This window comes from Ornithorhynchus anatinus, chromosome 1 (assembly GCF_004115215.2).
Source record: "Ornithorhynchus anatinus isolate Pmale09 chromosome 1, mOrnAna1.pri.v4, whole genome shotgun sequence".
Taxonomy (NCBI): Eukaryota; Metazoa; Chordata; class Mammalia; order Monotremata; family Ornithorhynchidae; genus Ornithorhynchus; species Ornithorhynchus anatinus.
In genome coordinates, this window is record NC_041728.1 from 66,496,967 (window position 1) to 66,569,055 (window position 72,089).

Genomic DNA, 72,089 nt, shown 5'->3' on the forward strand with positions numbered 1-72,089 from the left:
TCAAAGGTGATGTTGACATGATTCGCTGCCTTGGTTGGGATTTTGAATGAGATCAGTCAATCAATTGTGTTTACTGAGCGCTTGCTGAGTGCAGATAACAGACGGATTCCCTGCCCACAACATTCTTACAGTCTAGAGGGATGTTTATTTATGACTAGTCCAAGGTGTAACTTTCATTTTGATCCTGGCAATACATTTCACACTTTTTCCCAACTTCTTGCCTAGGGGACTGCACAGTGGGATAATAATAATGATACCAATAATTGACTAGTCCAAGGTGTAACTTTCATTTTGACCCTGGCAATACATTTCACACTTTTTCCCAACTTCTTGCCTAGGTGACTCCACAGTGGGATAATAATAATGATACCAATAATAACAGTAAACAGTTTAAGCACATACTATGTGCCAAGCAGTAGGGTAGATACAACACAATCACATCAGACCATTTTCATGCCCCATTATAGGACTTGTAGTATAAACAGGGAACAGAAAAGTAGTGTGGCCAATGGATGGAGCATGGGTCAGAGAGTCAGAGGGTCTGGGTTCTAATCTTGGCTCTGCACTTGTCTGCTGTGTGACCTTGGGAAGCCATTTAATTTTCCCATGCTTTTTTTTTCTCATCCGTAAAGTGGGTGTTAAGACTGTGAGCCCCATGTGGAAAATGAGCAGGGAATGTGTCTGCTAATTCTGTTGTACCATACTCTTCAAACACTCGGTACAGTGCTCTTTACATAGTAAGTGCTCAAAAAATATGATCCACTTTCACCTTCCTTTGGTTGTGCAAAAGTCTCCTCCAGAAGCTAAAAGGGGCTTGTTGTGTCCAGACTTCTTGGAATAGCCACCATCAAGCTGCCAAAGAGCACGGAAAACATTTTTGCTGAAAACTTCCGCAATAAAACTCAAGAAAATAGCTACTGGAGTCTTTAGATCCCTGTGGGAAGCTCCTCATCAAATGGCTGGGCAGGTCGAGGGAGTCAACTCGCTAACTGGAAACTCTGAAACCTGAAATGTATTCTTAATGAGCTTTTGAATAAGGCATTTCAAAGGGAAGCCTGAGGATGGCCACGTCCCATGCAACGGAAGATAAAGATTTGAGATTTCAGTGTCGGATGCTTTGTGGATAGTAGTCCTGATGTCCAGGCCAGAGTGGTTTTATCTCTCAATAAAACCAATTCCGGTGTTGGAGGCTGTAGGTGATTTATTGCCAAGTGGAAATGCCCTTCTCTCACTGCTTGGCTGGTCACTCCAAATCTATTACATGAACACAGAGCTCAGTTCAGTTCACTACCTTGAAAATGAAAGACACTGTTAGAGGCCCAATTCTAAACTAAACTATGAGTATCAACAGTTTCCCGGCCAAAAAAAAAAAATGTGAAAAGCATTATTTTTGTTCACTGCAAAACTAATCTAACAGCTTTCCTAATAGCCATTTACGAGAACACTGACGATACCTCAGAATATTTCAGAATCTAAGGCATATGAAAATCATGAGAATATATTTTGACCTGGTATTTTTTCTGTATTGTTTTTGCCCTTCTCTTGCCTTCCCCTTACTCCAACCCCTAGTGAAAAGAATATGGAACTGGATATCAGGGTACCTAGGTTTTAGTCTTAGCCCTGTCACTGGCCAGCTGTATGATCTTGGGTAAGCTGCTTAACCTCAGATTTCAGTTTCTTCATCTGTGAAATGGAAAAATAGCATTTGCCTCTCCCTACTTCACGAAGATGTTTTGAGGATAAAATGAGATTATTGGTGGGAAAGTGCCTTGGAAAAATAATAATGTTGGTATTTGTTAAGCGCTTACTATGTGCAAAGCACTGTTCTAAGCGCTGGGGTAGATACAGGGTAATCAGGTTGTCCCACATGAGGCTCACAGTTAATCCCCATTTTACAGATGAGGGAACTGAGGCACAGAGAAGTTGTGACTTGCCCACAGTCCCACAGTGACAAGTGGCAGAGGCGGGATTTGAACTCATGCCCTCTGACTCCCAGCATTATATGAAATCTAAGTGCACATGTTTGTGAGAGAGAATGGAAAGAGAGAAAAAGATAGGGTGAGAGAGAAAAACTGCCATTCATTTTCAAAGATGATTCTAACTGACTTTGAGATCCTATCCATGTGACTGGTGTGGTTCTACCTCCTTGACATCTCCAGAATCGTCCCCTTCCTCTCCATCCCAAACACCCCAGGCTCGTCCAAGCACCTTGGCATATCTCAATTACTGCATTAACCTCCTCATGGACCTCCCTGCCTCCAACCTCTCCCCTCAGCAATCACATCACATCATCGCTCAGCTGTCTGGATCATTTTCCTAAAACCTAGGGTTGCACTCGTCACATCCAATTTCGATTACTGAATTAGTCTCTTCATGGATCTCTCCGCCTCCAACCTCTCCCCTCAACGATCCAATTTTCACTCGGCTGCCTGGATCATTTTCCTAAAACGCAGGGTTTCGCATGTATCTCCCCACCTCAGAAACCTCCAATTCATTCATTTGTTCAGTTGAATTTATTGTGCGCTTACTGTGTGCAGAGCACTGTACTAAGTGCTTGGGAGAGTATAATACAACAATAAGCAGTGACATTCCCTGCTCACATGGCTGCCCAACTATCTCTGCATCACACAGAAATCCCCACTTTTGGGTTTAAAATGGTCAGTCTGCTCTCCCCCTCCTACCTTACCTCACTCCTCTCCCCCTTCAACCCATTCACACACTTTGCTCCTCTAATGCCTGCCTATTATTCTACTTCATTCTCATCTTATGCCCTTCCTTCCTCCTGGAACTTCCTCCCGCTTCCTATCCAACAGATCATTACCCTCCCCATCTTTCAAACTCTCCTAAAATCACATCTCCAGGAAGGCTTCCCGGGCTCTAAGCTCGTCTCTAGACTGTGAGCTCATCTCTAATGATCATAATAAATCATGGTATTTGTTAAGCGCTTACTATGTGGCAGGCAATGTACCAAGCACTGGGCTGGGTACAAGCAAATGAGCTTGGATTCAGTGCCTGTCCCACGTGGGGCTCGCAATCTCACTTCCCATTTTGCAGATGAAATAACTGAGGCACAGAGAAGTGAAGTGACTTACCCAAGGTCATGCAGCAGACAAGTGGCAGAGTGGGGATTAGAACCCATGACCTTCTGATTCCCAGATGTGTGCTGTATCGACTACGCGCTAGACTGTGAGTTTGCTATGGGCAGGGAATGTGTTTATTGTTAATAATAATGTTGGTATTTGTTAAGCGCTTACTATGTGCAGAGCACTGTTCTAAGCACTGGGGTAGATACAGGGTCATCAGGTTGTCCCAAGTGAGGCTCACAGTCTTCATCCCCATTTTGCAGATGAGGTAACTGAGGCACAGAGAAGGTAAGTGACTTGCCCACAGTCACACAGCTGACAAGTGGTGGAGCCGGCATTCGAACCCATAACCTCTGACTCCCAAGCCCGTGCTCTTTCCACTGAGCCATGCTGCTTGTAGTCTCCCAAATGTTTAGTACAGTGCACTGCACACAGTTAAGCGCTCAATAAATGCAACTGAAGGAATGAGTGAGTGAAACTCCTGACCCTTCAGTCGACCTCCCCATCTTTAATAACATCCTGAAATTCTGACTCCTCTAGGAGGTGTTTCCTGATTAATTTCCACCACCCGAGTTCATATTATTCCAATAGCTACCTTAGCATAGATCGTCCTAAATGCTCCACTTATTTATTCAATGATTCATATTTTTATCTAACACTGAAAAAAAAATGCATTTGCATTGATAGGATGCAAATTCAAGTTCACTACAGATCAATATAAGCAGTCTGAAACTGTTGGCGACAACCGCTTCTCATCACCAACGTACAGGAATTTCTATAAGAGAACCCCACCTGGCTCGTAAAGGAAAAAGAAAACCCGTTCGTTGCTTGGTTTAATTACCAATCCAAGAACAAGATGACATCTTCAGAAGTCCACAACAATGCAATTCACTGGCTCACCTTTACACTGATGATAATGTTAATGATAAGGTTCGTATTTGTTAAGCGCTTACTATGTGCATAGCCCTGTTCTAAGCGCTGGAGGATACAAGGTGATCAGGGTGTCCCACGTGGGGCTCACAGTTTTAATCCCCATTTTACAGATGAGGTAACTGGGGCACAGAGAAGTGAAGTGACTTGCCCAAAGTCACACAGCTGGCAAGCGGCGGAGCTGGGATTAGAACCCACGACCTCTGACTCCCAAGCCCGGGCTCTTTCCACTGAGCCACGCTGCTTCTCTGTTCACTGGTCCCTGTTCACTGATGCAGGGACCAGCCCTCAGAACAAAGACAGTGGTCCCCTGGACCCTTTTAATACCCTCCAACATTTCTTAGCCCTCTCCAGTTCTGCCCTGAGGTGGGCATCCTCAGCGCTTAGTACAGTGACTGACACATAGTAAGTGCTTAAAAAATACCATAATGATAATAATTATAATAATCCTCACCTCTGATGTCAGTCTGGATGGTCTGGTGGTGTTCCTGAGATATGTCTGCGTATCTCGGGTTGTCCCCTGGTTGGGATTCTTGGCAGTTCTAGACTGTAAGCTTGTTGTGGGAGGGAAATGTATCCGTTTATCTTTATATTGTACTCTCCCAAGAGCTTTGCGCACATTAAGTGCTCGATAGATACGACCGACCGTTCTTGAAAAGGTTCACGGTCGGGTCAGCTAGTATGACCTTCCTGGACTAATAGCAGGAAGTTTTCCTACCTCTTCATCTATTGCCAGTATCAGTTGTTTTCCTGGTGGTGATGGGACTATCTATTATTTATTGTTGCTATATTATTCCTTGTAGTGATCTTGAAGCCATCATCCTTTTGTGTTCTATTTACTATTTTGCTGCTCTGGTACCTGCCTTTTTGTGTTACTGCTAGGTTCTGCCTGCCCCATCCCATTCCCCTACTCCTTCCAGTATTCCCCATCCACGCATCTTGAGTACCCCAACATTGGAATGCCCCAACATCAGCCGCAGGATCCCTCAACCTCAATGCCCAATTTCTGTAAGAGAAGCCCCTTTAAAAATTGAATGGCTTTTTTGTTAAATATAATATATGTAACGCTGGATGCCTCAGCCCTTGTATTTATGGTCTCCAATTGCATACAATGTGATGAGTAAAGGAAAGTTTCCTCATGGGCTGTGCCTGTTTTAAAATAGAAGCAGGAAAGCTACAGAGATCAGGAAAAAAAACAAGAACGGAAAAGGCGAATGGAGCCTACCTAAGAGAAAGAAGAAAGAGAAACTGTTTCCATCTCTTCAGAACAGTTTTTCTTGAATTAGATCTGAGTCTCCAGAAGAAACAGCATTCCCATAAACCTTTGAGCGTCTTTTGTCTGCGATAGCCTCTCTGAGTCCAGGGAGATGGCACGGGAGGTTAGCATATCCCACGGAAGGTAATAATAATAATAATAATGATAATAATGATGACGTTTGTTAAGGGGTTACTATGTGCCAATCTGTTCTAAGCGCTGGGGTAGATACAAGGTAATCAGGTTGTCCCACGCGGGGCTCGCAATCTTAATCCCCATTTTACAGATGAGGTGACGGAGGCAGAGAAGTCAAATGACTTGCCCAAAGTCATAAAGCTGATCAGTGGCCGAACCGGGTTAGAAGCCACAACCTCTGACTCCCAAGCCCTTACTCTTTCCACTAAGCCACGTGGTTCCTCTATAGCCACACTGCAGCTGGTGTAGTTGATAGAGCATGGGCCTGGGAGTCAGAAGGTCATGAGTTCTAATTCCAGCTCTGCCACTTGTCTGCTGTGTGATCTTGGGCAAGTCACTTCACTTCTCTGTTCCTCAGTTACCCCATCTGTAAAATGGGGATTGAGACTGCGAGCCCCACGTGGGGACAGGGACTGTGTCCAACCCGATTTGCTTGTATCCACCCCAGTGCTTAGTAGAGTGCCTGGCACATAGCAAGTGCTTAACGAATACCATTATTATTATTATTGTTATTATTACTGCACACACTTCCTAGTTTGCTTCTGTTTTGAAGTCTTCCCCCAGTGAGCATTAATCAGTTATGCCACGAAGCTGAAAACATTGGCCTCTTATTAATTATAAACAGACTCCATCTCTAGTCAAGCAAGAAAAAAATTGATAATGTATAGCTGAGAGCCACTAGAGCACACAAACTGAACTCGATAGAGTTGACGGTGAGATAGCTTTAGACTTATTTTCTCTAAATGCGGAGAGGCTTTTATGCCGTTTGGAAACCGTTTTTCCCCCCTATTTAAAACCCTGCACTGTCAGCAAATACCAGCTACAAGGCAGGTGCCTGAAGAAAAACAAAGAGCAAATAAAGAATGAAGAATAATGTCACTTGGGCAGCATTTAAACCCTTAAGTTATTTTAGAATTTACAAAGAGCATTAGTCACACTGGTTGAGTTCGCAATAGGAGATCTATCAGTTTGCAAGCAGAATTTAAGTTTTTGCTAACATAAAAGGGTAAAAACATGTCAGCAGATTTTATTTTTTAAAGCTTTGAACAGTGAATTAAGTACAACTTAATTCGGCCTGAAGGGCTTCTTTGAAATAATTGAAAGTAAAATTTGTGTTCAAATACAAAGTAGATGCAGGTAAGCATATTCACTACTTCCTGGGAACTGTGGTCTTATGTACTTGACAAAAAAAATTACTAAGTCTCCCAAATAGAACCACAGGCAATGCCCACTATTGGTGCTGAGGAAGGAATGATCCATGTATCCCAGTAGCAACAGTTGTAACGATATTGAGAAGCAGTGTGGCCTAGTGGGAAGGGCACAGGCCTGGGACTCGGAGGACTTGGGTTCTAATCCTGGCTCTGCTGCTTGCCTGCTGTGTGACCTTGGGTAAGGCACTTAACTTCTCTGTGCCTCAGCTCCCTCATCCATAAAATGGGGATTCAATACCAGTTTCCCCTCCTACTTCGATTGTGAGTTCCTTATGGGACCTGATCATCTTGAATCTACCCCAGCGCTTAGTATAGCGCTCTGTACATAGTAAGTGCTTAACAAATAAAACAAATATTATTATAATTAGGGAACACATCTGCCAGTTCTGTTGTAGTGTCCCCTCCCAAGCATTTAGTAAAGTGTTCTGCATTTCATAAGTGCTCAATAAATGCAATTTATCGATTGGTTGATCGATAATTTTTATTACAAAGTATAAAGGACCAACTAGCTCTGGGGAGAGCTACGAGGACTATGAATGCAGACCCTTTCCAATAGAGGCAGACAAATACGGATAGTTGCCCTCCTGGTCTATCAAATTGCTCCGAGGCTGTAAAGGATCTAGAAAAGACGCAAGGTTGGTAGCAGCCAAGTGAAGAGAAGGATTGAGGCAGTTACTTAGCTATTTCTGGCCCTGGTGAATAGCCAAGAACTTTTTTATTTATTTTTTGCTTGACTTCTCTGTCTATTTGCCTCAACTCGCCCCTTTCTCTTTCGCCCGTGCAGATCAGGTCTTCGAAGCTTTAGTTCACTGCGTAAGGGAATTCACCCTCTCTCCTAAAAGGCTTATGCTTTGGAGAGATAGGAAGATGTTCCCAGAAGAAAAAAAATTAAAATTGGGTTTTTCTCAAGGGCAGGGAGAGATAACTCTGAACTCAGAGATAAGCGTAAGAATTTTTGGAACTGCTGAAGGAAAGTGTTGTAATCGTTTTCATCTTTATAAATGTGGTGGGAACCACAGCGGAGGTATTTCAGAGCAAGGTAGGAGAGATGGTCAATATGGCAGACAGTGAGGATAGACAACGAGAAAGTCGGGAACCCTGAAAGAAGATGAAGGGGAGGATGATTAGAGAGTGACCTGCTCAGCACCTCAGGATAGAGGTTCTTTCAGGGAGTGAGTCACATGTGGAGCAGGGCCTGTATCCGACGTGATTTTATTGTCCCTACTCCAGCATTTAGTGTAGTGCTTGGCTTAATACCGTAATGACTCTAGGAAAGGTCTGCTGTATTTATGTTCTCCATCATAAATGTACTGAGTGCCCATAGGGCCCCCTCTCAGGATGGCACCTGGAGAGTTTCTAATACTCTACCAATCTCGGCTATGGGCGGGAGAGTCCGAGGCCTACCCTTTCCATTCTTCAGTTTGGGCAGTAGCTAGCGAGCGGAAGGCAATCTGCTACAAGCGAGAGCTCACCCGTGCTGGGCAGCAGCAGCATGGGAGAGAGTAGAGGGTGGAGACTCGAGTTTACTGCATGGAAGAAGGCAATCATAAACCACTTCCATATTTTTACTAAGAAAACCCTATGGAAGCACTACCAGAACGACTACAGATGGCGGTGAGGTGGTCTGGGAGAGATTTGTCCATGGAGTCGCTCTGGGTCAGAGACCACAGCGTAAGAAAAGCCCCACAGGGTGCCCGACGATATATAAGGTGTTAAATAAAAGAAGTGTTATTTGTACAGAGTAAATACTCTTTTACCGAGCAAGGGTGAAGCACAAGGAATCCGTTCTCTAACTGTCCAGACAGAAGTGCCCGCAGATTTGTGAGGGGTTTGGATGGATTCGTGGACAACTGAGTAACTGGAGGGTGGCGGGGACAGAGAGGGGTGAATCAGGTGGGGTTGCAAGGCCTTGCTCTATCACTAAGGGTGGGTATCCTGCTGACCTTGGTTAGAGGAAGAGTCTTGGGCTGGATGGACAATTAATACGACCCAGCAATGAAGGTCTCACTCTTTTATGTCATGTTAAGAAATAGCAGGAGGGATCAGTGGGCCAGAAATGTGTCTGTTCATCATTGTATTATACTCTCTCAAGCGCTTAGTAATAATAATGTTGATATTTGTTAAGCACTTACTGTGTGCAGAGCACTGTTCTAAGCGCTGGGGTAGATACAGGGTAATCAGGTTGTCCCACATGGGGCTCACAGTCTTCATCCCCATTTTACAGATGAGGTAACTGAGGCCCAGAGAAGCGAAGTGACTTGCCCAAGTTCCCACAACTGACAAGTGGCAGATCCGGGCTTAGAACCCATGACCTCTGAGTCCCGAGCCCGTGCTCTTTCCACCGAGCCATGCTGCTTAACGTTCTGTTCACAGTAAGTGCTCAGTAAATATGATGGACTGACTAATAATAATGGGATCTGTTAAGCACTGGAGTAGAATTAGCAGTGTGGCAGAGTCAGAGGTCATGGTTTCTAATCCCCGCTCCGCCACCTGTTTGTTGTGTGACCATGGGCAAGTCACTTAACTACTCTGTGCCTCAGTTCCCTCATCTGTAAATTGGGGATGAAGACTGTGAGCCCCTCGTGGGACAACCTGATGACCCTGTATCTACCCCAGCACTTAGAACAGTGCTTGGCACATAGTAAGTGCTTAACAAATACCATTGTTATTAGAAACAAGAAAATGAGGTCAGACACTGTCCCTATCCTACTGGGGACTGTGGGATCATTGCATTTATCAGTCAGTCAATCGTATTTATCAAACGCTTCCTGTATTTGAAACAAAAGAACGAAAAGGGAGGGAATGCACGGGAATACGTGTCATTTCAAATATGAATGGGCTCGACGGAGTGAAATTAAAAAAGGGGAAAACATGCTGAAGAACAGAAAGAAAACCTCAGCCCAAACTGGAGGCTTTACGAACAAATATTCCACATGGTTTCTCGTGGGCAGTGGCAGTGAGTCCTGATGTTCTCCAGCCCAAAGGGGTACCCAGAGCAATATAATTAATTTCTTAATATAACTGTGAAGGATTCTGCAGTCAATGACCTCCTAAAATGTTAACTGAGGATAAAGGAAAATCAGCAAGGCATCATGCCCTGTGCTCCAGAAGCTTACTGGAAGCAACATGGAAAAACTCAGCAGATTCCAGAATCGTGAGCAGAAAGCAGCATGGACTTTTCGAAACAGTCTGTGCCAGGAAAAATGAACGGCTTCTTGGACAGGATGCTAAAAGTTGGGACAGATGGAGAAGCCGAAATGTATCTTGCCTTTCCCAAACCTTGATGAGCTACTCTGGAAACTCACAGACTAATTCCAGGGGCTTTGCTAGGAGTACTCAGTTGAATCAGTCAGTCATTTGATGCTATTTATTGAGTGCTCACTATATGCGGAGCGCTGTACTGAGCGTTTAGGAGAGTGCAGTGCAAAAGAATTAGCAGGCAAGTTCTCTATCCATAACAAGCTTACACTCTTGAGGGGGGAGACAGACATTAATATGAATAAATAAGTCATTTATAACATACAATTTAAATAGATAATAACGGTGGTATTTGTTAAGCGCTCACTATGTGCAAAGCACTGTTCTAAGCGCTGGGGGGATACAGGGTGATGAGATTGCCCCACGTGGGACTCACAGTTTTAATCCCCATTTTACAGATGAGGTATCGGAGGCACAGAGCGGTGAAGTGACTTGCCCGAAGTCACACAGCTAGCAAGCAGCAGAGCCGGGATTCGAACCCATGACCTCTGACTCCCAAGCCCAGGCTCTTTCCACTGAGCCACGCTGCTTCTCTATGTCCGTATATATGACCATAGGTGCTGTGAGGCGGGAGGTGGGATGAATATCAAATGTCCAAAGGTCACAGAACCAAGTGCATAGATGACACAGAAGGGAGGGAGAGGCGGGGAAAGGAGGGTTTAATTGAGGAAGGCCTCTTGGAGAAGATGGGACCTAAATAATGTTTTGAAGATGGAGAGCGTGGTGGTCTGGCCGACGTGGAAGTGGGAGAGTTCCGGGTTAGGGGGGGAGGATGTGGGAAAGAGGTCGGTGGGGAGATAGGTAAGATCGGGGCATAGTGAGCAAGGTGGCACTAGGGAAGCAGAATGGGAGGACTGGGCTGCAGTGGGAGACTGGTGAGGTGAAGTAAGTGGGGGCAAGACGATTGGTGCTTTAGAGCCGACAGTGAGGAGATTTTGTTTGATGCGAAGGTGGATGGGCGACCACTGGAGGTTCTTGAGTGGGGAGACGTGGACTGAATATTTTTGTTGACATGATTCGTGCAGCAGAGGGAACCCTCTAAACCCGGGTTGTAATCCCGGCTCCGCCGCTAGTCAGCTGTGTGACCTTGGGCAAGTCACTTGACTTCTCTGTGCCTCAGTTACCTCATCTGTCAAATGGGGATAAAAAGACTGTGAGCCCCACGTGGGACAACCTGATCACCTTGTATCCCCCAGCGCTTAGAACGGTGCTTTGCACATAGTAAGCGCTTAACAAATACCACAATTATTATTAATTATCATTAAACTGTAGGTGAACCCTTTAGACTGTAAGCTCGTTGTGGGTAGAGAATGCATCTGTTTAGTCTTTTGCCATACACTCCCAAGAGAGAGTACAGTGATCTGCACGCGGTAAGCACTCAATAAATACGATTGATGACTGACTTCTCACACCATGCTGCTTTTAATAACGATAATAATAATAATGATGGCATTTGTTAAGCGCTTACTGTGTGCAAAGCGCTGTTCTAAGCGGGGAGGATACAAGGTGATCAGGTTGTCCCACGTGGAGCTCACAGTCTTAATCCGCGTTTCACAGATGAGCTAACTGAGCCATAGAGAAGTGAAATGACTTGCCCAAAGTCACACGGCTGTCAAGCAGTGGAGCCGGGATTCGAACCCTTGACCTCTGACTTGCAAGCCTGGGCTCTTTCTACTGAGCCACGCTGTTTTCAAGGAAGTGGTCCATGCTGAATTACCTGAGGATCATTCTCAAAGACAGCAAGGTCAAAAGGAGAAGCAGCGTGGCTCAGTACCACCATTGAGCCACCAACATTATTAGCATTATTATTAAGTGGGCTCATAGTCTTAATCCCCATTTTCCAGACCCATAGTAGTGAAGTGACTAGCCCAAGGTCACACAGCATTCATTCATTCAATAGTATTTATTGAGCGCTCACTATGTGCAGAGCACTGTACTAAGCGCTTGGAATGGACAAATCGGTAACAGATAGAGACAGTCCCTGCCCTTTGACGGGCTTACGGTCTAATCGGGGGAGACGGACAGACGAGAACGATGGCAATAAATGGAATCAAGATAAATAGAATCAAGATAAATAGAATCAGTGGTGGTGGTGGGGAGGTGATCTCAGGATCTTATTTCAACCTTGGGACGAAAGTCAGGGTGTGCCATCCTGGGTCCCATTTCTAAATCAGAAAATTGATGCAGGCATTTCCTGATTCACAGATTCAATCAATCAATCCATCAATCATATCTATTGAGCACATACTGTGTGCAGAGCACTTTACTGAGTGCTTGGGAGAGGATAATATAACGATATAACAGACACATCAGGTCCCATTACTGAGCATCTATTCTCAGAGTTCTTATCTCGCTGTCCCATGGCATCAAAGTAGGCAATCTTGCGTTGTCTTACGCTGTTGAGTCGTCTCCAACCCACAGTGACGCCATGGACGCGTCTCTCCCGGAACACCCCACTTCCATCTGCAATCGTTCCGACAGTGTATCCGTAGAGTTTCCTTGGTAAAACTATGGAAGTGGTTTACCATCGCCTTCTTCCAGGCAATCAGTTTGAGTCTCCACCCTCGACTCTCTCCCGTGCCACTGCCGCCCAGCACAGGCGAGTTTTGACTTGCAGCGGATCGCCTTCCACTCGCTAGACCGTAAGCCCGTCAAAGGGCAGGGACCGTCTCTATCTGTTGCCGACTTGTTCATTCCAAGCGCTTAGTACAGTGCTCTGCACATAGGAAGCGCTCAATAAATACTATTGAATGAGTAAATACTATTGAATAGCCACTGCCCAAGCTACAGACGGAATAGGTAGGCCTCTGCTTGACTCTTCCTCTCATAGCCGAGATTGGTAGAGTACAGGAAACTCTGCAGGTGTGGTCCTGAGAGGAGAAAGGAGGTGATGCTGGTGAAATTGTTTCTTCCGAATGTCCGTGTGTGTGAGCAGCAGCTGAAAATGAGATGGGCCACTGACACACATTGGCCATCCTCCCCACGCTCTTTGCCTGCCTGGATAGATCCTTGCGGCACTGCTGGGTTTGTGTCTATTTTCATTTCTGCCTGAATCTTCATCCAGCTACCACCTCTATATGGATACCTCACAAATCAACCTCCGACCTCTGACCCCCAACTTTCATCTGACCTGCAGTCCCGCACGGATTCTTGCCTCCAGGACACACCTTTCCTTCATGATGGTCTGTCAGCAGCTAGTGAGCTCTTAGGAGTCTCATCAATGAATAATGCCGGTATTTGCTAAGGGCTTACTATGTGCAGAGCACTGTTCTGATGCAGGGTAATCAAGCCGTCCCACGTGAGGCTCACAGTTAATCCCCATTTTACAGATTGAGGGAACCGAGGCCCAGAGAAGTTAAGTGACTTGCCCACAGTCACACAGCTGACAAGTGGCAGAGCTGGGATTCAAGAAGAAGCCAGGTCTGGGGAGAAATAATACAAGCTACACTGTCTGAGCGCAGAGAAGACATGTACTCAATGAATCCAAACCCTGAGAGATGCCTAGTGAAATACTATTGCTGGGCTGTCTGCCTCTGAAAATCACGGAGGACTGGCCACAAATTTAATAGTCCTCGTTTGCTTGACGGTACTTGTTAAATGTTTACTATGTGTCAGATGCTGTTCTAAGTGCTGGGGTAGGTATGACTTAATGAGGTTGGATACAGTCCCTGTCCCGCATGGGGCTCGCAGTCTTAAGTGGGAGGGAAAGCAGGTATTAAATCCTCATTTTACAGTTGAGGAAACAGAGAATAATGTTGGTATTTGTTAAGCGCTTACTATGTGCAGAGCACTGTTCTAAGCGCTGGGGTAGATACAGGGTGATCAGGTTGTCCCACGTGAGGCTCACAGCCTCCATCCCTATTTTACAGATGAGATAACTGAGGCACAGAGAAGTGAAGTGACGTGCCCACAGTTACACAGCTGACAAGCGGCAGAGCCGGGATTTGAACCCATGGCCTCTGACTCCCAAGCCCGGGTTCTTTCCGCTGAGCCACGGTGCTTCTCAGTGATGGCATTCGTTAAGCGCTTACTATGTGCAAAGCACTGTTCTAAGCGCTGGGGTGGGGGGGTACAAGGTGATCAGGTTGTCCCACGTGGGGCTCACAGTCTTAATCCCCATTTTACAGATGAGGGAAATGAAGCACAGAGAAGTTAAGTGACTCGCCCCCGGTCACACAGTTGACAAGCGGCAGAGCAGGGATTAGAACCCATGACCTCTGACTTTTCAAGTGACTTGTCCAAGGTCACGCAGCCAGCAATTGACAGAGCAATTGACAGAGCCAGGATGACAGTGCAAGTCCTCTGACTCCCAGGCCCATGGTCTTTCCACTAGGACACACTACTTCTCTGGGCTACACTGCTTCCCTAGGCCACATTAGCAGTCGCCTGTGAGGCGGTGTGGCCTAGAGGATCGAGCACGGGCCTGGGAGTCAGAAGGACCTGAGTTCTAATCCAGATTCCATCACTTGTCTAAGGTGTGACCTTGGATAATTCACTTCACTTCTCCGTGCCTCGGGTCCCACAACTTTAAAATGGGGATTAAGACTGTGCGTCCAACCTGAATAACTGGTATCTATCCCAGGGCTTAGCACATAGTAAGTGCTTAGCACTATTATTATTATTGTCTGCTGAGTGACCTTGGGCAAGTCACTTGACTTCTCTGTGCTTCATTTCCCACACCCGTAAAATGGGGACTAGGACTGTGAGCCCCAAGTGGGATGTGGATTGTGTCCAAACCGATTGCCTTGTACCTCTTACAGTGCCTGGCGCATAGTAAGCGCTTAACAAATGCCACGGTTATTATTATTATTATCATATAAAGAACCCATTAGCACCACCTGGATGCTCACCTCTCACAGCAACAAGTTGGAGAAACGGGAAGGAGCTCACACCTCATGATGCAGCCTTCCAGAACTACATTAGGTGGGACAAAACGGAAAAAGTACTTCCTAGGGCGAGAGTCATCTCACAGAGTCTGACCCTGGTTAATACGCAGTCTCTCTGTTCCCAAACCTAAGGACATAGAAGCAGCGTGGCTCAGTGGAAAGAGCCCGGGCTTGGGAGTCAGAGGCCATGGGTTCGAATCCCGGCTCGGCCACTTGTCAGCTGGGTGACTGCGGGCAAGTCACTCGACTTCTCTGGGCCTCGATTACCTCATCTGTAAAATGGGGATAACTGTGAGCCTCACGTGGGACAACCCGATTACCCCGTATCTAACCCAGCGCTTAGAACAGTGCTCTGCACAAAGTAAGCGCTTAACAAATACCAACATTTTTATTGAGGCTCTCAGCATTTCACATCCAACAGGAACTCCTGACTGCTGGTATCAAGGCTTGCCACCAACTGGATCCCTCTTTCCCCTGCATCCCAGATCATATTCTTCCTGCCTCTCAAGCAAACTTCAATCTGTTCCTCTCTCTCACCTCTTCCCATTTCTGGCCTTTTCTCTGTTATAGCACTCCCTACCCCCCTCCGATCCATCGGATCCTGCTCCTCCTCCTCCGTCAAAGCCCTCTTAAAAAGCCACCTCCTCTGTGAAGCCTTCCCCAGCTCTCTAATCAGATCAGCCTAATTCCACTAGCAATTTTGGTGAGAAGCAGCGTGGCTCAGTGGAAAGAGCCCGGGCTTTGGAGTCAGAGGTCATGGGTTTGAATCCCGGCTCTGCCACTTGTCAGCTGTGTGACCGTGGGCAAGTCACTTAACTGCTCTGTGCCTCAGTTCCCTCATCTGTAAAATGGGGATTAAGACTGTGAGCCCCACGGGGGACAACCTGATGATCCTGTATCTACCCCAGCGCTTAGAACAGTGCTCTGCACATAGTAAGCGCTTAACAAATACCAACATTATCATTATTATTATTAGGATTGATTTTGGTTTTGTACTCTCCCAAGTGCTTAGCACCGTGCTCTCAAGGCACTAAGGACTCAATAAAAGCAATCGATTGATTGATTTGCATTTGATTTACTCCCTTGGTTCACCCCATCTTTAGCCCCACGGCACTTAGGTACCTATCAGTTATTTATTTACATTAAGGTTTATCTCCCTTTCTAGCCTGTAAGCTCCTTGTGAACAGGCAACATGTCTACCAACTCTTATATTGTACTCACCCAAGCGCTTAATACAGCGCTCTGCGCAAAGTGTTCAATAAATATAACTGACTGATTATTAATTGTCTTTTCACCTGTGGTCATTATGTAGATAATAATAATAGTATTAATAGAAGTTGTTGAGCGCTTACTGAGGTAGATACAGTACAATCAGGTTGGACACAGTCTCTGTCCCACATAGGGCTCATAGTCTAAGCAGGAGGGAGTAGGATTTAATCTCCATTTTACAAATAAGGTAACTGAGACTCAGAGAAGTTAAGTGAATTGTTCCAGCAGACAAGTGCCGGATCTGGGATTAGACGGCAGGGACCGTCTCTATCTGTTGCCGACTTGTACATTCCAAGCGCTCAGTACAGTGCTCTGCACCTAGTAAGCCCTCAGTAAATACTATTGAATGAATCGAATGAATTAGAATCCGGAATCCCCGATTCCCAGGCCGGAGCTCTTTCCACTAGGTCATGTTGCTTCTCTGTCAACACTCTATCTACTCTCATGATCTTTTACCTATTGAATATTAATCATAGAATCAGCAAGCGGAGTTATCGAGAAACTACTAGGCTAAGCACTTGCGAGGGTAGAGCAGAATTAAAAGACGTGATCCTTGCTCTCTAGGACTGTGCAGTCTAATGGGGGAGGCAAGCTGCCTTAAATTATTTATAAATAGTGGGAGCAGGAGAAAGAACAAGGATATGATAGAAAATTGCACAAATGCGTCAGGATGGAATGGCTAAATAAATGATTGTACAATTGAGTATACTTATATGCTTATGTGTATAGGATAGATATCAATGTGTGAGTTTAAGTTTCTGCTTGTTGCCCTAATTTGATCATAAATTCCCAAAGGAACCACATTTTTTCTTTCTCCTGTAAGCCCCAGCTGTTCAGAAAAGTGCTCAGCACACCACAGAAGCTACATAATTTATATTATTTTATTAATGTCATTTGTTAACCATTTATTATGTGTAAGGTACTGCTCTAAACCCTGGGGTAAATGCAAGTTAATAAGGCTGGATACAGCCTCACATTCTAATGATGATGATAATAACTGTAATACCTATTTTGTCTTTTAATCCTTTCTAGCCTGAAGATGCAATCAGTCTGCCCTAGTGGAAAGAACAGAGGCCTGGGAGTCAGAGAACCTGAGTTCTAGTCCTGCTCCGTATTTTCCTGCTGTGAGACCTCGGATAAGTCACTTAACCTCTCTGAGTCTCAGCTTGCTCATCTGTAAAGTGCTGATTCAATACTGGTTCTTCCTCCTCCTGTGAGCTCCGTGGGAGACGGAGACTTTGTCCCTCCCGATGACCTAGTATCTACTTCAGCCCTCTGTATAGTGTTTAACACCCAGTGAGCGCATAAAAATACCACAATCATTAATATTACAGTGACCTAGGGATCAGCTCAGGCCATAGGATGGCTGAGGCATAAAGAAGTTCATCTCCTCAGACATTCCTCCCCAAACCACTCAGCCTCCCATTGTAGAATGAAGGGGATTGTCCTGTGTAAAATAAGCTCCAAAGCAAGAAAGGTGAACGTGTTAGGAAGATTGATTTGGGATGAGACAGAGAGGGAATACGTTGCAAAATGACATAAAATGGGGATCTTGGTTGCCAGATGATGTGAGATGCTGGCCCATTGAGAGGAATATTGGAAATGGCTCTGAGCGTCAATGCGGGTGGAGAGATTGACACATCAGCTCAGCTGTTCCTTCCTTCACACAGCTTCCATTTTGTTCACACGTTGGCGTAAACGGAATATAGCTCCTTACAGTTCCAGAGAGATATTTGGAAGATGCTTCCCTCTCTTAAAATAAAGCTAACTTGAAGATGAAAGTAATGTCTATATCCAAGCCCATATTTTCTCCGGGAAAAAAAAAAAGCCTTTCTTCTCTTCCAGAAAATTAAAACAAGTTTCCAGCTAAATCGCAATCACTTTTTAAAAATAATATATTGTCTTCCTCTCCGTATCTGGGCTGTCTATTTATTGCTTGCATTTCCGTGTAAAATTAATGCCATTAAGCTAAGCAGAGGCTGTTCCGAGTAGAAGAACGCTGACGTTTCAAAATGGTAGCAACATTAAAAATGTAGCTTTTTCAAGGCAAGAGGAAAGGGAGAAGAAGGCAGAGCCACTGAGCTCTTAAGAAAGCTTTCAGGTGACATTTGCAGAATATGAAAGAGGAGGGACTGACCAAAATTGTCTGTTTTTAGGAGTAGGCGGCCTGAAGGGAGAGGCAGAAAGGCAGAGAGAAATCCACAGCCCATCGGTCGCTGGCTAGCTGCCTTGGAGAAGACAAATAATGCACCGTTCTGTAACTAGTAGCTTTTCAGGTACCTGCCATGGTTAGTGAACAGAATCTAAGGCCAGTTTAGAAAAAGGAAAGCAGAGTGGCCTAGTGGGAAGTGGGAGTCAGAGGACCTGGGTTCTAATCCCAGCTCTGCCAATTGCTTGCTGTGTGACATTGGGAAAGTTGCTTAACTTCATTCAGTTGCATTTATTGAGCACTTACTGAGTGCAAGGCACTATACTAACTGCTTGGGAGAGTACAATAGAGCGATAAACGGACACATTCCCTGCCCACAATGAACTTACGTTTCTGTGCCTCAGTTTACCTGTTCTCCCTCCTACTTAGACTGCGAACCCAATTTGGGACAAGGGATATGTTCTCCCTGATTATCTTGAATCTACCCCAGTACTTAGAACAGTGTTTGATACATAATAAGAGCTTAACAAGCATCATAAAAAAACCCCAAATCATAAACAAAGCACACGCAGAGCAGGGAAGGAAGAAAAGAACTTCATTTCTTTTTCTCTTTTCTTTGTTCTCAGCCAAGTCATTCCGAGAGGGTAGAATTATCCGGTGCAGTTGATTCTGGAATAGGGGGAAAGGAGACTCACATCCCTGGAAAAGCCCTCATGTAAAGACCGAACTTTATGCAGCATATCCACACCATGACTCTTCTCCCGCGACAACCTGGAGTCTGGGAAAGAGAGAGAATGCTCGGTTATCAAGACGCACTTTGAAGCTGTAAAAGAACATGCTGGACACTTGTAGGCATTTGTAGGTGGAAAGGGAATACGTCGTCACCAAGTGTAAGCTCGTTGTGGATAGGGAATGTATCTGTTCTTTGTTATATTGTACTCTCCCAAGCACTTGTATAGTGCTGTGCATACAGTAAGCCCACAATAAATACGATCGAATGAATGAGTGAAGATGGCACATATTTATGAGAGGTATACACATGAAAATATCAGAAATAATAATGTTGGTATTTGTTAAGCGCTTGCTACGTGCAGAGCACTGTTCTAAGCGCTGGGGTAGATACAGGGTAACCAGGTTGTCCCATGTGAGGCTCACAATCTTCATCCCCATTTTACAGATGAGGGTACCGAGGCACAGAGAAGTGAAGTGACTTGCCCACAGTCACACAGCTGACAAGTGGCAGAGCTGGGATTCGAACTCATGACCTCTGACTCCCAAGCCCGGGCTCTTTTCCACTGAGCCACGCTGCTTCCCCACCTACAGAAATGCCCACCTACAGTGATCGCTGCAAAGTAAATGCACCCTAAAGTGTTTTGCACATGGTAAATTAGACTGTAAGCCCGTCAATGGGCAGGGATTGTCTCTATCGGTTGCCGAATTGTCCATTCCAAGTGCTTAGTACAGTGCTGTGCACATAGTAAGCGCTCAATGAATACTATTGAATGAATGAATGAAATGCCCAGTACGGTGCTCTGTGTAAAGCAGATGTCCATTACAATGCTCTGCACATGATAGGTGCTTACTACAGTGCTCTACACACAGCAAGTTCTCAGTACAAGTCTGCGTGTGGTAGACACTCCATAAGTGCTACTGCTGAGGCTTACGACCATAAGGAAAGAAAACCCTATCAACTGGAAATTATCACTGAATTATCACTGAATGCCAAAGCTGCCCATCTTTCTTCATTCAATCGTATTTATCGAGCACTTACAATGCACAGAACACTGTGTTAAGCATTTGGAAAGTACAATACAGCAGTAAAGAGAGACAATCCCTGACTAAAAAGGCTCACAATCTAGAGAGGGGGAGGCAGACATCAATACAAGTAAACAGGCATCAATATAAATAAGTTGAATAATAAATATATACGCATATATATGTATGTAATTTCTGTGGGGCCGGGGGGAAGACAGAGGGAGCGAGTTGAAGTGACACAGAAGGGAGGGGGAGCCGAGGATAAGGGGGTTTAATCTGGGAAGGCGTTTTGAGGAGGTGTGCTTTCAGTAGGGCTTTGAAGAGGGGAAGAGTGATTGACATATTTGAGGAGGGAGCATGTTCCAGGCCAGAGGTAGGGCGTGGGCCAGGGGTCCGTTGCGAGACAGGCGAGGTTGAGGCCCAGGGAGAAGCTTAGCGGCACCAGAGGAGCGGAGTCTGTGGGTTCGGACGTAGAAGGCGAGATGGGAGGTGAGGTAGGAGGGGGAAAGGTAATGGAGAGCTTTAAAGCCAATAGTGAAGAGTTTTTGTTTGTTACGGAGGTTGAAAGGCAACCACTGGAGACTTTTGAGGGGGGGTTTACGTGCCTTGAACGTTTCTGTAGAAAGATAATCCAGGCAGTGGGGTGAAGTATGGACTGAAGTGGGGAGAAGCAGGAGGTTGGGAGGTCAGTAAAGAGGCTGATGCGGTAATCCAGTCGGGATAGGATGAGTGATTTTACTAACGTGGTGTAATCTGGATGGATGTAAAGGGCGGATCTTGGCGATGTTGTGAAGGTGAGAGCAACAGGATTTGGTGACAGACTGGATATGTGGGGTGAATGAGAGAGTGGAGTCGACGGTGGTCCACAGCGCGAAAGGCAGCTAAGAGGTCGAGAAGGATTAGGATAGAATAGGAGCCGTTGGATTTGGCAAGAAGGAGATCACCGGTGACCTGTGAGAGGGCAGTTTCGGTGGAGCGAAGGGGGCGGGGGCCAGAGTGGAGGGGGTCCAGGAGAGATTTGGAGGAGAGAATTCGAGGCATTGATGACTGGCTCAAGAAGTTTGGAGAGGAAAGGTAAGAGGGAGATGGGGTGATAACTGGAGGGGGCGTTGGTCAAGGGAGGGTTGTTTTTGGATGGGGAGACCTGGGCATGTTTGAAGGCAGTGGGGAAGAAGCAGTTGGAGAGGGAGCAGTTGAAGATGGTAGTTAAGGGGGGAAGAAGGGAAGAGGCTAGACTTGAAGGAACTCTTTAAGTAGAAGTAACTCATGCAATTTGCAGTCCATTTCAGCTTGGTTTGAGGTTTTTCTCCTTACAACATTTGACCTCTATCACTTCTCTTTCTCGTGCCTCTGCTATTTATCTGCTGTGTGACCTGGGGCAAGTCACTTCACTTCTCTGTTCCTCAGTTCCCTTATCTGAAAAATGGGGATTAAGACTGTGAGCCTTACGTGGGACAGGGACTCTGTCCAACCTGATTAACTTGCATCTACCCCAGTGCTTAGAACAGTGCTCGTCAAGTAATGCTTAACATGTGCTCGAAGCAGCGTGGTGTAGTGGACAGAGCATGGGCCTGGGAGTCAGTGGGTCATGGGTTCTAATCCCAGCTCCACCTCTTGTCTGCTGTGTGACCTTGAGCAAGTCGCTTCACTTGTCTGGGCTTCAGTTACCTTATCTGTAAAATGAGGATCGAGACTTTGAGCCCCATGTGGAACAGGGACTGTGTCCAATCTACTTTGCTTGTACCCTCCCCAGGGCTTAGTACAGTGCCTGGCACATAGTAAGCACTTAAGAAATGTTGTCTTACGCTGCTAAGTCATGTCCAACCCAAAGCAACGCAATGGACACATCTGTTCCAGAATGTCCCACTTCCATCTGGAATCGTTCTGGTAGTGTGTCCATAGGGTTTTCTTGGTAAAAATATGGAAGTGGTTTACCATCGCCTCCTTCCGCACAGTAAACAAGTCTCTGCCCTCGACTCTCTCCCATGCCGCTGATACCCAGCATGGGTGAGTTTGGACTTGTAGCAGATTGTCTTCCACTCGCTAGCCACTGGCCAAGCTAGGAATGGAATGGATATGCCTCTGCTTGACTCTCCCTCCTGTAGTAGAGACTGGTAGACTACTGGAAACTCTCCAGGTGTGACCCTGAGAGGTTACTTAACAATTACTATCAATATTATTAAGTACCTTTTAATGCTCCCTATGTTGTACCTCAGATGCAGGGTTGATTCGTTACGGAAACACAGCTCTCCTCCTTTTCCTTCATTTGTCCTGGGTCCCTGATAAGCTATGAGATTCTGAAAGATACAGATTTTAAATTAGGGTTCTATTTCATTTTACATGCAAGTTTAAGACAAACATTTTAGCAAACATATTCGCTCCCCCTTCAAAGCCTTATTAGAATCACATCTCTGCCAAGAAGCCTTCACCAGCTAAACCCTCTTTTCCCTTAGTCCCTCTCCTGTGTCACCTGCATACTCACATCTGTACTCTTTAAGCACTGGATATTCACCCCACCCTTAGCTTCACAGCACTTCTGTGCACATCTGCAATTTATCTTAGTGCCTGACTCCTTTTCCAGACTGTCAACTCCTTGTTGGCAGGGAACATGACTATCAAATTTGTTGTACTCTCCCAAGTGTTCCGCACGTGGGAAGTGCCCAATAATGCCCAACTATTGATTACAGTGGACTAGACTGTAAGGATAGCTACATAAGTGCTGTGGGGCTGGAGTATCGGAAACAAAACAGTTGATCGTGTGATGTGCTTGAAAATGAAGTCTTTCTGGGCCTTGTTAGCATGTTGATAAGCCTCAGAGAGGTTCCCCGACAATAATAACAATGTTGGTATTTGTTAAGCGCTTACTATGTGACAGACCACTGTTCTAAGCGCTGGGTTAGATACAGCGTAATCAGGTTGTCCCACGTGAGGCTCACAGTCTTCATCCCCATTTTACAGATGAGGTAACTGAGGCACAGAGAAGTCGAGCGACTTGCCCACGGTCACACAGCTGACAAGTTGGCAGAGTCAGGATTCGAACCCATGACCTCTGCCTCCCAAGCCTCTGCTCTTTCCACTGAGCCACGCTGCTTCACAATCAGCCAGATGAGAAAAAAGTAGCCTCAGAATTTCTTGTACCACCTCAGGATTTGCCAAACTCATCAGTACGAGGTTGCACCGTTGTAGATTGCACTGTTGTTCCAGGCATTGGGAGAATTCAGTGGAACACAGTTGGTAGACAGGTCCCCTGCCCACAGTGAGCTTACATTCTAGAGGATAGGGCCAATAAAAAGCCTGTGCTAAATGCTGTGTTAATCAGTGCAGTTAACAGTCAAGATTCAGAGTTTCTGAGTGAGCTTTTGGAATGTGAGAACATGCAAGGTTAACATCTTCATCTTTTTATTTCAGTCTGGTTTCTTAAAGCTGCCATGTTTTACAGCAAGACCATTAACATTTTCACCTTCCCCACTTCAGGATAAAGATAATCATCACAATGAAATTGTCACATGCAACCTTCAATCAAGAAGGGCCATCCAGAGGAAAAAAAATCTTGCCTCCAGTAGAAAGTAAAGTACTAAACTTTTCCTGATCGCTAATTTGTATGTGATAAGAAGCCAGTAGTGAGATGAGCAGGGAGGGCCCATTCATGGCTTTTCCCTGAAAACTCTCTGTGCTCTATCTAGTTTATCCTCTAGACTCTTAACTCATTGTGGGCAGAGAACGTGTGTTCCAACTTTGTTGCACTGTGCTCTCCCGACAGCTTTGTACAGTACTTTGCACAAAGTAAACACTCAATAATGATGTCTGACTTCATCTATCTGGAATTTAACCGTTTCACAGTAATCACTTTGCCTGCGATGATGAAAGATGAGTGTTTGCTTCCCGTGACTGTTAAAGTAGTTCTGTAAACAAATGTTCGAACTTCTTTAAACCTTTTCTCCAACCCACATCTAAATGACAAGGAGGTAAAAGCGTGAAGATTTCCAACTCACCTAGTCTTCATTTACTCTAATGGGATTATTAATCAGCTATGCCACAAAACGTATCAAGGGAAGATGTACAACATAGTGAGCTTTTCCCACTGAGCACAATGGTAATTCCAATAAAAATGATAATTGCGGTATTTGTTAACACTTAATAGGTGGCAAGCACTGTACTAAATAAACACTGGAGTTGAGATAATCAGACCAGAAAGACAAAGAGGCAGAGAGAGTGACAGAGGGAGAGAGAGAGGTTCAAATTGAGAAAACTGAAGACTTAAAGGAGGGAATAACTGTCTTAGCTCACTGGACTGTGAAGAGAACGACTGGACATGTACTAGGTGATTCAGGAAGAAGAGACCTTCTCCTCTCACAATGGATTGTCAGCTCCCTGAGGATAGGGACCTTGTTTCTTATCCATCTGCACTCTACTATGCTCCTAACAAATTGCAGTGTACATAATAGACATTCAAATTCTGTCATTCAGTTGACTGACTTGATGGAGTTCTCCCTCCTTTGGGAGAGCTGGACTCTTTCTGGGAGAAGGGAAGGAGAAGGATATTGGATTTGGAAAGCATGTGGAGGGAGAATGGGGAGAGTGGTAGTCAAAGTATCAATCTATCCATCAGTGGTATTTAATAATAATTAATAATGATTGTCATATTTGTTAGGTGTTTACTATGTGTCAGGCACTGTATTAAAGCGCTGGGGTGGATACAAGCAAATCGGGTTGGACATAGTCCCTGATGCACAGGGCACTCACTGTCTCAATCTCCATTTTACAGATGAGATAGCTGAGGCCTAGAGAAATGAAGTGATTTGCCCAAGGTCACACAGCAGAGAAGTGACAGAATCAGGATTAGAACTCATGACCTTCTGACTCTATCCACTAAGCCATGTCACTGAGTGCTAACCGTGTGCAGAGCCCAGTACTAAGTATTTGGGAAATTACAAAATGATAGGTTAGGTAGACACAAACCCTGTCCCCAGGGAGCTCACAGTCTACTGAGAGACAGATAATAAAATAAATTACTGGATATGTACGTGAGTGTATGGGGCTGGGGGTGGGGTGAGTATGTGGGGTGAGGATCATAAGTGCTTAAAGAGTACATTCCCAAGAACATAAACTAAAATGGAGAATAAATGAAGAAAAAAAAGACATTAGTTGGGGAAGGCCTCTTGGAGGGGATGCGATTTTCGTAGGTCATAATTTATTTATTTATATCAATATCTGTTTCCCCCTCTAGACTCTAAGGTTGTTGTGGGCAGAGAATATGGCTATTAAATTGTTGTATTGTACTCTCCCAAGTGCTTAATATATTGGCCTGCACACAGTAAGTGCTCAATAAAAATGATTGATTGATTGATTGATTGATTGGGAAGGAAGGAATAGTAGTTGTATGTTACTTATTGAGCAATGCATGAAACTACGCACCCCAGGGCCCTTTTTCTCACCCAAAGTTAACCAGTGTTTGTCAGATTATGATAGTAGTGTTTCTTGACCTAATCAGCATACACGTATGATGGATTGTCATTGACCGCTCCCCCCTACCCCTGCCAAATCATCCATCCCCATTTATTAAGCATCTCCTGGGTCTAGAACTCCTTGCCAACCACTGGGGAGAGTACAGCAAAGTTTGAAGACACAATCTCTGCTTTCAAGGAACTTTCAGTCAAAGGGGTAAGACAGAAATCAATTTACAAGAAGAAGAGAAAGACATACGGAGAAGGAGTTGAGAGAGTATTTCGAAAGTGAAGTTTGTAAATCCCTATTTGCAGATGTACTGGAGGTGCTTGTGATTACAGAAGTACATGAATGGCACAGAAGTATTGAGGTAGTATTTGGAGAGATGATGTTGAGAGAAGGAGAATTAACTGGCGAAGGCTTCCTAGAGAAATTGTGATTTCAGCATGGCTTCGAAAATGGGGAGAGATGGGGTCTTACAGACTTGAAGAGAATAGAAGTTTGAGGGAGGAGGGAGACTGTGAACTAATGGTCGGAGGTGGAAAAAGAGAGAACGAGGCCCGATGAATAGGTTATCTTGAGAGGAACAAAAAGTGTGAGCTGGAATATTGTGGGAGAAAAGAGTGGAGCAGTAGGAGGGAGAAAGATAAATTAATGCTTCAGAGGCAGTAGTCAGGAGTTTTTGCTTAATGCAGAGGAGAATGAGCAACTATTGCAGATTATTTTCCTAAAATGACATTCTGTACTCGTTTCCTTTTTTGAGGAGTAAGAAAACGAGTACAGAATGTCATTTTAGGAAAATAATCTCAGTAGAAGATGTGTTTACTGGAGATGGGAGAATCTGAAGGTAGGGAGACCAGTGAGGAGGCTGACTCAGTAGTCAAACGAGGATATGACACAGGCCTAATGTAATGGGGTGGCCATTTTGGTGAAAAGGAAGGGTGGATCCAGGAACTGTCTCTGAGGAAAGACTGACAGTGTTTAGCAACAGGCTGAATATGACAGGGGAAAGAGAGGGAGATGTCAAAGATAATGCCAAGTTTGCAGGCTTTAGAGGCAAGAAGATAGTGGTGGTGTTAGGTAGACAAGAGAATCTGGGAGTGAAGAATGAAGTTAGGGTATCAGGGGGACATCAGTGTGGAGATGACGTGGAGAGACAAGGAAATTGAAGGATACAGAGGAGACAAGAGGTCAGTGATCTTTAATTCCTCTCAAGTTAACCTGTTCATCACTCCTTATTCTCTCCAAACCCAGCTCCGCCACTTGTCAGCTGTGAGTGACTTTGGGCAAGTCACTTTGCTTCTCTGTGCCTCAGTTCCCTCATCTGGAAAATGGGGATGAAGACTGTGAGCCTCACGTGGGACCGACTGATTACCTTGTATCTACCCAGTACTGAGAACAGTCCTTGGCACATAGTAAGCGCTTATCAAATACCCAAATTATTATTATTATTACCTTCAACCTTCAACAAATACCACAATTATCATTATACTTATCATTGTCCAAAGGTGGGAACTGAAAGCGCACACATCTCCCTTCACTTACACAGCTAGACTGTAAGTGCGTCTCGAGACTGTAAGCTTGTTGTGGGCAGGGAATCTGTTTATTGTTAGATGGTACTCTCCCAAGCGTTCAGTTCAGTGCTTTGCGCACAGTAAGCGCTCGATAAATACCATTGAATGAATGAATGAACAACCTGGAAGCATTGGCAAAGTAGGGACAGTTTTCCACAACCAGCCGGAGAGTCCTCAGCTGAGGCTGCCCAGACTGGGGTCTCCCCTGCTGTGGGGGTCAGCACCAGATTCACCCAGAAACACTTCCGTTTGGGAGGAAACAACCTGTGCTTGTGGTCAGCCTGGGTTCTCTCCTCCTACAGAGCTTCCCAGACACTCCCACTTCCTTATTCCCTAATGGCTCCCCCAGCTTGGAAGATGGGTTGACCCGAGTAATTGGAACCAGAAGAAGATCGGTCATTAGACATTAAAAGGCCCGTGTTTATTATGACATCTTGAAGGATTTCGCCTAATGTTTCGTAGAGCAGAATTCCCCGATTTGCCATGAAACTAGTCAGTCAGTCAGTTGCATTTATTGATTATTTATTGATTGACCGTATTATTACGGTATGCAGAGCACTGAACTAAATGCTTGGGAGAGAGAGCAGTGTGGCCTAGCGGATAGAGCTCAGGCCTGGGAGTCAGTAGGATTTTGATTCTAATTCCAACTCTGCAACTTGCCTGCAGTGTGACCCTGGACAAGTCACTTGACTTCTCTGTGCCTCAGTTCCCTCATCTGTAAAATGGGGATGGAGGCAGTGGGCCCTCTGTGCGACAGGGACTGTGAGACAGGGACTGTGTCCAACCCAATTACCTTGTATCTACGCCAGTACAGTACTCTGCACACAGGAAGCGCTCAATAAATCCGATTGAATGAAATGAATGCTGAGTACATTGCCTGACACACAGTAAGCACTTAACAAATACCACAATTATTACAATATAGCAATACAGCAGATACATTCCCTGCACTCCACTTCCTTATGGTCTAGAGGGCAGGGAATGATCATAAGAGATTGAGAAGAAATGACCAGAAAATTAGAAGGAGAAACAAGAGATAATAGTGTCAGAGAATCAGTCAATCAATCAATGGTACTTATTCAGCACTTACTGAGTTCAGGCACTGCACTAAAATCTTGGGAGAGTACAATAAAGAAGAATTGGTAGACACGTTTCCTGTTCCCAATGAGCTTACAGTCTACAGGGAGGTTAGAGAAGGCAGTTAGAAGGTAGAGAGTGTTTCAGAGAGAAGGAAGTATCCACAGCAGTGACAAAGGTAGTGGAGATGTCAAGGAGAATTAGGAGAGACTAGAATTTATTAGAATTTATTAAAATTAGGAAGGAGAAGACATGGTGGTCATTTCCCAAAACACCACACTTAAGGAAAACCCACACCCTACACAGTCCCTTATTTACCTTCCTCCATCCCCCCAATAATAATCATGGTGTTGGTTAAGCACTTACTATTTGCCAACCACTGTACTAAGAACTGGCATAGATTGAAGATAGTCAGGTTGGACACAGTCCCTGTCCTACAAGGGGCTCTTGATCTAAGAGAGAGAACTGGTACTGGTGAGGAATTGAAGGCACAAAGAATTTCAGTCACTTGCACAAGGTCACAAAGCAGACAAGTGGATGAGCTGGGATTAGAACAGAGGACCTCTTTTTCCCAGGCCTGGGCTCTTTCCATTAGGCCACACGGCTACTCATAAAGTCATCATCTTTTAAACTACCTTCTAGATTCTACCTGTTCGCATTGAAAACAGAATTCTTAAGGATTTTTTTAAGAGCCTGTGCATTTTTTTCTCCTCAACCTTTCCTTTCCCCAGCCCCCGCTTCCAAGCACCATGGAAACCACGCTATCCGCTTCCCAAACTGAAATGGCAGCTGCAGATCCAGGCAGAGTGAGAAGTCTTAAATTACATTTTATCCAAGCCCACTTTCAAAGGTTTTTTTTTTTTTTGCCTTCATCACCTTCTGCAGAAGTAGTATTTACCTGACTTTCTTGGGTACTTTGTTTAAGGAAAGCAATGACTTTTGAGTCCCCAAATCTCTATGTGGGATGATTAATAGTTGTCAATAGGTGGGAATCAAAACTTATTTTTTCAAGTTTCAAATACAAGGAGAGAGGATTTTCCTTCCAAAATCTTCCCAAGCCTCCAGATATGGAGCTGCAGTTTCACCTTAAGGTCGTTGAACAGCACTTTCCTCTAACCTCCTCACGGTACCTTGTTCTTGCCTTTTCTGCCGTCAACCCTTGGCCCAAAGTCCTACCTCTGGCCTGGAATGCCCTCCCTCCTCACATCTGCCAAACTAGCTCTCTTACCCCTTCAAACCTCTACGGAGAGCTCCCCTCCTCCAGGAGGCCTTCCCAGACTGAGCCCCCCTTTTCCTCTGCTCCTCCTCTCCTCCCCATCACCCCGACTCCCTCCCTCTGCTCTACCCCCTTCCCCGTCCCACAGCACTTCTGTAAATGTGTACATATTTATAATTCTATTTATTAATGATGTATATATGTCTATAATTCTATTTTTCTCTTTTGATGCTATTGATGCCTACTTGTTTTGTTTTGTTGTCGTCTCCCCCCTTCTAGCCTGTGAGCCTGTTGTTGTGTAGGGATTGTCTCTGTCTGTCGCCCAGTTGTACTTTCCAAGCGCTTAGTACAGTGCTCTGCACCCAGTAAGCGCTCAATAAATACGATTGAATGAACGAAGGAATGAGTGACCTCTCTGCAGGTTCCAAGTCTTCAGAGTGCTTAGAGAGGCAGATGGTAATTTGGTCGCCACTGCTTAGGTAACTGCTATTGCCATTCACCAATAAAACACGAGCCTGCAAGTCAGAAGGACCTGGGTACTAATCCTGGTTCTGCCCCTTGACTTCTTCGTGACCTTGGGCAAGTTGCTTCACTTCTCTCTGCCTCAGTTTTCTCATTCGTAAAATGGGGGTTAAGAATATGAGACCCATGGAAACAGGGACTGTGTCCAACCTGATTAACTCATATCTACCCCAGTGCTTAGAAAAGCGTTTGGCATATATTAAGTGATGAACAAGTACCAAAATGATTAGTATCATTATTATTCCCAAGTCTCAGGATAACGTTGTTGATATTTGTTAAGCACTTACTATGTGCAGAGCACTGTTCTAAGCGCTGGGGTAGAGCAGCGTGGCTCAGTGGAAAGAGCGTGGGCTTTGGAGTCAGGGCTCATGAGTTCGAATCCCAGCTCTGCCACTTGTCGGCTGTGTGACTGTGGGCAAGTCACTTCACTTCTCTGTGCCTCAGTTCCCTCATCTGTAAAATGGGGATTAAGACTGTGAGCCCCACGTGGGACAACCTGATTCCCCTGTGTCTACCCCAGCGCTTAGAACAGTGCTTGGCACATAGTAAGCGCTTAACAAATACCAACATTATTATTATTATTATTTTATCAGGTTGTCCCTGTGAGGTTCACATTTAATCCCCGTTTTACAGATGAGGGAACTGAGGCACAGAGAAGTGAAGTGACCTGCCCACAGTCACACAGCTGACAAGTGGCAGAGCCGGGATTCGAACCCATGAGCTCTGACTCCCAGGCCCAGGCTCTTTCCACTGAGCCACGCTGCAGTTTCACCTCAAGGTGAACAGCTCTTTCCAAGTGACCTCTCTATAGATTATGGGTTTAGAGTGGCAGATGGCATTTTGCTTAGGTTACTGTTATTACCATTCAGCCAATCTGTACAGTTGCGTGGGCAAGTTGCTGTACTCAAACAATAGCTCCACATTGCTCTGATCAGGCATTAAATCCTTGCCCCTCAGCCTTTGGAAACCAGACCAGCAGGCAAACCCCAGAGCCAGTGCTAAGGAAAGCTTGCATGAAGCGTGTCCCCGTCAGGTGGGTGGATGGCTCTAATAATAATAATAATAAGGGTATGACCACAGTGCTAAGCATGTGATTGGAGAGCAGTGTGGTCTAGTGGAAAGAGCATAGGCCTGAGAGTGGGAGGACCTCGGTTTTATTCTCGGCTCTGCCACTTACCTGCTGTGAGACTTTATAGGCACATCACTTAACTTTTCCGTACCTCAGTTCCCTCAACTGAAAAATAGGGATTACATCTTGCTGAAGAAGTGGCACGGCATAGTGGATAGAGAAAGGGGCTGGGAGCCAGAAGGTCATGGGTTCTAATCTCGGCTCCACCACTTGTCTGCTGTGTGACCTTGTGCAAGTCACATCACTTCTCTGGGCCTCAGTTACCTCATCTGTAAAATGAGGATTGAGACTGTGAGCCCCACGTGGGACAACCTGATTACCTTGTATCTACCCCAGCGCTTAACAAATGTTTGGCCCATAGTAAGCGCTTAACAAATACCATACTTATTATTAATTATGATTACTCCATCATCTTCTGCAGAAGCAGTATTTACCTGACCTCCTTGGGTGCATCATTTATGTAAAACCTAAAGCATCCTGCCTCCCATCCCCACAGCACATATGCGTATATCTGTACATATCTGTAGTTTTTTTATTTGCTTATCTGTGTATTTATTTAATTACTCTGTCTCCCCATCTAGACTGTAAGCTTGTTGTGGGCAGGACTGTGTCTGCTGTTAGTATAGTGCTTTCCATCACTGTAGACGGCACAATCATCCTTCCCGTCTCACAACCCCGTAACCTCGGTGTCATCCTTGACTCTGCTCTCTCATTCAACCACATATCCAATCCGTATTTGCTGAGCACTTTCTATGTGCAGAGCACTGTAGTAAGTACTTGGGAGAGTACAATATAACAATAAACAGACACATTCCCTGCCCACAGCGGGCATGGTCACCCTCTCCTTCAGAGGCTTTTCTCAAGATTAAGCACCAGGGGTCAAATGGGGGCATTGCAGAGATTCTAAAGGTGCAGTAGACTTAATGACCATACTTGCATTATTTTCATCGAGAGGGATAGCGGAGGAAGACCACCCACCATCCCTAACGATTTTCATTATAAGTACACCGGGTTGTGAACGTAACTCGTCTTATGCCGTCGAGTCGTTTCCAACCCATAGCGACACCACAGACACATCTCTCCCAGAACGCCCCGCTCTCCATCTGCAATCGTTCTGGTAGTGGATCCAGGGAGTTTTCTTGGTAAAAATATGGAAGTGGTTTACCATTTCAGCCTTCCGCGCCGTAAGATGGAGCCTCCGCCCTCGACTCTCTCCTAGGCTGCTGCTGCCCAGCATGGGTGAGTTTTGACTTGTAGCAGATTGCCTTCCACTCACTAGCCACTGTCCAAGCTAGAAATGGAATGGGTAGGCCTCTTCCTTGACTCTCCCTCCTGTAGCCGAGACTGATAGACTACTGGAAACTCTCCAGGTGCGACCCTGAGGGGGGGAATGTAACTTAGGGGGATAATAATCAAGGGGAAGGAAAATGAGTCCAGGTTCTACAGGAAACTCAGGAATGATTTCCAAGGACAAAATCCACCGGAATTTGGGCTTCTGACACCGACATAATCACCATCATCGCAAACAAATTACAGCAGGGTACTGTCCTCTGGACGAGGAGCCCTGCTGGGCTCTGGGTAAATCAATTTCAGACATATGGGTTGTCACTTGGAGCGATTCCTTCCTCCAACACCTCCCAGAGACTACCACATTTGCTGTAGGAAATAAATATAGTAAATATGGTGTACGCAAACATAAATTCCATATCCAAATGACACGATGTCCTCACACAGGCAATAAGAAGGACGTGAGGAAAATTAAATCAATAGCCATGTCACCATATTTTTCTCCCAGCCTTAAGAAGAGGCAGACGGCTGGATCTGTGAGGTTCTAAACAACTCTTCACCCGTATAAAAAGTTCCTATCGGGAGAATAAATCTACCCACGCCTTTGAATCCCCGATCTCTTACATTGTCTCTCCCTGCACTCAGGCTTTTCTCCTCCTGCTAACTTTTCTCTTTTGATTGACTTGAGTGTAATTATTGAAAGACCCTGAATCTGTCACATGCCTGCTGTGTGAAGCAGCGGGGCTCAGTGGAAAGAGCACGGGCTTGGGAGTCAGAGGTCATGGGTTCTAATCCCGGATCTGCCATTTGTCAGCTGTGTGACTGAGGGCAAGTCACTTCACTTCTCTGCGCCTCAGTTCCCTCATCTGTAAAATTGGGATGAAGACTGTGAGCCCCACGTGGGACAACCTGATGACCCTGTATCTCCCCCAGTGCTTAGAACAATGCTCTGCACATAGTAAGAGCTTAACAAATACCAACAAATAAACCCAAAAAACTTCTCTAGTCCTTTTTCCTCACTTGCAAAATAGAGATCAAATTCCTCTTCTCCCTCCCTGTTAGAAGGTGAATCAATAGGGGACAGGAATTGTCTGATCTGATTGTATAGTACCTACCCCAGCACTTAGTTGGGGGCTTAGCATGTATTAGAGCAGATGGCCTATTAAACAGAGCATGAGCCTGGGAGCCAGAAGACCTGAGTTCTAATCCCAGATCCGCCACTTGCCTGCTTTGTAACTTTGGGCAAGTTACTTAACTTCTCTGGGCCTCAGTTTCCTCAGCTGTAAAATGAGGAAAAGATACCTGTTCTCCCTCATATACTGAGCCTCAGGTAGGAAAAGCACTGTGTCACACCTGATTAACTTGCATATACTCCAGAGCTTAGCACAGTGCTTGACACATAGTAAGCACCCAACAATATCATAATTACTATTAATTATTATTCAGAGTTTACCAAATACCACATTCATCATTGTTGATATTATTATTATTATCAGATATTGGAAGTGTGTTCATGAGAACCTGAATAAGAGGTTTCTTCCTGAGGTGAGAAGGTGACTGTACTGAATCGACTTAATGGTATTATTAAGTGCTTACTATGTGCCAGGCACTATTCTAAGCACTGGGATAGATACAAGGTGATCAGGTTGGACACAGTCCCTATCCCACATAGAGCTCACGGTCTTAATCCCTTAATCCCCATTTTACAGATGAGGGAACTGAGGCACAGAGAAGTGAAGTGAGTTCCCCAAGGTCACCCAGCAGACAACTGGCAAAGCCAGGATTAGAACCCAAGTCCTGATTCCCAGGCCCGTGCTCTATCCGTTAGGCCATGCTACTTCTCTTTCATGCATTGATTGAAACCCTGATCTTGACCCTGGTGATGAGCAAGGCAAGGATCGGCAGGTCCACTCTAGGCTGATCATTTTGGTAAGTCTGGAAAGCGCTGACACATTTAAGGGTGCGCTTGACGAGACGGGGAGGTAGAAGGGCTTGTCTTAAACTCTGGGCTACCTCAAGTTCATCTGTAAATGAAGGTTTTCCCCAGCTCGTGGAAGTTTTGACCTGAGTAGGGGCCGATTCCACCTTCTCCCCTCTCCCCAGTATCCCACTTCTCACATCCCACCTCTTTCCTCACCCCCGCTTCCCTGCCTAGCGCTGGGTGTACTCTCTGACCTCCAAGGTCCCGGGTGAGCAGATGGCTCCAAGTTGTATCTCCTCTTGTCCACCACCCTGGCAGTATTTTCTCCCCTCCCTCTTCCACGCCTCCCTTCTGAATGGAATACCGGGCTTCGATTTAGGGGCAGCGGAGAAAGATCCTGGAGCCGCAGCAGGAGCGGTGGTGAACTCCATCTCGGAGTCCAGAGTTGCGGGACCAACCCGGAAACTGGGGGTAATAATAATAATAATAATAATGTTGGCATTTGTTAAGCGCTTACTATGTGCAGAGCACTGTTCTAAGCGCTGGAGGAGATACAGGGTAATCAGGTTGTCCCATGTGAGGCTCACTGTCATAATCCCCTTTTACAGATGAAGTAACTGAGGCACAGAGAAGTGAAGTCACTTGCCCACAGTCACACTGCTGACAAGTGGCAGAGCCGGGATTTGAACCCATGACCTCTGACTCCCAAGCCTGGGATCTTTCCACTGAGCCACGCTGCTTCTCTGCAAGGGGAAACTCCAAATCCCCAGAAACAATGATGATAACCCTGTGGTCCACTCACCCAAGGCTTGGAACGTGGCACTGAGGTTGAGTGACGAGTCAAGCTCAGCCCAGAACCCAGGAATCTGGTCCCTCGCTCCAAAATCTCTCTCTTCCCCTAGTATGCAAGGAGGGTTGGGGAGAGGAAGAAAAGAAAGCAAGAGGAGGGATGAGGAAGAGAAAATGGGATAGAGAGACAGAGATAGAGACGAGAGAGAGGAGCAGGTGACCATTCACCGTTGCTATCTCTGGCAAATGGTTCTGCCTTAGCTTCAATGCCAGAGCAGATTTCCACCCTTCGATCTAAGACCGTTTGGGACATCGGCCAGTGGATATATTCATCACTGGCACCAATTTCCAGACCGTTAAGCCTGGAAGTCTCTCCCAGTACAGTAGGAACCCCTGATCTGAAACAAATACTCTGATCACCGTCATAATAATAGTAACTGTGGTATTTGTTAAGCACCATCTAATAATAATAATGTTGGTATTTAAGCGCTTACTATGTGCCGAGCACTGTTCTAAGCGCTGGGGTAGACACAGGGGAATCAAGTTGTCCCCCGTGGGGCTCACAGTCTTAATCCCCATTTTACAGATGAGGGAACTGCGGCCCAGAGAAGTGAAGTGACTTGCCCACAGTCACACAGCTGATAAGTGGCAGAGCCGGAATTCAAACCCATGACCTCTGACTCCAAAGCCCGGGCTCTTTCCACTGAGCCACGCTGATTCTCTATCTATGTGCTGGCCTCCCAGCCTCCTTTCTCTCCCCACTCCAGTCCTTACTTCACTCTGCTGCCCGGATCATTTTTCTTCAAAAATGTTCAGGACATGTCTCCCCACTTGTCAAGAAACTCGTCCACCTCCACATCAAACTAAAACTCCTCACCACTGGCTTCCAAGTACTCATTCCCCTTGCACCTTCCTATATTACCTCACTACTCTCCTGCTACAACCCAGCCCACACAACCCAGCACATTCACACTTCGCTCCTCTAACTCTGACCGTCTCCCTGTACCTTGATCTCATCTATCTCACCGCTGACCCCTCACCCACATCCTGCCTCTGGTCTGGAATGCCCTCCCTCTTCAACTCTAAAAGGCAATTACTCTCCTTGGCTTCCAGGCCTTACCGAAGGCACATCTCCTTCAGTAGGCCTTTCCGGACTAATCTCTCCTTTCCTCTTCTCCCGCTCCTTTTCGTGTTACCCTGACTTGTTCCCTTTATTCATCCCCCTTCCCAGGCTCACAGTTCTCCTGTACATAACTGTAATTTATTTATTTATATCAATTGCTGTCTCCCCCTCTAGACTGTAAGCTCACTGTGGGCAGGGACTGTATCTGTTTATTGTTATTTTGTACTCTCCCAAGCATTTAGTACAGTGCTCTGCACACAGTGAGCACTCGATAAATTCGACTGAATGAATGATTGAGTGAATGAATGTGCCAAACACCATATTAAAGGCAGGGGTAGATACAATGCAATCAGATCGGACACAACCCCTGCCTCACGTGGGTATCTCAGTTTAAAGGAGAGGGAGAACCGATACTTAATCTCCATATTACAGATGAGGAAATGAGGAACAAAGAAATTATTAAGTGATTACCCCCAAGTTACACGTCTGGCAGTTGCCGGAGCGGTGATTTGAACCCAGGCCTCCTGATTCTCCCTCCTGTGCTCCTTCCATAAGGCCATACTGCTTCATTTAATCAATAATCCCATACCCACGCTCCAGAAAATTAATAATGTTGGTATTTGTCAAGCGCTTACTATGTGCAGAGCATTGTTCTAAACGCTGGGGTAGACAGAGGGGAATCAGGTTGTCCCACGTGGGGCTCACAGTCTTAATTCCCATTTTACAGATGAGGTAACTGAGGCCCAGGGAAGTGAAGTGACGTGCCCACAGTCACACAGCTGACAAGTGGCAGAGCCGGGATTCGAACCCATGACCTCTGACTCCAAAGCCCGTGCTCTTTCCACTGAGCCACGCTGCTTCTCACTGCTAAGGCTATGTGCCTAGAATATTTCCTTCCCAAACCTGTGTTTACCAGCTCTAACATGAGGCAGAAGTGTCCGTTAAACAGGCTGGAGTAACTTTCTTGCCAGTCGAATAAATACCGAATAATGATTTTACACGATTTCTCCTTCTAGTGGCTGGCAGCGACATTACAGAGCCAGATATTTCTGAGCGGCATTGCCGCAGTATTCAGGAAAGAACTATTCTCTCAAAATGTGATTCTAAACCCATCTGAACAGCCATCCTTTTATCTGCAATTTTCTCTGATTCATTGGCCAGCCCTCTGTTCTTGAAGTCCCAAACGCTGCTGAAATTAATTATAGCCAAGCGACAGATCATGGGTTTTCAAAGTCTTTTTTTTTTTTACGAGAAAACGTAACGTGGTCCGCGATGGGCTACAAAAGTCTAGGCCCGAAGTAAGTTGCCTTATCTGTTTCTTCTGAAAAGCCACTTCAACTGTAGCTGAAGAGGGTTCTCCTGGGCCCTCTAAGCGGGACTGGAAAGTTTCATTTCCAGCTATGCAGGAGAGATTTGGAGAGAGACGGTTCAGGGCCCAGGCTTGACTTCCTGACAAACTGTCGGGGTTGGCAAACCCGGACTAAACTGGGCATCCTTCAAACTCCCTGACCAAGACCTTGAAGACTTGGGGCACGTCACTTAAATTCTCTGTGCCTCAGTTACCTCATCGTAAAATGGGGATTAAGACTATGAGGCCCACGTGGGACAACATGATTACCTTGTATCTACCCCCATGTTTAGAATAGTGCTTAGCACGTGGTGAGCACTTAACAAATACCATTATTATAATTCTTATTCTTAGAACAAGAAACTCACCCCACCAGGACTTCAAGTTCATTCAAGCCCCTCTAAATTACAAGCTCATTAGGGACAAAGAACGTATCTACCAGCTCTGTCGGACTGCATTCTTCCAAGTACTTAGTACAGCGCTCTGCACACAGTAAACGCTCAACAAATACAATTGATTGATTCATGAGTGGTGACCTGCAGGCTGATGAGTGGCAGCCTGTGGGAAAGCTTGGGCCAGAATTGTTTTTTGGTGGGTTTTTCTTAGGTAACCCATAAAGATGAACCGGGACCGTTTTCTTTTCCATGGATTCACAAATGCAAGACGTTGGCAGGAAGGGGCAGAGTTTTATACCTTTCAGAGCTATGGTCCTCCCACACCTGGAAAGCAGTAATAATAATATTAATGATGATAATTATTAAGTGCTCACTACATGCCGAGCATGTGTTTACACCCTATCTTCTGAGGTAGACAGAAGATAGTAGGATTCTCACTTGGGACTCACAGTCTAAAGGGAGAGAGGGAGGACAGGTATTTAAATTACATTTTATAGATGAGGGAATTGAGGTGCAGAAAATTAAGTGGCTTGACCAAAGTTAAACAACAAGTTCAGCATTTGGATGCTGATCCAGGCACTGAGTATGGGACATTTACATGTGTAAAAATTTTTTTATGCTACTGGTTAAGCACTTACTTTATGCCAGGCACTATTCTAAGAACTGGAGTAGATGCAACGTAACCAGGTTGGATACGGTCCCTGGCCCACATGGGGCTCCACAATCTTAAACCCCATTTTACAGGTAAGATCACTGAGGCACAGAGAAGTGAAGTGATCTGTCCAAGGTCGCACAGCAGACAAGTAGCAGATCTGGAATTGGAACCCAGATCCTTCTAACTCCAAGGCCCGTGCTCTTTCCTGCAGGCTACGCTGCTTCTATTGTCATCCATTGCCTCTCAGGTTCCTTCACTGCCAATATTGGAGACAAAATCTGGGTGGGATTGACCAGTGGTATGACCCAGTTATTGCATTAGGCACGGCCATATGTTCTTATTTTCCGTCCCCAAGGCACATGAATAGAGCTTTTCCCCAAATTGTACACTCAAATGTCCTTTATTAGCATACCATGAAAGGGCAATCTATAAAAATGAATTTTTCTAGCCAACTTTAAGAGATGCCCTTCATTATCTAGATGGCAGGGAGGCAGGGAAAAGACACAGTAGGAGTGCGTATAGACTGCTACTCCTGCAAGTCCTCTGTGTACATGCCACCTCATTCTCTAGATGAACCCACCCTTTTCCTCAGGGAAAACTGACCTGTCTGTTCCCTCTAGACTGTAAGCAGGGGACATCTCTGCTAATTATGTTGTATTGTTCTCTCCCAAGCACTTACTAGTGACTGCTCAATTAATTCATTCAGTAGTATTTATTGAGCACTTACTATGTGCAGAGCACTGTACTAAGCGCTTGGAATGGACAAATCGGTAACAGAGACAGTCCCTGCCCTTTGACAGGCTCACAGTCTAATCGGGGGAGACGGACAGACAAGAACAATAGCAATAAATAGAATCAAGGGGATGGACATCTCATTAACAAAATTCATTCATTAGTATTTATTGAGCGCTTACTATGTGCAGAGCACTGTACTAAGTGCTTGGAATGTACACTTCGGGCAACAGAGAGAGGCAATCCCTGCCCGATGACGGACTCAATAAGAAGCAACCTGGACTAGTGGATAGAGTATGGGCCTGGAAATCAGAAGGACCTGGGTTCTAATTCTGACTCTGCCATTAGTCCGCTGTGTGACCTTGGGCATGTCCTATCACTTTCTCTATGCTTGTTACCTCATCTCTAAAATGGGGATTAAGACTGTGAGCCTCATATGGGACGGGGATTGTATTTAACTGAATTGTGTTCAATTTGATTTGCTAGTATCTACCCCAGCGATTAGTACAGTTCCTGGCACACAGTAAGTGCTTAATAACTACCACAATTATCATTATATTAATAAATATCATTGATTATAAGCTCACTGTGGGCTGGGATTGTGTCTGTCACATTGTTCTGTTGTACTCTCCCAAGCTTAGTACAGTACTTTGCACACTCTAAGTGCTCAATACGTATGTTTGACTGACTGATCTTGGGAGCATGCTCAACCCTAAATGAAACAGTTTTCCTGATAGTCTAGGGACTCCAGCTCTCCTCTGAAAATAAAGTGTCTTGATTAAAGGAGAAAGCGGCACTAAAGAATGAAGGGTAGGTGCCGGCTTCCCAAGAGGAATATGCTGTACTGATAAATTGCGGGGAGAAAGTGAGTAGGTATAAATGAAGAAGTGCAGGCTGTGCATTGAATTCAGCACATAATTGGTTCATTCATTCAATCATATTTATTGAGCGCTTACTGTGTGCAGAGCAATGTACTAAGTGCTTGGAATGTACAATTTGGCAACAGGTAGAGACACTCCCTGCCCAATAACGGGCTCACAGTCTAAAAGGGGGAGACAGACAACAAAACGAAACAAGTAGTCAGGCATCAGTACCATCAAGGTAAATAGAACTGTAGATATCTACACATCATTAATAAAATAGAGTAATACATAATATATACAAATATACACAAGTGCTATGGGGAGGGGAAGGGGGTAGAGCAGAGAGAGGGAGTAGGGTAAATGGGGAGGGGAAGGAGCAATGTGCTCGGTGGAATAGCCTACAGACTAAAAGGGAGAAATTCACTCAGAGAAAAGGAGAAAAAATCATAATAGTAATAATAACGTTGGTGTTCGTTAAGCGCTTACTATGTGCAGAGCACTGTTCTAAGCCCTGGGTAGATACAAGGTAATCAGGTTGTCTCACGTGAGACTCACAGTTAATCCCCATTTTACAGATGAGGTAACTGAGGCACAGAGAAGTGAAGTAACCTGTCCACAGTCACACAGCTGACGAGTGGCAGAGCCGGGATTTGAACCTATGACCTCTAACTCCCAAGCCCGGGCTCTTTTCCACTGAGCCACGCTGCTTCTCATTATAGTCACAATAATGATTAATAATAACAGTTGTGGTATGTGTTAAGCACTTATTATGTGCCAGGCATTGTCTAATGTACACTGTACACTGGGGAGGACACAAGTAAATCGGGTTGGATACCGTCCCTGTCCCAAGGGGAGCTCACAGACTCAATCTCCATTTTGCCGATGAGGCAACTGAGGCACAAGAGAAGTGACTTGCCCAGGGTCACACAGCAGACACTTGGTGGAGCCGGGATTAGAACCCAGGTCCTTCGGATTCCCATTCTGTACCCACTTCGCAAAGCTGTTTTTCTGACGGAAGATAATGATGCCTGCTGGCAGATTCACTTTCATCTCCAGCGATAGCTGCTCTCGGAAACCTCCCTGAGCCAGTTTCCACCGCCCCCTCCCACTCTCCTCCTTTTCTCGTCCCTACGAAAGTGACTCAGACTGTGCCTTCAGAGTTATCTTGGAGCACGGAGGGGGAATTGGAGCAAACATGAACTACCGGACCCACAGCTTCCCCCAACTAAGAACCCCGGAGCCTGTAAATAACTCTGAATCTACCCAGGGAAATTAGAATGAGTGAGGCTGTCGAGCCCTGAGAAGCCCAGAAGTCACGGATGAAGGTTCCAACATCTGATCAGGCAGAAATCTAATATCAGGCATTTTGACGGGAATGTATTTTTCCTTTCTGACTGACAGATGGAACGTTCTTCTCGTGAGGCTTCTGCACTTGGGCCCGGCTCGCTGCTCGTCGCTTGTTGCTTGGAAGGGGAGGGAGCAGTTCCAACCCAGAGTCGGGTCCTCAGGTCAATAGTTTCCTCTCTCTGCTCTGCATTGACCTGACACATTCTTCTCCAACCGTACAATGGAGCATCAAAAGACTGTTATGTCTCTCCACTTTCCTGACCAGGAGAAACTGAGGATCTGTGAGAAAATGTCCATGAGAGGAGGCACAGTTGGGCAGCAGAGCCATCGTGCTTTACTCTTCCTCCTCAACTCCTGTCTTAGCCTCCTCACTGACCTCCCTGGCTCCACCCTCTCCTCTCCCCCGTCCATACTTCTCTTTGCTGCCCGGATCATTTATCTAAATCATTCTACCCAAATCTCCCCATTCTGTGAAAGCCTCCAATGGTTGCCCATCTAGCTCCTCATCAAACTGAAGCTCCTGACCGTCGGCTTTATTGCACTCAAACAGCTCTCTCCCTCATACCTGTCCTGGCTCCTCTCACACTAAAACCCAGGCCACACATTTCATTTCTCTAACACCGAACAACTCACGGTACCTCAGTCTCAAATATTTCATCAACGAACTCTTGCTGTCATCTTCCTACCACCTACTTTTCCCTCACCCTTTACATCTGACAGGCTACAATTCTCCCCATTTTCAAAGCCCAATTAAAATCATATCTTCCCCAGGAGGCTTTCCCAGACTGACCTCTTATCACCCTACCCTACACACCCTATACACCTAAGTCCATACCCTTAACCACTTTGATTTTCATCCCATCCCCAGTCCCTTATAGTCTGCTGCTTTCCCTATCTCTGTCAGTCAGTCAGTCAATCATATTTATTGAGAACTTACTGTGTGCAGAGCACTGTACTAAGTACTTGGAAGAGTACAACACAACAATGTACCAGGCACATTCCCTAACCACAACGAGCGTACAGTCCAGAAGGGGAGTCAGATAATTAGCTTGTCGTGGGCAGGGACTGTGTCCATTCATTTTTATACTGTACTCTCCCAAGCACTTAGTACAGTGCTTTGCACACAGTAAGTGCTCAATAAATCATCGCACTAAGAGGGTGAACTGAAAAGTAGAGATCCAGCAAGGGAGAATCCTGATGTATGTCAGCCACCTCTCAGCCTAATCAGTCATGTACCCACATTGATAAAAATTACACCATCGATATTCTCAGCTTCCAAGGAAGGAATTATGACTCTCTATATATATGACATATATATAGGTCATTTGAGGGGATGTAGTAGATGACTGGGATTGCCTGTACTGATATTTATATATATATATATATATATATATGTCATTTGAGGTGATGTAGTAGATGACTGGGATTGCCCGAACTGATATTTGGTTAAATTATTATGATTTTTATTATCTTTATGGTATTTGTTAAGTGTACACCATATTCCAAGCACTGTAATAAGCCCTGGGTAGATACAAGCTAATGAGGTTGGGTATGGTCCATGTCTTACATGGGCTCACAGTCTAAGTAGGAGGGAGAATAGGAAATGATTCTGCATTTTCAGATGAGGGAATTGAGACACAAGGAAGTGAAGAGTCTTGCCTATTCTAACACAAGAGGTAAGTGGTGGAGCAGGGCTTAGAACCCAAGTCCTTCTTACTTCTAGGTCTGGACTCTACACGGGGTCATGCTGCTTCCTTTCAAACTCATAATGGAGGAAAAAAAGAACCTCACTTCAGATTTTCCCAGATTTCATCCTCTGCACAGAGCTGGGTAATACCCAGTGGGCATGTGCTGGAAAGTACCTGGTGAGAATGGGCTGGAGAATCCCCTGCGCTGGACAATACCTGCTGAGCTTGGGCTCGAGAATACCTGATGAGCATATGCTGGAGAATATTTGGTGGGCATGTGTTAGAGAATACCCACTGGGCATTTGAGTTGAACCCTGTAGCTTTTTCCTCTCTCATCCTGAATTTAAATATAAAAATCAATCAATCGATCAGTCATATTTATTCTGCACTTAATGTGTGCAGAGCACTTTACTATGCTCTTGGGAGAGTATAATATAACAGAATTGCTGGGCAAGTTCCCTGCCCAAAAGGAGCTTAGAGTCTAGAGGGGATGCTTAAACCACTTTGCACACCTCTCTGATTAAATGAGGCAAAGATGCTTCTTCTAAGGCTCATCGGGCGAGTTGGTCCGCTTGACACATCCAAGCATGAGATCATTACTTTACTCCAAAGCGTAATCCTAGCACCTAACTGTAGGTCCATGCCAACCAAGTCAGTCTACAGTGAGGCAAACTGTTGGTGGGGGTATTTCTGTCTTTCAGTTATTTGTTAGGGAAGAGAACTACATCCAATGCTCTGACAGATTCAGTTGTTTTTCTGGATGTGAATAATAAATCAATCAGTGGTATTTATTGAGCACTTGTGGGCACACTTTACTAAGTGCTTGGGAGAGTACAATTCAACAGAGTTGGTAGACTTGATCCCTGCCCAGGAGGAACTTACAGTGTAGAGGAGAATGAAGACATTAATATCAGGGACAATTTATGGATATGGACATAAGTGCTGTGGGGCTGATTGAGGGGTAAATAAAGGGTACAAATCCAACTACAAAGGGTGACAGAGAAGGGAGAGGGAGAAGAAGAAATGAGGGCTTAGTGTAGGGAAGGCCGCTTGGAAGAAATGAGCTTTAAATTAGGCTTCGAAGGTCGGGAGAGTGAACCACTGTCAGATATGAAGAGGGAGAGCGTTCCAGCCCGGAGGCAGGAGGTGGATGAGAATACGGCAGAAAGATAGATGAAATCAAGGTACAGTGAGTAGGATGGCATTAGAGGAGCAAAGAGTATGGGTTGGGTGATAGGACGACTCCACTGTAGGCTAGATTAGTATGTAAACTCATTATGGGCAGGAACCGTGACTCCTAATTCTGTTTTTTTGTACTCTCCCAAGTAAGTAGTATAGTGTTCTGCACATAGTAATAAGAATGATTGACCGATAGGAAATCAGGAAGGTATGGTAGGAGGGGGCAATGCGATTGAGTGCTTTAAAGCCACTGGTAAAGAATTTATATTTGATGCGGAGGTGTATGAGCAACCACTAAGTGTTCTAGAGGAGCGGGGAGATGTGGACTGAATGGTTTTGTAGGAAAAAAGACACTGAAAATGATCCTGATGCTCCTATGGGAAATTATAATACTCTATTGATATTGGGTGGTCATTTCAGAATCCTGAAGCTTGAAAGACTGAGGCCTGACCCACTGTGAAGCCACATCTCCATCCTCTCAGTCTGTCCTTAATGAGGTAAAATTCGGCTGTCCTCCTCAGTGAGCTCAAGGCCCACATTTGTGTAACGCCATCAGTCGAGGCAGTGTCAAGTTCCAATTTCGCTGCCTTTTTTCCACACTTCTGCCTTTATTCGGGTCTTCTACCTTTAGGTGGAGAGGCTTCTCCTTTGACAGAAAATGCCTCATGTTCTAATCGTGGCGTTTGTTAAGTGCTTACTATGTGCCAATCACAGTACTAAGTTCTGGGTTAGATGTATCTTGTATCTCTTGTTCTCTCAGGGAAAAAGAAAAATCAAGCAGAGACTGGGATTCATTTCCCGAGGCAGTGACAGAACAGCTTCTTGGTGAGAACAGGGAGCTGGGGCTTGTCTGCCAGACAACTCAGAACAGAAGATGCCTGAAGCGATAGCGATTCCAGAGAGGGGCTGGACCACGCCAGAATTAGGACCTTCTATTCTCATGTGCTAAACTATTTCTTGTCGCAATTTTGTTCCCTGGGGAAATAACAGTTCTTGAATCTCCTCAGCAGTTTTGATTTTCTTTAACTTTGCCAAAGCACATGAACCTTATCGATCACATTTGGTCCTCACAATACCCAATCAATGAATGAATGACATTTACTGAACACTTAGTGCAGAGAACTGTACTAAGTGCTTGGGAAAGTACAATATAACAGAGTTGGTGGAAACGTTCCCTGCCCACAAAGATCCTTGTGCGGTCCCGGAACGCCCTCCCTCCTCACCTCCGACAATCTAATTCTCTTCCCCTCTTCAAATCCCTACTTAAAGCTCACCTCCTCCAAGAGGCCTTCCCAGACTGAGTTCCACCCTTTTTCCCTCTGCTCCCTCTACCCCCTCTTCGCCTCTCCGCAGCTAAACCCTCTTCTCCCCCACTTTCCCTCTCCTCCTCCCCCTCTCCCGTCCCACCCCCCCAGCACCGTACTCGTCCTCTCAACTGTATATATCTTCATCACCCTATTTATTTTGTTTAATGAGATGTACATCACCCTGATTCTATTTATTTACCATTGTTTTTATGAGATGTTTTTCCCCTTGACTCTATTTATTGTCATTGTTCTTGTCTGCCCGTCTCCCCCGATTAGACTGTAAGCCCGTCAAATGGCAGGGACTGTCTCTGTCTGTTGCCGATCTGTACATTCCAAGCGCTTAGTACAGTGCTCTGCACATAGTAAGCGCTCAATAAATACTATTGAATGAATGAATTCGGGCAGCTTGGCCTAATGGATAGAGCACAGGCCTGGGAATCAGAAGGACCTGGGTCTAATCCCACCTCCACTACTTGTCTGCTGTGTCTGTGAGACCTTGGGCAAGTCACTTCAGTACTCGGTGCCTCAGTTACCCCATCTGCAAAATGTGGATTAATACTCTGAGCCTTATGTGGGACATGGACTGTGTCCAACTTGATTATCTTATACCTACCCCAGAACTTAGTACACAGTGCCTGACTCGTAGTAAGCATTTAACAAATGCTATAAAAAAAAAAATCAGTCGGTCAGCTGTATTTATTGAGCGCTTACAGTGTGCAGAGAACTAAAATAAGTGTGTGGGAGAGTCCTATATAACATTAAGCAGACATAGTCCCTGTATAATGCCATTTTACAGATGGGAAAACCCCAAGGGGTAAAGTGGCTTGCCCAAGTACACAGAGGTGGCCAGTGGCGAGGCTCGGACTAGGGATAGCAAGCCCTTTCCCTTTAGGTGCCTCTCCTCTCTTGAGGCTTCTGCATCACACTTTTCCCAGAAGAATATGAAGCTTGTTATTCTCTCTCCCAAAATGAACCAAGTGTCGTGTTTCAATTTCAAGATGCCCTTTTTCTTTCCTATAATAGCCTGTAGGAAATAGCCACTACAGGAAATATAGGCCCCATCCCCTGTTGGGAGGCAGAAACAGACTCATTATTTGTTAGGACTTTGCACTTCCCAGAGGAAGATGCTATATACATCTTCAGAATTGTCATTTTTCCCCACCTTCCCCTGCCTATGCTTTGATCCCAGGAATACAGAGAGCTTCTAATTAGAGTTTGCTTAAAATAACCCTAGCCGTTTTTCCACAAGAGCATATTTTGAAGTTGTCAAATATTGACAAAACACCCATAGAGAGTCAAACAATGACCAGCAAGTGAGGAAAGTAACTTTTTTAAAAGCAGCTCCCAAACTGGGATCGTTTCAATGAGAAGCTAACCATATTGGACTCAAACTACTGATGCGTTTTGTTTTATTTCCCTTCTTGGCCCAGCGTATCTGCACGGGCTATGGATTTTTGGACTGAGCGGTGATTACAGTGCTAGTTCACGGGAGAGAATCAATTAAATATAAAATACCATTGACCCAAGATGAAACCACCCGTTCGAGATACTTTAGCTTGTCAGAGGGAAAGAAATATTTATTTGTGGATTATGTTCCCCAATGGAGTAGAGCATATGGGGAGAAATCTTGATATTGGATAGGGGGATTGGAGCTGGACTCTCCCAGCATATTTGCACTTTGAAGAGTCTTATTAATATCACTTCTCTCCTCATTTTAAAAGCCCATCTGAAATCATCTCTACTCCAGGAGCCTCTCCCCAGTCAATCTAATTAATTTAACCTTCCCACTTTAAACTCCCCCCAACTGCCATCTCAACACTTCTGGGCTACTTATGCAGTTATATTCAATCTTGTTTATTCATTCAATCATATTGATTGAGCACTTACTATGTGCAAAACACTGTACTAAGCACTTGGAATGTGCAATTCGTCAACAAATAGAGACAATCCCTGCCCAACAACGGGCTCACAGTCTCGCACAGCCACCAAATAGCCCTTATATATGTATCTTACATACCCTCCGGCTTATATATGCTCTTACCTAAACACTAACTCGGATACATATCTGCTTTCCCTAGTTCCTCCTATTTTTTAAATAGTATTTGTTAAGAACTTTTTGTTGCCAGGCACTATACGAAGTTCCACAATGGTCTCCACAGTCTAAACCCCCATTTTACAGATGAGCTAACTGAGGCCCAGAGAAGTTAAGTGACTTGCCCCAGATCACAGAGCAGACTGGTGATGGAGTTGGGTTGAGAGTCCAGGTCCTTTTGACTCCCAGACCCGTGCTCTATCCAGTAGGTCATTCTGCTTCTCTCCTATCCGTACATTAATAATAACTGTGGTACTTGTTAAGCGCTTACTATGTACTCGGCACTGTATTAAGCGGTGCGGTGGATACAAGCAATTCGGGTTGGACACAGTCTCTGTCCCAGCTGGAATTCACAGTCTTAATCCTCATTTTACAGATGAGGCAACTGAGGCACAGAGAAGTGAAATGACTTGCCCAAGATCACACAGAAGCCAAGCAGGATTAGAACGCAGGTCCTTCTGACTCCCAGGCCAGGGCTCTATCCACTAAGCCATGCTGCTTTTCTGCATTACTTCATTACTTTAGTGCCTGACCCCTCCACTAGTTTGCAAGCTTCTTGAGGGCAAGCATCGTGTCTACTTTATTGTCCTGTCCTAAGCACTTAAAGCACTTAATGGAATGCTCTGCACAGCACTTACTAAATACCACTGAGTGAAAGGCATTTTCAGTAAAAGAGGAGCCCAAATGCTTTTTTTGTTTTTAATGGTGTTTGTTAAGCACTTACTCAGTCTCTAGCACTGTCCTAAATTCTGGGGTAAATACAAGTTAATCCGGTTAGCCGTAGTCCCTGTCCCTCATTGGAATAAGTCTAAGTGCGAGAGAGAAGAGGTATTGAATCTTCATTTTACAACATAGGAAACTGAGACACGGTTAAGTGACTTGCCCGAAGCCACAGAGCAGGAAGTGGCACACGTGGGTTAAAAACTCAGGTGTCCTGACTCCCAGTACTGGGATCTGTCCATTAGGCCACGCTCCTTATGTCATAAGTGCCGGGGTAGATAAAAGTTTGGACACAGTCCCCATCCCACCTAGGACTCAGTCTAAGTGGGAAGGATTCAAAAGATTAAAAGAGATGGGCCCAACCCCACAAACAGATGCTATTTTTTTTTTCAATTTTTTTCATTTGAATTGTCTGGACTTCTGATCATTTAGTCAATTAGAGGTATTTATATAGGACATACTATGTGCAGAGCACTGTTCTAAGCACTTAATAATACTGATAATGACGATGGTATTTAAGTGCTTATTATGTACCAGGCACGGCACTAAGCACTGGGATGGATACAAGCAAGTCGAGTTGGACACGGAAAAAGTAAGTACAATGCAATAGAGTCGGTAGACATGTTCTCTGCCCAGGACAAGCTTACAGTCTAGAGGGGGAGGCAGACATTAAAATAAATAAATAAATTACCGGTAGGTACAGAAGTGCTGTGGGACCGAGAGTGGGGTGAATATGAATCGGAAACGACTCGATGGCATTTGATAGTAAATAAGGTACCGATCCTCGAGCGGTAATTATTATTTTGCTACTGTTTAGGACTTACTATGTGCCCAGCACTGAACTAAACAAGTGCTGGACTAGATACAATCCTATCAGATCAGACGCTGTCCCTGCCCCATATGGGGCTCTTAGTCTAAAGGTACAGAGGCACGGAGAAGTGAAGTGACATCCCCAAAGTACCACAGCAGCCAAGTGACAGGGGTAGGATTAGAACCCAGGACTCTTGACTCCCAACCTTGTGCCCTCTCCACTAGGTCAGGGTGAAGCTGGCCTAGTGGAAAAATAACTACAAGAGCAACAACCGTGAGGTGAGTAGGTGACTTCTCCAGCTCTCTGGGAAGATGTTGGAGGATCTGTGGGTAACAAGCAGAGCTGGCTACGGGCATGTTCAAAATGGTGGCCAATAGTCTGGAAGTTTTGATAATAATAATAATAATCCGTCTACACTGTAAGGTCCTTGGGGGAAGGGAATGTGTCTACTGTTGTACTGTATTCTCCCAAGTACAGTGCTCTGCACATAGTAAGCACTCAATAAATGTGATTTATTGATCAATAATGATTGTGACATTTGTTAAACACTTGCTCTGTGCCAAACCCTGTAGTAAGCATTGGGGTAATAATAATAATAATAATAATAATGATATTTGTTAAACACTTACTATGTGCCAAGCACTGTTCTAAGTGCTGGAGCACTGTTCTAAGCGCTGGATAATAGTGATGGAGGTATTTGTTAAGCACTTACTATGTGTCAAGCACTGTTCTAAGCACTGGAGTATATACAAGGTAATCAGGTTGTTCCACATGGGGCTCACAGTCTCAGTTCCCATTTTACAGATGAGGTAACTGAGGCACAGAGAAGTGAAGTGACTTCTCTGTGCCTCAGTTACCTCATCTGTAAAATGGGGATGAAGACTGTGAGCCCCACGTGGGACAACCTGATTCCCTTGTGTCTCCCCCAGTGCTTAGAACAGTGCTCGGCACATAGTAAGCGCTTAACAAATACCAACATTATTATTATCATTATTAAGTGGCAGAGCTGGGATTAGAACCCAGGACCTCTGACTCCCAAGCCCGGCCTCTTTCCACTAAGCCACGCTGCTTCTGTAGATTCAAGATCATCAGGTTGGACACAGTCCATGTCCTACATGAAGCTCACTGTCAAAGTAGGCGAAAGAACAGGTACTGAGGCACAGAGAAGTTGATGGACTTATGATCACACAGCAAGTTACTGGCAGAGCCGTGAGTTCTAATCCTGGTCCTTTGACTCCCATACCTGTGTTCTTTCCAATAGGTCACACTGCTTCTTCGAATGCTGTTAAGCCAAGATTTATCTTAAACTCAAAGGCCTAGGTTCCCTTACAGCTATCAAATGAAACGTCAGAACTTTAGACGTGGGATTGTGTCTGTTTATTATTATGTATTGTGGTATTCTCCCAAGCACTCAGAACAGTGCTCTGCACACAATAAGCAGTCAGTAAATACGATTTAATGAATGAATGAGTACAGAGTGCACTGAACCCCATGGACCTGGTTCAACCTACTTCTGCTGAAACCTAGGAAGAAGAGGAAAGAAAAATCAACGTTTTCTTCCTCCTAACAATTTCAGCTTGGCCCAGGACGTATACTAAGCGTATATATGATGTTAGCGAAATTCCCTGGATTGAACGTGACCTAGCGGATAGAGCCCAGGCCCCGGAATCAAGAGGATGTGAGTTCTTATCCCAGTTCTGCCACTTATCTGCTGTTTGACCCTGGGCAAGTCAATTCACTTCTCTTCACTTCTCTAATAATAATAATAATAATAATGCTGATAATGATGGTTAAGTGCTTACTTTGTGGCAAGTACTGTTCTAAGCTGGCTGGGGTAGATACAAGGTAATAATAATAATGATGGTATTTAAGTGCTTACTTTGTGCCAAGCACTGTTCTAAGCTGGCTGGGGTAGATACAAGGTAATAATAATGATAATGATGATGATGGTATTTGTTAAGCGCTTACTATGTGCGAAGCACTGTTCTAATCAGGTTGTCCCACATGGGATCCACAGACAATCCCCATTTTACAGATGAGGGAACTGAGGCACAGAGATGTCAAGTGACTTGCCCAAAGTCACACAACCGATAAGTGGTGGAGGTAGGATTAGAACCCACAACCTCTGACTCCCAAGCCCAGGCTTTTTGCACTAAGCCACGCTGCTTCTCTGTGACTATATTCCTTTATCTGTAAAATGGGGATTAAGACTGTGAGCCCTATGTGGGATACGCTGCTTACCTTGTATCTACTCCAGCGCTTAGTACAAAGTAAGCGCTTCACAAATGCGATTAACAAAAGCAGCAACAAGCCTCCTAGAGCTTCTGGGAAGCAGGATGGCTCAGTGGAAAGAGCCCGGGCTTGGGAGTCAGAGGTCGTGAGTTCGACTCCCGGCTCTGCCACTTGTCAGCTGTGTGACCGTGGGCAAGTCACTTCACTTCTCTGTGCCTCAGTGACCTCATCTGTAAAATGGGGATGAAGACTGTGAGCCGCACGTGGGACGACCTGATTACCCTGTATCTACCCCAGCGCTTAGAACAGTGCTCTGCACATAGTAAGCGTTTAACATGTTGGTTAATAGAGCTCTGTGCCTATGTTTCATCTCCGAGTCCCTGCCAGGAGCTTCAGGAGACCAAGGAGTCCAAACAGTAACACCCCTGATATCTGTGAGATGGAATTGCAGGATTCTCTCCAGATAAAGGAATATAGGCACAGAGAAGCAGCGTGGCCTAGTGGAAAGAGCCAGGGCTTGGGAGTCAGAGGTTGTGGGTCCTAATCCTGCCTCCACCACTTATCGGTTGTGTGACTTTGGGCAAGTCACTTGACATCTCTGTGCCTCAGTTCCCTCATCTGTAAAATGGGGATTGTCTGTGGATCCCATGAGGGACAACCTGATTAGAATAGTGCTCGGCACATGGTAAGCGCTTAACAAATACCAACATTATTATTACTGCTATCTTGGAGAGTTTCAGGCCAGACAAAAACAGTCTGGCAGCTGGTTGAGGAGCAGCATCAGTAGAGCAAACCCTGTACCTCCGATGATGCCATCCCACGTCCAACTGCTCTGCCCAGAGATGCCAACCTAAAATTGTTCAAGCCCACTAGGCCGCGTGGACTCCGGCAGACCCCTCATAAGACGAAGGGAGTTTGAACAGAGCAGCCCTGGTATGAAGAGCAGCATGGTGTAGTGGATAGAGCACGGGCTTGGGAATCAGTAGGTTCTAATTCTGGCTCTGCTCCTCGACTGCTGCGTGACCCTGCGCAAGTCACTTTACCTCTCTGTGCCTCAGTCAACTCATCTCGTGGCTCAGTGGAAAGAGCACGGGCTTTGGAGTCAGAGATCATTGGTTCGAATCCCAGCTCTGCCACTTGTCAGCTGTGTGACTTTGGGGAAGTCATTTAACTTCTCTGTGCCTCAGTTACCTCAACTGTAAAATGGGGATTAAGACACTGAGCCCCACGTGGGACAACCTGATTCCCTTGTGTCTACCCCGGTGCTTAGAACAGTGCTCTGCACATGGTAAGCGCTTAACAAATACCAACATTAATTAAAGTGGGGATTGAGCCCCGCGTCGGACCGCTCCCGATTTGCTCGTATCCCAGCCGGTGCTTAGTACAGAGCCTTGCATATGGTAAGCGCTTAACAAATGCCATAATTATTATTATTATTATTTTACAATCCACTCTAGTGTCTGCTGGGCGATATAATGGAATGTGTCTGTAATATGGTTATAGCATACTCTCTCAAGCGCTTAGTATAGAGCTCTGCATGCAATAAGCTCTCAATAAATACCTCTGACTGACTAGTTGGAAATGTCCCTGCCCAAAGAAATTTACTTTCTGAAGAGAACACTAGAAGGATACACACACACACACACACGCGCAGAATGAAGTTTTCTCATTGAGTTCTTCCACACCAGGGTTTGTGATTATAATAGTAACAATGATAATGATGGTATCTGTTAAGTGCTTACTTCGTGCCAAGCACTGTTCTAAGTGCTGTGGTAGATACGAGGAGACATCATATGGCCAGGGCCATGATAGAAGACGTGAAATTGATCTCTAGTGCGAATAACGGAAGAGGAGCAACTGGAAGGTAGTTAGAGCATGTAGTTCCAGAAGCTTAGGTGCTTCATTGCCTGAGATTTCTACTTTCCGTTCTGCCCAATTGAATGAAATTGAAGCTTTCTGAGTTCTTTGGACACTGGAATAAATCACTGGGCCAGAGACCTGAGAAACCGAGGTGACTGCCGATGAGGGATCCCACTCATTTATATTCATGGTTTCAAAATGTTCAGTGGTAAGAAAGCAACTGTGGGCACATTAAGGCCCCTAAATGTACCAATCCAAATAAATTCAGAATTCAGGAACATTCTTTGACCTTCCCTTAAGCTCTGAGACTCACCTTGAACTGTTATTGATTTGCTGGCTCCGGGCTGCTGGATAAAGACTTTGCTCTGAAATAGTCCTCTGTAGTTCAGAAAATGGCCATCTGCGTGGGAATTTAACGGATACGTGTTGCCTAGCAAACCCACTACGTTGGCAGTGGATCCAATGTGGCCCATCCTGTGTTCTTGGCCAGCGTGTTGGTTCATAGTAAATGTGTCCTCCAGCAAGGACTCTGGGAAGACTTCAGGACATTCTCAGCAAAAGGAAAGAAAGCATGGGGCCTGAAGAGACCTGAGAAGCCGGCGTGATTGTCAACAAAATTCCCAGGACTCTCACCACCGTGTTTTTGAACCAAACCCCGGGCTATTTTTAGAACCGGGCCCTTTCCTTCAAAGCCAGGGAGCAGTCTGCCAAGATGCCAAGCGTACGCCCATAGCAGCGGGGTTGTCAGCAGCAGGGACAACCACTGCGAAACAACAGAGTACAACGGGAACAGCTTCATCGTGAGAAGCCGGGTCCCAAGGAAAAGCACTAAGACCAGTGATGGATTGTGACCCATCAATCAATCAATCGATCGTATTGATTGAGAGCTTAGGGTGTGCAGAGCACTGTGCTAAGTGCTTGGAATAGTACAATATAGCAGAATTGGTAGAAACATTTCCTGTCCACAATGAGCTTACAGTCTAGAGGGGCCTCGCATACCTACCAATACTCTGCCGTCTGGCTCCTTGATCTCTCCTTTCCACTCTACCTTTTGTGATATTATTATTATTATTATGGTATTTTTGAAGCACTTATGTTCATTCAGTAGTATTTATTGAGCGCTTACTATGTGCAGAGCACTGTACTAAGAGCTTGGAATGTACAATTCAGCAACAGATAGAGACAATCCCCGCCCAACGACGGGCTTACAGTCTAATCGGCGTCAACCACTGTTCTAAGCACAGGGATAGATACAAGTTAATCAGATGGACATGGTCCCTGTTCCAGATGGGGCTCTTGGAGGAGGAGAACAGGTATTGAGTATGAGGGAGAACAGGTACTGAATCCTAATTTTGCAGATGAGAAAACTGAAGCACACAGAAATTAAATGATTTGCCCAAGATCACATAGCAGGTAAGTGGCAGAGCCGGGATTGGAATCCAGGTTTACTGACTCTCAGGCCCATGTTTTTTCCACTAAGTCACACCGCTTCCCATCTCTCTTCACCTAAACCTTCCCTCACTTGGACTCTGCAGACACTGAGTGTAACCAAAGGAGAAACCAAAGAGGAATTGCCCCCAGAAGACTGGGAATGGGAAAACGTGAAGGTCCTAAATCAGCTCCCATTGACTCCCTCCTTCAAGATTCTCCTGTCTCTAGTCTGTACTACATTCTGTGTCTCGGATCAATTTTCTAAAGCTGCATTCAGCACATCCACCTCCACATCTCAAAAACCTCCAATAGTCACTACCCAATCTGCTCTGCTAAATGCAGAAAAACCTGACTATTAGTTTCCAGGCCCTTCATTAGTTTTCTCTATCTTGCCTAAAGGCTAGATCTCTCCCTTCCACTCTACTCCTCCCTAGCTTGCATTTTTCATCAGACTCATCTTCTTTCTGTGCCTCTTCCCTGTCCCTCTTGCCTCGAACCCAGGCCCATTCCCTTCCTCCTTCCTGGAGCTCCCTCCCCACTCAGATGAATAAAACCACGGATTAAAATTACTTCTGAAAACCCACCTTCCCCAGCAGACATTCTCTGATTAAACTCAATCTCCCTCGATCCCATCAATCTAACCGCCACCCGTAGCACTTGTGTTCTCTCCCCCTCACATCGCCCTTAGCACTTCTGTTCTCTCCCCCTCACATTACCACTTGCATATTATATCAATTTACTTGAATTCACATTTGTTCATTTATCTATTTATCTTTCCACATTCCTGCTATCAATAGCCCTAGCCTTACTTCTTTCTTATATTCCAATTATTTGCAGACTACTTAGGCTGTTAGTCTTCCCTGTACACCAAGACTCTGCTAGGCTGAAAAACCTCAGCGGAAACAACCCTCTAGGCTGCTAACCCTCTCCCATTTCTGTTATTCCGTAGTCTCCCAAGCGCTTACTACAGTGTTCTGCACATAGTAAATGCTCAATAAGTACGACTGACTGATTGATTGACTGAACATGGAATGGGCTATTTTTTAATGGTACTTGTTAAGCGATTATTATGCGCCAGGCATAATAGTAAGTACTGGTGTAGATACAAGGTAATCAGTCTATATGCCACATGGGGCTCACGGCCTTTGTCTCCATTTTACGGATGAGGTTACAGAGGCCCAGAGGAGTTAAGCGATTTGCCCAAGGTCACACAGCAGGCATCAGGCAAAGCTGGCGTTAGAACCCAGGTCTGTCTGACTCCCAGGTCCATCTTTTATCCATTAGATCACACTGCTTTCCAACTGGGCACCTGAGTAGTCGGAGTATGATTGGGAATGCCATTACACACAACATTCTTCTATACTTCTAGATGGCTCATTTCCTTCCAAAAGCAATATTCTGAGAACTTCGGGAGCTGACAGTTCTGCAAAGTCAGAACTGAAAACTATCTCCAAGAATTATAGAAGTTCTTGTTTATAGGGTCCCTGACTTATCTTGAAGGACAAACTCTCAGCATTACATTGTTTATGACCTCAAGTCAATTCCATCAGCTTTCTCATCTGTGCTGAATGATGCCTCTCAAAATACAGAATTAGATGTTTAAATCTTGCATTATATTTCTTAATATTTATCAAAGATTTTATTTCCGTTTCTACTTTATTTGTATATTCTAGAAGATCAATCTGCAACTGACCAAATTAAACCTCACAACCTCTTCATCATTTACCTCAAGCCACTATAAGGTGCTGCCAACGTGGCTATGAATGACTGGCATAAAAATTCTGGCCATTATTTGTTTTCGTCCTTTGCAAACATTGAAAATCAGCGTCATCTTTGTCACCATTTTGAGAATTGTCCGTCTCCTGCTACACAATCCACGAGACTTACAATCTAAGAATTCTATTTGCAAGCTTCATCAATTTTGAATTGGCTCTGCCATCAGGAAACAATAATATAAAATACAAAAATAGTCTTCTCAAGTGTCCAAAAGTCAATGAGTGACTCATAAATCATATCCGCAGCATTCTTCAAAGCAGCTGAAAACTCAGCAGTGGTAATGCAATTTTATATAGCCTTTGTTATCATAGAAAGTTAGGGCAAAACAGAAAAATGGGAATGGTTTCCTGAGGCGTTTGGATAAATTCATGAATAAAACCTCCTAATTTTGGTCTGCCTCCTCCATTTGATTGTAAGCTTGAGAGCAGGGAACACAGTAGTAGAAATGATAGTATTTATTAAGAGTTTACTGCTTGCAAAGCATCATACTAAACACTGGGAAAGAAGTATCTGGATGAGCCATGGATTGTGGCCCTCAATCTAAGAATACGTCAGGGAGAAAGTTGGCAATGGCACATAAGGAAAAGTGAAACAAAAACATATTAAAGACAAGGATGACTCTATCACAGACGCAGCAGGAGTTCAGGCTTCTCACGGTTCGGACCACAAGTCGCAGATGCCGTGGATGTGGTTCATGGCCCTGCCCCTCCCGGTGTTGTATAATTTGAGACGAACCCTTTCTCACAGTTGTCTGAGTCCTTCCCGAGTTGGACCACGGGCTTCTGGAAGCCCTCATGACGTGGAGTTGGCCCACCCCTCTCTCCATGGGGTGGTGCACCAGAGGTCAAGAGGACGGGGAGTGGTTGAGGGCTCAGGATGCTGCTATGTTAGCAGGGCCTGATGGGAAGTCTGGATTGCACGAAGTTCGGACAACCTCATCGATATGGTAGTCCTCAGGGGTGGTGAAGTTGCACTCGCTCAGTTACTTTTACGATGCCTAGCCATCAGTGAATGCTTGATAAATGCCACTGATCGATTGATTAATTGATTAATCAAAGATCACAATGCCTCCAAGAGGCCTTCTCTGACTAAGCTCTTATTTCTCCTATTCACCTTCCCCTCGGCATCACTCGGCTGTGTAACCCGTAGGTAGTTGCGTATCCTTTAATATCGGCCCTTTCTCCTTAAAACTTTATCCAACCTTGGATTAACTGACACTTTCTTCTCTCGGTTCTCCTCTTATCTCTCTGACTGCTTCTCCTCAGTCTCTTTTGCTGTTCCCAACTCTGCCTCCCACTCCCTCTCAGAAGGGAGTCCCTCAAAAGCTCAGTTCTAGGTCCCCTTCTATTCTCCCTCTACAACTGCTCTCTTAGACAACTCTTTCAGTCCCAGGGCTTCAATTACCATTTCTAGTCAGATGATTCCCAAATCTACATCTCCAGCCCTGACCGCTCTCCTTCCCTGCAATCTTGTGTTTTCCTCCTACCTTCAAGACTTAAGAGAAGCAGCGTGGCTCAGTGGAAAGAGTCTGGGCTTGGGAGTCAGAGGTCATGGGTTTGAATCCCACCCCTGCCCCTTGTCAGCTGTGTGACTGTGGGCAGGTCACTCCACTTCTCTGTGCCTCAGTGACCTCAGCTGTAAAATGGGGATTGCCCTGTATTTCCCCCAGAGCTTAGAACAGTGCTCTGCACATAGTAAGCGCTTAACAAATACCAACATTATTATTACTATTATCTATTGGGTGTCCCACCAATGCTTCAAATTAAACCTGTCCAAAATTAAAATCCTTGTCTTCCTACCCAAAATCTGTTCTTACCATGTCTTTCTCATCACTGTAGACAATACCACTATCCTCCCTATCTCACAATCCCTTAACCTTTGGGTTATTCTTAATGGCATCATCCTTGACTCAGTTCTCTCATTCCACCTACATAGTCAACCTGTCAACAAATCCTGATAGTTCTACCTCAACTTCATTGAGAAAATCTGCCCTTTCCTCTCCATTCAAACTTCTGCCATTCTGATCCAAGCACTTATCCTATTCTTATCCTTGACTACTGCATCTGCCTCCTTGCTAACCTCTTGGCCTCCTGTCTCTCCCTGTTCCAGCCCATACCTCACTCTGCTGCATGGATCACTGATCAACAAAAACATTCAGTCCATGTGTTCCCACCCCTCAAGAACTTCCACCTGTTGCTCTTTCACCTCCACATCAAACAGAAACTCCCACATCCTTCCCCTAGCTTGGAGCTCCCTCCCACTCCATAAATATGCCACCTCTCCACCTTCAAAATATTATCAGGTCACTTCTTCTCCAAGAGGCCTTCCCTGATTAAGCCCTCTTTTTCCCAGCTCACTCTCCTTTCTGTGATCTTTGGACATTTGATATTCACCCCACCCCCAAACTCACAGTTCTCGTGTAAACATCTTTAAATTATATATTACAAATTATTCAGGAAGCAGCGTGGCTCAGTGGAAAGCGCTTGGGCCTCGGAGTCAGAGGTCATGGGTTCGACTCCCGGCTCTGCCCCTTGTCAGCTGTGTGACTGTGGGCAAGTCACTTCACTTCTCTGTGCCTCATTTATCTCATCTGTAAAATGGGGATTAACTGGGAGCCTCACGTGGGACAACCTGATGACCCTGTATCTCCCCCAGTGCTTAGAACATAGTCAGCGCTTAACAAATACCAACATTATTATTATTACTTATTTATTCATAGTATTAATGTCTGCCTCACTCCCTAGACTGGATGCTCGTTATGGGCAGGGAACGTGTCTGCTAATTCTGTTGCACTGTACTCTCCCAAGCACTTAGTAATGTGCCCTGAACTTAGTAAATGCTCAGCATGTAGCTCTGATTGATTGGTTGATTGACTAATACATGTTTAAAGTCTTCAAAAAAGTTTAAATAAGTATGAGGACGGAAGACTCTTGGTGGATTATTAAAGGGGACAAGTAAACAGAGGTAGATGTTGCTACATCAATTGTCAGATTGCACGTTCATTTGGGCAAACATCACTCCCTGTGTCTCTACGTAGCTTGTTGGATATCTTCTTATCTTGTTGTTGTTGTCAGAGACAGAACGCTGATCTAGATGGATCACTTCTCTGACCCAAGAAGGCACTGCATAGACTCTTTATGATCCAAGATAAGACCATTTCCATAATAATTCCCTTAGAGTAGAGCTAAGGAAAGAGACACTGTTCAAGTCCTGGACCATTAAATATAGCTGACCTTTGGTTACCAGCACGACATGGTGGACAGTGAAATCCAATCAACACACCTGGGTAAGAGTGAGAGGACTATAATGGGCAAGCGCTTTCAATTCTGCCTAGATCAAGAGGCCCCTGAGAAGCAGTGTGGCCTCATGGAAAAAGCATGGGCCTGTGAGTCAGGGGATGTGACTTCTCATCCTGGCTCCTCCGTTTGTCTGCTGTTGACTTTGGGCGAGTCTGTTAATTTCTCTGTGCTTCAGTTTCCTCATCTGTAAAATGAGGATTGAGATGGAGGGAAAGGGATTTTGTCCAATCCAATTATCTTGTATCTACGGCAGTGCTTAGTACAGTGCCCGGCACTTAGTAAGTGCTTAACAAATACCATGAAAAGGTAATAACTGTGGCATACGTTAAGCACTTTACTATATACAAAACGATTTACTGAGTACCAGATAATCAGGTCAGACTTAATCCCTGTCCCAGCCATTTCATCATGGAGTAGCTTAAGGATCTTGGTGAATTTCCCAGTACAGCCTCTGGCTTCTTGGGCCGAATCATTTAAACATTTCAAGGTCATTCATCATTCCCCAGGGACCCCAGCTCCTCCTTGTTACGTCCCAAGCCGGCACACTGGGAAGCTAGAACACCGGGCTCCGCCTGGATTAATTTCACCGACTGGGGGCCCATTTTGATGTAGGCAAAAGTACGAGTGAAAAACCACGGGCCAGATGGAGACTCCTAAAATTGGAGATCCCAATTTGGGGTGGTTGTCCGAGGGCAGCTCTGACTGTTAGTCATTTCACGTCAAGTGTGGATTTTGAAATGACACTCAGTTCCACCATTACGCACGCTCTCATTCAATCAATCTATGGCATTTATTCTGTGCTTACTGTGTGCAGAGCTAAGTGATTGGGGGAGTACAGTGCAACAGAATTAGTAGACACATTCCCCATCCAGAAGGAGATCACAGTCTAAAGGGGGAGACGGACATTAAAATAAATGAATAAGTGCTGTAGGGCTGAGTGTGGTATGAATAAAGGGTACAAATCCAAGTGTAGGGGTGAATTACACAGATAAGGGGAATTAGAGAACATTCTTCAAAGTTGATCTCAATAGAATGGGAAGTGATATAAGAAGAAGAAGTTGTGAGGCTTTGTGCAGTCCGCAAATGTGGAGTGGGGGCTGGGGACCCTGAATAATGAGAAGCAGTTTGGCCTAGTGAATAGATCATGGGCCTGGGAGTCAGAAGGATCTGGGTTCTAATTCCAGCTCCACTACCTGTCTGCTGTTTGACCTTGGGCAAGTCACTTCACTTCTCTATGCCTCAGTTCCCTCGTCTGTAAAATGGGGATGAAGACTGTGAGTTCGATGTGGGACAGGGACTGTGCCCAACCTGATTATCTTGTATCTGCCTCAGCTCTTAGACCAGTGACTGGCACATAGTAAGAACTTGACAAATACTGTAAAAACAAACAAATCTAGTTCTCTGAGGTGTCCATGCTGTGAAGGTTCCCTGGGTATATAAGCAAGATTCAGCATGGTATGAGAAATACCTTCCAAGGCTTTCAGCTGAGCAACTCCTGAGGGTTTAGCTCAAACCACCGTAAGGATAGAATGAGTTAACTCATTTCTTCTTGAGATCAGCTTCCAACAGTCCAGTGCACAACCTGATTTTGAAAGGAAAAGGATTCTGACCAGGAGAAAAAGAGGGAAATTATGGAGAGTGGTTTAACTTTGTGAATAAAACATATCTGGTAACACTTCTGATTCTCTCTTTGAAACACCCCACGAGTTACAACGGGAAAGCACAGTAGGAATGATAGCTGTCATTGTGGAAGGTCAATCTATCAATCGTGTTTATTGAACTCTTCCTGGGGGATTGCATCTTCATCTTTAATAATAATAATAATAATGTTGGTCTTTGTTAAGCGCTTACTATGTGCCGAGCACTGTTCTAAGCGCTGGGGTAGACACAGGGGAATCAGGTTGTCCCACGTGGGGCTCACAGTCTTAATCCCCATTTTACAGATGAGGTCACTGAGGCACCGAGAAGTTAAGTGACTTGCCCAAAGTCACACAGCTGACAAGTGGCCGAGCCGGGATTCGAACCCATGACCTCTGACTCCAAAGCCCATGCTCTTTCCACTGAGCCTCGCTGCTGATCTGAGTGCCTTACAACTACGATCATTTCTTCATCATCGCCCAAGCATGAGGAGCTGCACTATCCGCTCCCTCTCCTCCACCGCTACTAAGGCGGTAGCGGAAAAGTAGGAATTAAGAAGGCGGAGGCGTCGGATCTTTCTCTCCCTACACCTACGTGAGAAGGAATAATAATAATGTTGGTATTTCTTAAGCGCTCACTATGGGCCGAGCACTGTTCTAGCACAGGGTAATCAGGTTGTCCCACGTGAGGCTCACAGTCTTCATTCGAGTGTCCATTCCTGATCTTTAGTGTATCTGGGAACTGAGGCTCTGGGATCCGATCCTAAATGCAAGGATTTACCCAATAGCTTGCTGAGAGGATGGTAATTCTAAGAAAACGTCTATCAATCAGTGGTAATCACTCAATCGATCGTAGTATTTATTGAACGTTTATTGTGTTCGGAGCACTGTATTCGGTGCTTGGGAGAGTGCAATACAACGGAATCAGCAGACACGTTCCCCGCCCAAAAGGAGTTTACAGTCCAGTGTGGGAGTCATACATTAATATAAATAAATTACAATATGGACATAAGTGCTGTGGGGCTGAGAGTGAGGTAAATAGCAAGTGCTTAAAGGGTATTATATCCAAGTGCATAGGTAATACAGATGGGAGAGGGAGTCAGGAAAAGATGGCTTAATCAGGGAAGGCCTCTTGGAGGAGACATATTTTAAATGAAACTTTGAAGGAGGGGAGAGTGGTGGCCTGGAGTCTATGGAGGGGAAGAGACTTCAAAGTCAGAAGGAGGACGTAAGAAAGGGGTAGGAGGAGAAATAGACGATGTTCTACAAACATAAACAGACCGTAAGCGTTTTGGACAGGATCTGCGTCGTCTATTTTTATTCTACGGGTAATGCTCAAACTTGTAGACTGTGAGCCTCGTATGGAACAGGGACTGGGTCCAACCTGATCATTTTCTATCTACTCCAGCACTTAGTACAATGCTTGGCACATAGTAAGCACTTTATAAATACCAACACGATTATCATTATAATAATAATAATAATGTTGGTATTTGTTAAGCGCTTACTATGTGCAGAGCACTGTTCTAAGAGCTGGGGGAGATAAAGGGTAATCAGGTTGTCCCATGTGAGGCTCACAGGTAATCCCCATTTTACAGATGAGGGAACTGAGGCACAGAGAAGTGAGGTGACTTGCCCACAGTCACACAGCTGACAAGCGGCAGAGCCAGAATTCGAACCTATGACCTCTGGCTCCCAAGCCCAGGCTCTTTCCACTGAGCCACGCTGCTTCTCTATGATTATGATTATCAATCAATATTTATTGAATGCTACTCTGTGCAAAGCACTATACTAAGCACCTGGGAAAGCGTAATAGTTCTTGAATGCTATGTCAAGTCAAAATGTTACAAGTCAAACCACTCTTCTTCTACAAACAACATACCGTATGGGGGATAATAATAATAATAATAATAATGTTGGTATTTGTTAAGCGCTTACTATGTGCAGAGCACTGTTCTAAGCGCTGGGGTAGACACAGGGGAATCAGGTTGTCCCACGGGGGGCTCACAGTCTTAATCCCCATTTTACAGATGAGGGAACTGAGGCACAGAGAAGTTAAGTGACTTGCCCACAGTCACACAGCTGACAAGTGGCAGAGCTGGGATTCGAACTCATGACCTCTGACTCCAAAGCCCGTGCTCTTTCCACTGAGCCACGCTGCTTCTCGTTCTTGAACCATGGATGGAAAATAATTATGGGAATTATGAATCAGCCAATCAGTGGTACCTATTTATCGTGATAATGTTGTCACGTTCTTGTTCCGTTCTGTTTTGCTCTGCCGTCTGTCTCCCCCGATTAGACTGTGAGCCCCTCATTGGGCAGGGATTATCTCTATCTGTTGTCGAATCGTCCATTCCAAGCGCTTAATACAGTGCTCTGCGCATAGTAAGCGCTCAATAAATACTACTGAATGAATGAATTTATTGAGTGCTTACTGTGTGCAGAACACTGTACTAGGTGCTTGGGAAAGTACAGTACAAAAAAGTTGATAGACACGTTCCCTCCCCACAGTGGGCTTATAGTCTAGAGGGGGAGATGGTCATCGATGCAAATAAATAAATCACGGATATGAACATGAGTGCTGTGGAGCTGAGAATGGGGTGAGTATCAAGGACTTAACGGGTACAGATCCAAGCGAATAGATGATGCAGAGGACGGGGGAGTTGGGGAAAAGAGGACTCAATCGGAGAAGGCCTCTTGGAGGAAATTCATTCATCCATTCAATAGTATTTATTGAGCGCTTACTATGTGCAGAGCACTGTACTAAGCGCTTGGAATAGATAGAGACAGATAGAGACAGTCCCTGCTCTTTGACGGGCTTACAGTCTAATCGGGGGAGGCGGACAGACGAGAGCAATAACAATAAATAGAATCAAGGATCAAGATGAAGACAGAGGAGGGCACTTCCTGTTCTGAAGTGGGAATGAAACCTATAGGAAATGTGACCTCAGTAAGGCTTTGAAGGTGGGGAGAGAGTTGGGCTGATGTAAGTGGAGGGAGAGGGAGTTCCAGGTTAGTGGGAAGATGTAGGGAAAGGGGCCAGTGGCTAGCTAGAAAAGATCGTGGGTACGGAGAACAAGCGGGTGCTAGAGGAGCTAAGTGTGCGGGTTGGGCCATACTAGGAAATCAGCGAGGTAATATGGGGGCGGTGAGTTGATTGAGTGCTTTAAAGCCATTCGTAAGGAGACTCTGTTTGATGCAGAGGTGGATGGGCAACCACTGGAGGTTCCTGAGGAGTGGGTATCTAGACTGAATGTTTCTTTAGAAAAATGATCTGGGCAGTGGAGTGAAGTATGGACTGGAGTGAGGAGAGGCAGGAGGCAAGGATGTCAGCAAGGAGGCAGATGCAGTAATCAAGGTGGGATAGGATAAGGGCTTGGATCAGCAGAGCAGCAGTTTCGATGTGTAAAAGGGTGGATTTTAGAAACAGTGTACATAGAAACAGAAGGATTTGGTGACACAGTGAATACGGAGCTTGTATAAGTAGAAGATAATGCCAAAGTTTTCAGGTTAAACACTTAATATGTGTCAAGTGTTGGGCAAGTTACAAGGATAGCAGATTGGACACAGTCCCTACCTCACACAGAACTCACTGATTGCTTAATCTCTCTTTTATAGATGAGGAAACTGAGGCTCATAAAGTGCAAAGGGAAAGGGTGAGAGGGGGTTAAGTATCTAAAGGCTTAGCACGAGTAGCAGCGTCGCTTGGTGGAAAGAGCCCGGGCTTGGGAGTCAGAGGTCACGGATTCTAATTCCAGCTCTGCCACTTGTCTGCTGTGTGACCTTGGGCAAGCCACTTGACTTCTCTGGGCTTCAGTGACCTCATCTGTAAAATGGGGATTAAGACTGTGAGCCCCCGTGGGACACCCTGATTACCTTGTATCCCCCCCAGCACTTAGAACAGTGCTTGACACATAGTAAGCACTTAACAAATAGCATAAAAAAGTGCTGAAGTGGCAGATGTGGAGATGAGAGATGAATCAGGGAAAGTCTCCCGGAGGATAGGTGAAACAGAAGAGAGGCAGCATGTCCTCGTGGATAGAGCACGGTCTGGAAGTCAGAAGGACCTGGGTTCATTCAATCGTATTTATTGAGTGCTTACCATGTGCAGAGCACTGTACTAAGCGCTTGGTTCTGATTCTGGCTCCACCACTCATCTGCCATGTGACCTTGGGCAAATCACTTTACTTCTCTGTGACTCAGTAGCTTCATCTGTTCAGTGGGGATGGAGACCGTGAGCCTCGTGGGGGATATGAACTGTATCCAACCTGATTAGCTTGTATCTGTTCCAGTGCTTAGTATAGAACCTGGCATGTAGTAAGTACTTAATAAGTACCATAAAAAATTTAATAAAAGGTGATTTCAGAAGGGCCGACCTTCAGAGATTCCTGCTGGTAAGGTCTTCCGACTTCTTAGCGTTTTCAATGTTTCTTAAGAGGCTTTTTGGGAAGACAGAATATGTGCTGAAGCGAAGACCTCCCAAGAGTTTCTCCTCTAATGACTGCATGGTTTAGGGGAAAATGACTTGGAAAGATGCAGCAGGGATCAATTTTAGCAGCAGGGTTAATTTTCCAAGTAAAAAAAAAAAATGTGAAAACTAGGTTATAGCATCTTCTTAAAAAAATTAGGAAGTAATAAACGGAATTTAGTACTCTGTGATGGGGAAATTGAATTCATTAAAAACTAAGAATACAAAATCAGAAGAAGACAGTGTAAAGGCCTTTATACGGAGAAAAGGACAGATGAAGATTTATTAGAGTTTTACTTAGGTGAAGGTCAATGAAAGAGTAAATGAGAAGGAGAAAATGTTTTCTTTGATGGAAAGCTGGATGAAGTGAGAAAATGAGGCATGGCCTCCTTGCCCATAGAATCAAATACCAACCGCCACTAATGTTCTTCCCACCTCCAGGTCCCATTTCAGCCCGGATTGTTCTGGCCCTTCACCCGCCCTTACAGTGCACTGGACACAATGGGTGCTCAATAAATATTAATCTATTCATTCATTCATTCATTCAATAGTATTTATTGAGCGCTTACTATGTGCAGAGCACTGTACTAAGCGCTTGGAACGAACAAGTCCGCAACAGATAGAGACAGTCCCTGCCGTTTGACGGGCTCACGGTCTAATCGGGGGAGACGGACGGACCAGAACGATGGCGATAAATAGAGTCGAGGGGAAGAACATCTCGTAAAAAAAAAATGGCAACTAAATAGAATCGAGGCGATGTACATTTCATTAACAAAATTAATAAGGTAATGGAAATATATACAGTTGAGCGGACGAGTACGGTGCCGAGGGGACGGGAAGGGAGAGGGGGAGGAGCAGAGGGAAATGGGGGAAAAGAGGGTTAAGCTGCGGAGAGGTGAAGGGGGGGTGGTAGAGGGAGTAGAGGGAGAAGGGGAGCTCGGTCTGGAAAGGCCTCTTGGAGGAGATGAGTTTAATATTGAATGGAAGAATACATCTCTGCCCTCAAGGAGCTTACTACTTAGGAGGGGAGACAGACATTAAAGCAAATTACAGATGGATATCCACCTAAATGCTATGTGGTAAGACAACATCTGTGTCCCCTCCTTGATTGATTGATCGATAGACCATCCACCTTCAGTTCTTAAGGGGTACATACTCAAGTGCTTTGGTGACATAATAATAATGATAATAATAATGATGGCATTTGTTAAGCGCTTACTATGTGCCAAGCACCGTACTAAGCGCTGAGCACATAGAATGTAGGGTGAATAAAATGGCACATTTCCCCCCTTACAAGCCCTACTGAAAGTTCACATCTCCCCGGAGACCTTCCCAGACTAAGCCCCCTTTTTCCTCTGCTCCCCTTCCCCTCCACATCGCCCCGACTCGCTTCCTTTGCTCTACCCCAACACCCCACAGCACTTATATATATATATATACATATTTACAATTATTCTTTTTATTTCTATTAATGATGTGTATATATCTATAATGCTTTTTATTTATAATGGTTACTGATGCCCGTTTACTTGTTTTTTTGTCTGTCTCCCCCCTTCTAGGCTGTGAGCCCATTGTGGGCAGGGATTGTCTCTATTTGTTTCCGAATTGTACTTCCCAAGCATCTAGTACAGTGCTCTGCACACAGTAAGCGCACAACAAATACGACTGAACGAATGAATGAATGAGACGTTAGGGAAGATCTCTCGGAAGAGTTGTGATTTTAGTATCCATCAATCAGTCAATAATATTTATTGACTGTTCAGAGCACTGTGCTAAACTCTTGGGAGAGTACAGTGTAATACAGATATGTTCCCTGCCCATAAGCAGCTTAGAGCCTAGAGGGGGAGACGGATATTAAAATAAATTACGTACATAAGTGCTGATGGCCTGAGGGTGGGGTGAATAAAGGGTACAAATCCAAGTGAAAGTTTGGTAGGCCTTTTAATCCAATTCTGCTGCTACTATTACTATCAGAACTTTTTCCCAAAGCTCTGGACACTTTATTCTGGAGGCACCCACATCTGTTCACTCACACATGATAAGAAAAAAGGGTTATTTCAGCCAGTTTTTCACGTTCCTCGTAATGATAGGCAAGAGGTTTCTCGGCACTGGGATCAAACCTGCCCGCAAAAGCCTTAGGGATCCTTTTGAGATACAACTAACAATCCTATGCCTTTGAACCCAATGCCGAGACTGTTAGTTCTATTTCAAAAGGATCCCTTAGGGTGCAGATTCAACCCCAGTTTTACACCAACGTGGTTCTTGAATACATCGCTGAGTCACGGTTGTCTCTTCATTTCTTCTCATGTGCCTTTGAGCCCACTGCTATTTCTCTCTTCAAGGGAGTGAATGAAAATGGCTGCAATATCTTCAAGGACCTGAGCAGTTACGCCTGATTATCCAAGAAGCACTTTGTTCTCTCATGATCTCTTCCCCACTAAGCACTCGGAAAGAACTCCCAAGACGAGAAGGTGAAAGAGAAGAGGGCGAGCACACCTCCAGTTGAGAATGAAGGTGCTGCTTCCAAGAAGGACAAAGAGGTAGGAGGAACCCAGACAGCCTCAAATCCCACTCCCCAGAGTCAGGGTACAACAGCTCTCCAGAGAAGGGAGAGATCCTGGAATTTCTGAATTAATTCTGCCTGGAGTCTTGCCTGCAATGGAGTGTGGGGAGATTCCTCCGTGGTTTCCACCGTCAGCTCTCTCCAACTTCTCGAAAATGGTGATTCAAGTGGCATCTTTGAAGTCTTGTGCTAATGCCTCAGAGTTCCATTTAGTGATATTAAGATGTTTGGATTAGTTTCCTCCTGCAGCTGTAGATTTCTGTAGGATCCAGGGCCATCCTTTAGACTGTAGGCCCGTCAAAGGGCAGGGACTGTCTCTGTCTGTTACCGATTTGTACATTCCAAGCGCTTAGTACAGTGCTCTGCACATAGTAAGCGCTCAATAAATACTATTGAATGAATGAATCCATTTCTTTTTCTGGCTTTGACTGCAAGGTCCTCAGTAGATAGCTAAAGTTCTATCTCCGTATCTCCATAGGGAGATTTCTTTGCCTCAAGTGGCCTCTGCCTTTATGGCGGCAGGAATAGTTAGTAGTTCTCTGAGAAGCAGCGTGGCACAGTGGAAAGAGCCCGGGCTTGGGAGTCTGAGGTCATGGGTTCGAATCCCTGCTCCGCCGCTTGCCAGCTGTGTGACGTTGGGCAAGTCACTTCACTTCTCTGTGCCTCAGTTACCTCATCTGTAAAATGGGGAGTAAAACTGTGAGCCCCATGTGGGACAACCTGATCACCTTGTATCCCCCAGTGCTTAGAACAGTGCTTTGCACATAGTAAGCGCTTAACAAATACCACCATTTATTTATTTTTCTCTGTAGTAATAATACTAACTGTGATATTCTCTAAGTGCTTACTAGGAGCCAAACCTTAAATTAAGCACAGGGATAGATACAATATAATCAGATCAGATTTAGAGAATCAGATTAGGAGAAGCAGCGTGGGCTAGTGGATAAAGGATGAGCCTGGGAGTCAGAAGGACTTGAGTTCTAATTCTGACTCTGCCCACGTGCCTGCTGTATGAACTTGGGTAAGTCACTTCACATCTCATTGCCTCAGTTACCCCATCTGTAAAATGGGGATTAAACTGCGAGCCGTATGAGGATTGGGGACTGTGACCAACCTGATTACCTTGTATATACCCCAGCATTTAGAACAGTACCTGACACATAGTAAACACTTAATAATAATAATGATGTTGGTATTTGTTAAGCACTTACTATGTGCAGAGCACTGTTCTAAGCACTGGGGTAGATACAGGGAAATCAGATTGTCCCATTTGAGAGTTACAGTCTTAATCCCCTTTTACAGATGAGGTAACTGAGGCACAGAGAAGTGAAGTGACTTGCCCACAGTCACACAGCTGACAAGTGGCAGAGCCGGGATTCAAACCCATGATCTCTGACTCCCAAGCCCGGGCTCATCCCACTGAGCCACGGTGCTTAACAAATACTGCAGTTATTTTTATTTTCAGTTGCAGTCCCTGTCCTTCACTGGACTTTTGGTCTAAGTTGGAAGGGAAACAGGAACTGAATTCCTATTTTAAAGATAAGGCCAGTAATAATAATGTTGGCATTTTTTAAGCGATTACTATGTGCAAAGCACTGTTCTAAGCACTGGGGTAGATACAGGCTCATCAGGTTGTCCCACGTGGGGCTCACAGTTTTATTCCCCATCTTACAGATGAGATAACTGAGGCACAGAGACCCATAGAAGATAAATGATTTCCCCAAGTTCAACAGGACCATCCTCTTTCCATGTGTCCTACAGCAACCCAAAAAGCCTCCCGATGTTCTTGTCATCAGCCCAGGATTTCCTCTTTGTCTGATTTCGAACGTGTTTCTGTCTGCCCTCTTCGTTACTGCCATGGCTGTGTGTCTCGGGACATCATACTTGTTTAGTGACAAGCAAGAGATCTTTGTTTGTAATGCTCAGCTTATCCCTGGTGCCTACAGCTTTGATATCTCACTTCAACTTGTGCAAGCTTCCTAATTTACCTGCAACCTGCATGACTTATTTTTTGCTTCCTTTGTTTTCTTTTTGGTATTTGTTAAGTGCTTACTATAAGCCAGGCACTTACTAAGTACTGGAGTAGATACAAGATAATCAGGTTGGACACAGTCCGAACCCCACATGAGGCTCAAAGTCTTAATCCCCATTTTACAGAGGAGGGAACAGAGGCACAGAGATGTCAAGCGACTTGCCCAAGGTCACACAGCGGACAAGTGGCGGAGCCAGGATTAGAAACTAGGTCTGTCCCAGATCCACGTTCTATCCACTAATAATAATAATGTTGGCATTTGTTAAGCGCTTGCTATGTGCAGAGCACTGTTCTAAGCGCTGGGGTTGATACAGGGTCATCAGGTTGTCCCCCGTGGGGCTCACAGTCTTCATCCCCATTTTACAGATGAGGGAACTGAGGCCCAGAGAAGTGAAGTGACTTGCCCACAGTCCCACAGCTGACGAGTGGCATAGCCGGAATTTGAACCCATGACCTCTGACTCCCAAACCCGTGCTCTTTCCACTGAGCCATGCTGCTTCCACTAGGCCATGCTGCTTGTTTGGTCACAGGTCTTTTTAGACTTCCATGACTTGATGGGCCTGGATGTAGACATCCCTCTCTCGGGGAGTCTCGGTTGTACCTCTGCCTGACTTTGGTCTTCTCTCTTCCCTCAAGGCTCCTGCTTTTCCAACAAAAAATTGAGAGGATATCGGTGGTGCGGGCCAGGTTGAGGACAAGGAGTTTCAAGGTCAAAGTAGTCCCGGAATCTGAGGCAACTTGTCTGTGTTGAGAGCAGGGATGGATTATGGCACCACGAAAGCAGGGCGGAGTTAGATTTGGCAAGATGAGAGAAAGACAGTGCTCGTAAGGCAGTGCTTATATAGAACTCTCTCCCGAGTAGGTGGTCAGTACAGTCCTCTAAAGCTCCTAGGGACTCTGTTCTTCGTAGGTGCCCAGTACAACACTCTGCCTACATTAGCTATTTTGTTCCATGTCTAAATGCCTAAAAGCACCATAGTCTAGTGGAAAGAGCACAGTCCTGTGAGCAGCAGGACCTGGGTTCTAACTCCAGATCGGCCAATTCCTTTCAGTGTGGCCTTGGGCCAGTCATTGAACTTCTCGATGCCTCAGTTTCCTCAACTATAAAATGGGGATTCAATACCTGCTCCCATTCATTCAATCAGTCATTTATTGAGTGCTTACTTTGTGCAAAGCACTGTACTAAGCTCTTGGGAGAGTACCGTTTAACAACAAACACATTCCCTGCCCACAACAAGCTCACAGCCTAGAGGGGGAGATAGACATTAAAACAATAAATAAATGAATGAATAAATAAATTAATTAATTAATTACAGATCTATACAGGTATATACATGTGTGTTGTGGGGATGGGAGGGAGGATGAGTGAAGGCAGCGCAGAAGGGAGTGGAAGAAGAGGAGAGGAGGGCTTAGACAGGGAAGTCTTCTTGGAGGAGATGTGCCTTCAAGAAAGCTTTCAAGTGGGGGAGAGAAATTATCTGTCTGATATGAGGAGGGAGGGCATTCCAGGACAGAGTAAGATGCCCTCTTTCCCCCCTTCCCTCTGCTTCTCCCCCTCTCCCTGCCCCTCCCCTCAGCAC

General features: G+C 45.2%; 1 long non-coding RNA gene and 2 other non-coding genes across 3 annotated transcripts; all 3 read right to left on the reverse strand.

The window, feature by feature from the left end:
* Positions 1-18,817: 18,817 nt before the first annotated feature.
* On the reverse strand, positions 18,818-35,045 carry LOC120638385. The gene is made up of 3 exons (XR_005660026.1): positions 34,965-35,045; positions 22,203-22,288; positions 18,818-19,014 (listed from the first exon to the last, which is right to left on the reverse strand). It is a non-coding gene; the product is annotated as an uncharacterized LOC120638385 (long non-coding RNA).
* Positions 22,009-22,146, reverse strand: LOC114816862. Its single transcript, XR_003764671.1, has one exon. It is a non-coding gene; the product is annotated as a small nucleolar RNA SNORA7 (small nucleolar RNA).
* Positions 32,204-32,342, reverse strand: LOC114815945. The gene has a single exon (XR_003763746.1). It is a non-coding gene; the product is annotated as a small nucleolar RNA SNORA7 (small nucleolar RNA).
* Positions 35,046-72,089: the final 37,044 nt, after the last annotated feature.